Raw genomic sequence first — 61441 nt, 5'->3', positions numbered from 1 at the left:
TTCCCAACAACTGAGTCTAGTCAGTGCTGGCTGTAAGTGAATGATTGGGTATGGGGCCATTCACTAGGCATGCTCACCATGGCACTGGCCATACCCTGAAGAAATCCATCTCATGCTTTCTTAGCGCCCACCAACTGCCAACCCCTCAGCGGAGGCGGAGCCCGGTGAGCCCCTTCCTACCGGTTCTGGAATGCTGTTTAGGTCGTGTGACAGAAACCATAGTAACTGTGAGTTCCTGAGGGCAAGTGCAGTCCTGAGGCCACATTTAGCAGTCTTACTCTACCCTCCGGCTCCAAGGATGTTCTTTCCATCGCTTTCCTGCTGTGCTTTTTGAACCTTGGAGAGGGAAGCCTGGTGGAGCAGAGGTCACATTCAGGGCTGAACACTCAGGCACTGTCAGCAGTTTGGTAGTCGGCCTGTGAGTGACTTCTAAAAGCCATGCATTCACTACAAGTTCTGATTTCAACCCCATGGTACAGTTAGCCATAGACCTCACGTCCTCGGGAGACCTCACATCTCAGTAAGCAATTCAGGTTCGTAGGTTCTGGGGGCTGCAACTGTGGCTAAGTCATCTGCTGCTTTTCCTTATCTATTTTCTAAGTTTTAAATATACATGTATGATGTATGCACATGGTGTGTGTTGTACATTCCACGAATTTACCATGCTACTCAGCAAACAATGCTTAAATTCATCGACAGATGCTTTAGTTACCATGAGATCCTACTGCCCTTGTCAGATGCTCGATGCTCTTCCAGCTCAGAGCCAAGGATATAAAGGTCTGTGTCAGAATAATGGTGAACCTGCCAGAATGACTGCAAGCCAAACACCCCATTTCTTGGGGCTACAACCCGAATAAAACATATTAGCCGTTCCCTACAGATGGTTCTCTATAGCTTGTTACTATTATAATTTGATATGCTCGTATCTATGTGTAAGAATTCTTGGTTACTTATAAAGTCAGTGTCTCACTATAGAACTGGGGTAATTTTATTATTGTTAACTACTACTGTTATGTGTGCATGCAATCCCACGTGTGTGACAACAGGGATGTGGAAGGCAGGTGGTGACAAGTTTCGGGAATCAGTTCTTTTTGTCCACTGTGGAATCTGGGATTTGAACCAGGTCACCAGGTTTGAGCAGCAGCATGTTTACCAGCTGAGCCATTTCTTTGGTCCAAGTGAGTAGTTTAAAAATACTGATGCACACCATAAGCAAAGTAGGAAAAGTGCAGGTTTGAAGCAAGAGTTGCAGATGTAGCTCAGTTAGTAGAGACCCTGAGTTCAATTTCCAGTATCACATAAGCCTGGTGTGATGTCACAGGCCTCTAATCCAAGTACCTGAAGTGTAGAGATAGGGGGATCAGGAGCTACACAGAGAGCTAGAGGGTAGCCTGGGCTACATGAGTCTCAAAAGGAAAAAAGGTTTGAGAGGTTTCCTAAAGCATTCCAGCACAAACATTTAAATGAATCTACTTCTTTTTATGTGTATGGGAATTTTGCCTGCAAGGGGCTGTACACTACACATGTGCCGAAGGCCTTCAGAGGCAGAGGGCTTCAAGTTCCCTGGAATGGTTGTGAGCTGCGGTGTGGGTTCTGGGAATTGAATCTGGGTCTTCTGCAGGGACAACCAGTGCTCTTAACTGCGGAACCATCTCTCCAGCCCCAACACAAACATTTCAAATTAAAAATAAAGAATTGGGGGTTGGAGAGATGGCTCACTGATGAAGAGGGTGGACTGTTCTTTCTGAGGGTCTGAGCTTGGGTCTCAGTTCCTGTGACAGACAGCACACAGTGCCCTGCAACTTCAGCTCCAGTGGAAGGAATCCACTGCCCTCTTCTGGCCTCTGTCGGTAACTGCACCAGCACGCGCACGCTCACACACAGGCGCGCGCGCACACTCCTTAAAAAAAAAAAAAAAAAAAGCCGCGCAATGGTGGCGCACCCTTTATTCCCAGCACTTGGGAGGCAGAGGCAGTCGGATTTCTGAGTTTGAGGCCAGCTTGATCTACAGAGTGAGTTCCAGGACAGCCAGGGCTACACAGAGAAACCTTGTTTCGGGAAAAACAGACAAACGAAAACCTCGAAGTAGTAACAATAATAAGGCCCTTGTCCAGTTTTGTACCACATGCGCTAATTATGTCCTTGTCCTGGTTTAATTTTTCAATTTTTAATTTTTGTCTTTGCTGTGATCTTTTTCAACCTGCGTCCTAAGCCACCTTTAAAATAACTCATTGATTCTTTTAGATCAAGGCCATAAAGTTACAAAAAAGCAAATACCTCTTAGTTAACCTGAGATTCTACGGCATGTTACCGGATGCTCCACGTGCCTCCTGTTCAGAGCCAAGGATATAGACGTCTGTGTCAGAATAATGGCGAATCTGCCAGAATGACTGCAAATCAAACACCCCATTTCCTGGGGCTATGAACCGAATAAAACATATTAGCGCGTACACACACACACACACACACACACACACACAGAGGGCGTTAGATCTCATGGAGTTGGCATTACGGGCGGTTGTGAACAGCCTCCCCTGGATGTAGAGAACCAAACAGGTCTTATGGAAGAGCAGCAAGTGGTCTAAACTGCCAAACTCTGGGTTTTTACATTTTTAAAATTAACATAATATTGGAATATTAGCAAATGATGATGGGGCCAACGTGCCCTTTTTGACTCTTGCTAGTGACCCATTGTTTGCTGTGGTTTGAATGTGACATATGCCCAGCACCTATGTGTTTGAACACTGAATCCTCAATCGGTGCTGAGGATGGTCTTTGGGAGATTGTGAAAACTTTAGCAGCCAGAACACGGCTGGAGGAAGTGCGTCACTGAGGACGGTGGGCTGTACCCTGCTAGAGGAAGTGCGTCACTGGGAGGGGGGAATGGTGGGCTGCACCCTGCAAGTGGAAGTGCATCATGGGATGGTGTGCTGTACCCACCCTGCTGGAGGAAATGCATCATGGGAGGGTGGGCTGTACCCTGCTGGAGGAAATGCATCATGGGAGGGTGGGCTGTACCCTGCAAGTGGAAATGCATCATGGGATGGTGGGCTGTACACTGCTGGAGCAAGTGCGTCACTGGGGAGGGTGGGCTGTATTGGATTGTGTAAGGTGTGAGCTCTCTGCTTCTCAGTCACCCTGTGACTTAACTACCTGTCTTGCAGTCTTGTTGCCCCAGCATTAAGCAACTTCGGCCCCTCCTTTCCTTCCCTGTGATAGACTTTGCACTCTCAACTATGAGCGTAAGTCAGTCATCCCTCCCTCCCTCCCTTCCTCCTCTCTCTCCCTTCCCTCCCTCCTTCCTCTCCCCCTACCCCCTACTTCCTCAAGTTGCTTTCTTCTTGTCTAGAAAAAAATAAGTAACAGACTCTTAGGATGGGAGAAGGATGAAAGCTCACCCGGAGGATGTTTTTCCTGGGACCTTGATTCATGGGTACTATTTGGGGAATGTATTTGCACTTCTGGAATCTATAGGTGTCGAGATGGTCAGAGAGCTACCATATTAGCGCAGAAAAACATGACAAGGGAAGAGATGCAACTTAGGGAGATGACGGAGACATCTGCCGGAGGACCTGAGTTCCCAGCACCTATGTCAGGATGCTTGTGAGTTCTGTGATACCAGCTCCAAGGGATCTAACGCCCTCTTCTGGACTCCAGGGATCCCTGTAGGTATGTATGCATATACATAATCAAGTTCACATAAAACAAAATCAATCTTTAAAAAAAAAAAAAGCTGGGCGTGGTGGCGCACGCCTTTAATCCCAGCACTCGGCAGGCAGAGGCAGGGGGGTTTCTGAGTTCGAGGCCAGCCTGGTCTACAGAGTGAGTTCCAGGACAGAGAAACCCTGTCTCGAAAAACCAAAAAAAAAAAAAAAAAAAAAAAAAAAAAAAAATCCCCTGCTTCTTAAATGTTGTTTCTCTTCTCTGGCAGCATAGAGGAGGGTGAGCGGCAACCTTGGATACACTCAAACCGCTCAGGACCGAATGTTCATCTCACCTGCCAGCCTCCTGCAATGCCAAGTTGTTCTGCGGCCCAACTGGCATTGTAACCAATGAATTCAAGCCCTGCCAATCAAACAGCTACTGCATCGGAAGTGAGTTAGCACAGTTTGATTTTAATATTTATGACAAACCAAGTGTCAATTTAAAAATTTCTTGATTTGGGCATGTGTGTATCATACATACATATAACTGTGGTATGTGTGTGCAGGTCAGTTCTCTGCTTCCCCCATATGGGTTCCAGGGGTCAGGCTTGGCGGCTGAGCCATCTCACCAGCCCCAGGTAGGAAGTTTTGAGGATAGAAAGTTATTCTTTCAGTATCATAAATTTTGCAGTGGTCTGTTCTCTTCCCCCCCTCCCTCCTCCCTTTTGACAAATCACAGACCGGAGAGGCTGGCTATGTTAATATCATTCTTTATCTCTTTAAAAACAACTTCTCTCAGGCATGTTTTAACACATACTTCAGGGAAAGCATGGTCATTTTTAATTTTTAATTCATGCAACATCTATTTTTTGTTTGTTTTATGGTCAAAACATGAAAGGCTGATATTTCTTAACCTTTGTGTTTGCACCCAAGAGAATACTTTTTTTTTTTTTTTTCTGGAATGGATTCTTTTTCTTTAAATTCAAATGTTGTGAGTATAATTCTTGCCTTCCTGGTTTCATTTTTCAAACTTGAAAGCATTATTCATATGAATGCCTCAAGTATTTCCTCCTGAGAGAGCACCCGGATTTTGTTTGTTTGCTTGTTTGTTTGCTTGCACAATGACCTAGGTTTCAATGGTCACCTCTTGTGAGTGGGGATGGTGAAAATGATGCTTCTGGTCTTCGGGACAGGATTCATTCTGTTTGGAACGTACAGAAGACCCTTCCATTTCTGTTAAATGGCTGTGCCTCCCACTCCTGCTCACTGCCGTTCTACGATTGATTGCTTTTCCCTTTCAGAGGCATCGTTGTTCAATCTGGGGAGTTTTCGGTTTGTGGATATGTGTGTATCGGGTGGGTTCATGTGCACAAAGTGCAGGTATGTAGAGAGTGTTGCTGTATCATCTACCTACTGTTAAGACCTGCATGGAGAGCTGGGCAGTGGTGGCACACACCTTAAATCCCAGCACTTGGGAGGCAGAGGCAGGCAGATTTCTGAGTTTGAGGCCAGCCTGGTCTACAGAGTGAGTTCCAGGACAGCCAGGGCTATACAGAGAAACCCTGTCTCGAACCCCCCCCCCCAAAAAAAAAAAGACCTGCATGGAGTCAAAGCAGCAGAGATAGCTAGATGGCCTCATGGAGCGTCACGTGGCACGTGGCAAAGAGGATGAGGAAGGTGACCATCAAACAGAAGAGCCCCATGGCCTCTGAAAGAGCAAAGCCCAGAATGGCATAGGAGAGCTGCTTAGAGATGAGTTCCTGACATACTGACAGTCAATCAAACACCGTTCCAATGTCAGCCCTCGATCCAGCCACACCCACTGTCATGGCCTCAGCACCAGTAAACCTGGCTGCTGTGTCAATGTCCTGGAAGAAACACTGGTCTGGAATTCCTGTCTGGCCACCCGGAGAGGGGAGCTGCCGCAGGAAGGCTGTTTGATGAGGCCTCTGGAATACTCAGGACCGAGGCAGACACAGACCTAATCAGACTCCTCACACAGGAGCCGATCAGACCTGGAGAAACAGTGCCTTGGTGTTTTGCATCTTTCTACCTCCTAGTTTTTGCCCTTGGTCTCAGCGCTCAGCTTGCCCACCCTCATATCCCTTCCCTGACTTTTTAAGATGGGCTGTGGGCATCATACTGAGGCCTGCTTGCTTGTGTGCCTGTCTTCCCAGGCCACGCTTGTGTTTTGATGTCAGGAGGTGACATTTTTACATAAGTCACAAAGCCCACGGATTTCTCCTGGTCATATCTGCTTATGGACATGTTTGCCATGTCGATATGAATGGATCCATCACTTGCTTCTTATTGTTTATCTGTCAGTTGACTCTCAGGATGATGCCTGCTATCACTTGACTATGGAAAACCCCACATAGGCTCCTCGTTTGAATGCTGTTTTTGCAGATGGCTGGTGTTATTTGTGGGTATTTGGGAAACATAGAGGATGGGACAGCTGGAGAAAATAGTCACCAAGAGCGGGTCCTCAGAAGGCATGGTACCTTTTACCATTTCTCACCTTGCTTCCTAGTCAACCGTGATGTGAACTGCTCAGCTATGCCTTCACTGTCATGGTGGACAAAACCCCAGGCAACTAACTAAATGACACTTTGCCTTCTTAATTAGTCCATCTGCAGGCATTGTGTCACAATTCCATAGCTCAGTGGTTGTGGGTGATCGGGAAGAACGTGGGCATGCAGATCTTTCTCTGACATATCAATTTCATATTCTTTGGTAGTCAGATTACTAGCTCATCATGAGTTTTGCATCATTAAGTCAACATCTGTTCTAGTATGTTTTCCCGCGCTCTGACTTCTTGCAAAATGAAACCATTTATAAAGGTGCCTGTGCCAGTTGGTTTTTGAATGCCAACCGTCCAGAATCTAGACTTACCTTGTGGTAGTTTGAATATGGCTGGCCCAGGAATGGCACTATTAGGAGATGTGGCCTTGTTGGAGGACCTGTATCACTTTGGGCTTGGAAGCTCCACCCAGGGTGGAAGAGAAAGTCTGCTCCTGGCTCCCTTTGGATGAGGATGTAGAGCTCAGCTCCTGCAGCACCACGCCTGCCTGGACGCTGCCATGCTTTCTGCTATGATGATAATGGACTGAACCTCAAACCTGCAAGCCCCAATTAAATGTTGTCCTTATAATAGTTGCATTGGTCACGATGTCTCTTCATAGCAATGGGAACTCTTAAGACACCCCCAACCCCCATAAAAAGGAAGGAGGCAAGAAAAAGAAGGAGGGATAGAAGGAGAAAGAAGAAGAGAGGAGGAGGAGGAGGAAGAGGAGGAGGAGGAGGAAGAGGAAGAGGAGAAGAACAAACCAAGTCTATTCTGTGTTGTCTCTATACTCACTGGGGCATGGTCAAACTCCTAGTAGCCAACCTCCAAGAGGAAACTGGGACCTCCAGCACCCCTTTCAGAAGCCATCAACCATAGAGAGCTACACGTCAGTATTTCCAACACTTTTTCTTTTTTTTAAATTTTCTTATTTTTTTTAGTTCTCCTTGATGGCTTTGTCTCTAGGCTGTCACTCTTTTGGGGGGTGATGATGGAGGTAGGAGTTGTCATAGAAGTTTCTTACACTCCTCTTCCTCACCTGTGTATCAGCAACCACCAATAACCTTGCCAGAGACGCTTCCCTGCCATCCGTGGTCAGCAGGAGCACCAATCCTACGCTTCCGCATGGTTGCTGGAAACAGCATGGACCATAAGCATCCACTTGGTCTCCAGCATCATCCTGTGCCAAGGACCACCGTTTCTGGTGGCAGTATGGTCTGCGGACATCAACATGGTGCTCTGCCAAAGCATGGGCCCCTCACCAGCATGGTCTCCAGGAGCAGCATAGACCATGAAGGTCTTCTGAGGAGGTCCAGTCCAGTCAGTGGGACATTCTTCATCTTGAACGTCCCGTCACTGTTCAGGACCAAGGTAATTGTGTGACTGGGCAGCTTGTTTGGGGCTTGAGTCCGCACCAGCTCCCGGCTGCTGTCTACCAAGGGAGGAACTCTCAGCTTTTGTTTATTCTGCCAGGGAGGGCCCTAGTGAATCTGCTCTGTTTCAGGGACTTCCTGAAGCTATTTATTTTGAGTTACCTTTCTCCTTAAAGAGCTTTCTTGCAGGGTGGAATGCTTCACAGCAATTACCCTTTGCTTAGTTAGGATTTTGGGACCAAATGCTGTAGCTAAGCAACTTATAAGGAGATAAGGGCAAGCTGGGCCCCTGGTTTCATAGGGTGTGGTTCTCGTGGGAAAGGTATATCACAACGCACACCATCTTGAGAGAGTAATAGAGGAAGAGGATGGGGCAGGATCTAGCCTTCCCCTAATGACCTACCTCCCCCAGTGACCTACTTTCCCCAGACAGGCTTACCTTTTACCATGGACCAATGATGCTGTCACATTCCAAGTCCATCAGGATGAATCTATTCACGTCAGAGCAGCCATATTTCACTGGACCCTTGAGACAGCCTCACAGACACCAGCAGGTAATGAATGCCGTTAACCACCACACCCAGGGTATACAGAAGAACACTACAGCCACGGGTTTTCTGGTCTTGGTTAATTTGTCATTTAGGATGTCAGCTCACAGGTGGAGAGGGACTCCCCCAATTCTAGGACTCTCTCGGTGGTTATCATGACGTTCCTGGCATATTATTCTCACGTGGCCTTCTATCTTCATCAGTGGGAGCGTGGGCATGAAGTGTGTTCTCATGTGCACAGGACCTGGGACCCAGCCGGGAAAATGGATGCTAGTGTGACTGTGACAGGCAGGTGAGGCTATCAGTTGGAAAAGCCAGGTGATAGAGTCTCGCAGACTCTTGCTGCGTCTGGTTTTTTTATCAAACTGAATTTGGGCTACCTCACTTGATGCTTTCCAAATCTGTCCATTTTCCTGTGTTCGTTTTCTATGACAGCTGAATAATATTCCACTGTGTACCTAGGTATCACATCTTCATGGCTGCTTGTCCGGTGATGGCCGTCCGGGTTGATCCCATCTCCTCGCTGTTCTGAATAGGGCAACGGTAGCACTGGCTGTCCAAGTGTCTCTGTGGGGACCTAGGGAGTCCTTTGGATTTATGCCCAGGAGGGGCCTCACTGGGTCATACGGTAGATCTACTTTTAATGTCTAGAGGAACCTCCCGGGCCTTACTGTGACCCCGCCTCTTCTCTCCTATGTCAGCCTTGCTCTGTTAACAAGCAGGTCTTCCTCTGACTTGGTCCGTTTGTACTTGTGGCATGATGCTGCTCTTCCTCTATTCAAGTGAAAGCCGAGCCACTTTAAAGGCAGATGTTGGAGCATAAACAGATGAGGTGCTCATGTGACCAAGACGTGGAAGGGTAGACCCTGGGCACAAGCCCCGAGACACTCCACTCATAGAAAAGTTCTGTGTGCGTGGCTCTTTGGGAACCTTTTTTTTGGGGGGGGGGGACCCCTGTGGTTGACTTTCTGACTATGCTCCAGCCAGAGTCCCTCAACTCGGCAGCTTCAAATACTTTCCCCTTTCCCTTTGGCGGGCTGTTCTGATTAAGATTAATGGCCGCACGCAAGTTGCTCTGCTGAAATATGATGAATTCAGCTCTCTCCACACCTCCCTACTGCCTAAAGATGGTTTTAAAGTTGGTAGTTGTCGGTGTCACCATCAGCCCCTAAGATGACGTTAGCAGCTCTGACCTGAGCATAAAGGAGATGAGGGTTGGAGGCCCCTAAATGTGTCTCCATCCTCCGTGCCCCTGGAGTCAGGGTAGCAAGACGGCATTTCCAAACAAAGGGACTTGTCCGAATAAGGAGAGTAACACGCGGTTGAAGTCTTGGTGTTCTCTGAGAAGAAAAGGATGTTTTAAAAAAGGCTAAGCCACAGAATTTCACTGGAGTGGTTGATGGAGGTGGCGGTGCAAACAAAGAGCATGCCGATTTAAAGGACTATATTCTCAGTACAGTCGATTTTATCCAGCAAAGCCAAGACACAGCATTTTCTGGAAATAGGTCAAATTCTGCCTGTTTTGTATACATAGCATGCCTCACTAGAGGGCGCTATTTAGTTGTATATTTAACATTTTCTTTTTTCTTTCGTTCTTTCTTTTTTTTTTTTTACAAAAATAATAAAAATGACGATGGCCCAGGCTATGAATTCTGATACAATTCTTGTTGAACATGTTATGAGAATTCCTCCCAGACACTGTTTTATTTTTCAGTTTCTATGTGTGAAATTCCATTTTAGGAAGTAGAACATGACCCCGAATCCGTCAGCACCTGTGAAGTCCCCCTGGCATGCCCGCATGACAGAGGTAAAAGACATACGTTTAAATTACTGCAATCCCATAGGCCTTTGGGCCGTTGTTTCTCTATATACATTACCGCTCAAAGGAAATAAATTGTAAATATTAATTCTATCTGCTTGTCCCGCTTAGATCCTTTGTGAAGAGACAAAGAGAGACCGTGTGGTCTGGGGACAAGCCTCTGTCCAGTTTTCCAAGGACTTTTGTCATCTGAAATTGTTTCCAGGACAGTCTTTCAATTGGCTTTCCAGGAGGCTGATTCTGCAGTTCACACACAGGCAATAACTCTGACCGCCGCCCCCCAGCCCCACTCAGTGTTAGTCTAGCGGCTTTGCCTTTCTCTTTAGACCCAACTCAGACCCTGCCATATGGATACACTGTTTAAAACACTGTTTAAAAGAGTGCACCAAGATGCACCACCTCCCCCCACCCCCTGAAAGCAAATGGTATCTCCCTATTGTCAGAAAATAACACAACTCACCCGTCAATGACCTCTCTTCTCCTCCCTCCTTCTCTCCCTCCCTCCCTCCCTCCCCTCCTCCCTCTCTACCGCCCCCTCCCTCCCCCCTCCTACCCCTCCCTCTATTCCTCCCTCCTTCCTTCCCTCTGTTCTGCCTTCCTTCCCTTCCTTCTTTCCTCCACCCCCCCAAGCAAGGTCTCTCTACATAGCCCCGGCTGTCTTGGAACTCACTCTGTAGACCAGGCTGGCCTCGAACTCTGCCTGCCTCTTCCTCCCGAGTGCTGGGATTAAAGGCATGTACCACCACACCTGGCAATTTGTCTTAATTTAGCCTGTCTTACTGAGTTCCACGTGATTTAATCGGTTACAGTTTAAAGCTCAGGTTTCCTATGATAACGATATGGCAGACCTGTGAGATTTAGATCCCTAATCATTAAGAAATGGATTTCTGCGTTGTGTAAAAGTCTTTGTCATGGTATGCTTGAGAAATCTTTCCCAAAATCATTTATAATTTTTTCGTAAGTGCCCATGTAATACATGGACAGATGTTTTGACAAAACTCAAGCACCAAACATTTAATTTTTTTTTTTTTTGTATATAACGTTTGTGGATGTGCATGTGTGCCTTCGTGTAGTGTTTAGGTGTGTCACTCAGAATTGTCCATTTTGCCTGTTGGAGCAGGGTCTCTCATTGGCACCTGGTTTCCTTGTAAGTTTAGGGAGCAGCGAGCCCAGGGATACTCCTGTCCCTGCCTTTCTAGGAGCCTGCTTTTTATAATAGGTGTGTGGAGGGAACTCAGGTCCCTGTGCCTGTGTGGCAAACACTGCTCCAGCCACGGTGTTTTTAAATGATAGTTCTTCCCACACTGTGCCCCCCCCCCCGTTCCACCTTCATCACTGCAGTGTCACCAGAAATGCTGCCCATCTCTGCCACCTGCATTCTCTCTCTCTCCCTCCCCTTCCTTCCTTCTCCCTCCTTCTCCCTCCTCTTCTCCCTTCCCCACTCCCTTTCACCCTCGTTCTCTGACCGACCCCCCCCCCCCCATCTCAATTGTACAGCAGACCTTTGAGCCACTCCACTGTCCACCCCGGGAGGAAACTGATTTGTATCCTTACTCCAGCCTCTGGGTCCGGCTACTCCCTTCTGTGGCACAGACACTACTGAACGTAGATTTTTTTATTTCAAGCCACTAGAGTTAGTAGATTTGACTCCTCTTTTTAGCTAACCAAACAAAATTTATGCCAGCAAAAACACTGATCACTGTTAGGTTAAAAACTGCAAGATGAGGGGCTGGAGAGAAGAGAAGGTTTGGAGGTTAAGTACCTTGGCTGCTTTTCCAGAGGGGGGGGGGGGGCACTTCCCAGCATCTGTGCCATCTGCTGAATTGTCTCTCTCTCTCTCTGCCGCCCTCTTCTGGTCTCAGTAGGTACCACACACATGAATAAAACATTCAGACAAACGTACACATAAAATAAAAATAAACATTAAGAAATAAAAATCAAAGCACTGAGGACCGAGGAGATGGCTCAGTCATGAAACTGCTTGGAACATAAGCGTGAGGATCGAGTCCCCAGAGCCCACGTTAAGAGGTTGGGTGTGGTGTCACGGCTTGTGATCCCAGCTGGAGAAGTGGAGACCACAGGATGCCTGGTGCTCCCTGACCAAAGAGAGCTCAGCCTACTCGTGCGCTCCAGACCAAAGAGAGAATGGACGTCCAAAACCCAGGTCCGTGGTATCTGAGGAACAGCACATGCCATTGACCTCAGCCTGCCCTGCACACACGTGCCATTCCACATGAAGGTGCGCTCACATACACACATGTACACGTATGACTAAACCTCCTCTGAAGTGTGTGCACATTGTAGAACAGTTGGAAAACCAACTCAACCCAACCCAACCCAACCCAACCCCACCGGGAAAAGTCCCATTAATCTGATCTCCCGAGAGAACCAGGGCTGCACTTCTGAGGTTTCTTGTATATCTCCATATGTGTGTGCCAGCTGGGCCCATATATGTCAACACCAGGAGTCTGTAATGTGACTGACTCTGCTGACGAGGGTGGGGACAGAGGCTCCTCCTGCCAACCGATTGGTAAAGCGCCTGATTGCCCCTTAAAGGTAAATCAGGCTTGGCTGAGCCCTTATTGTCGACAGGGAAACTGCAAGGCTTCGAGGGCTGTAGCAGGCCTGTCTTTACTACATCTCATTGTGTAGTTCAGAGGAGCCTTGATCCTACAATCCCCTTGCCTCAGCCTTCCCAGTGTCTGAGGTTGCAGGTGTGCACACCGCTATACCTTCATTTTATTTTATTTATTTACTTATTTTTTGCTTCTGGAGTACACATTTGTCAATCTCCATAAAGAGTTCTAACAAATTGAGTGTACATATCCATATCAAAACATGGAAATTTGTTCACACCTGTCTACATTTGTCAAGAAGTTAATCAACACCACAGGTGCTTCTCTGTCGCAGAGCTCCGTCATCCCTGTGCAGAAGGATGGGGAGGGGCAGGTCAAAGAACTCCATCTACAGACAAGTTTCTATTCATTTAAAAAAAATCCTATTCATTCTCTAGGAAGAATTTAACCTCTACTCTTACTTTTGATGTTTTTCTAAATTTTAAAAAACATACTGCATTTATTTATTTATTTATTTATTTATTTATTTATTTATTTATTTTATTTTATTTGTGTGTGCGTGCTGTGTTCGTGTGTGGACATGGCTGCGCATGGCACCGGTATGGAGGTCAGAGAACGGTTTTGGGGAGTCAGTTCTTTCCTTCTACCCTGTGGGTTTGGGGGATTACATTCAGATTTTAGCATGGCAGCAAGGACCCTGACCTGCTGAGCTGTCTCACCAGCCCTCACTGTTCTGAGCGCCAGAGGGTGGGTAGGATCATATTTGTTTGAGAATGTTTGTCTTGCATCATGGGTAAAGTCATCTCCCACCCCCATAAGGGATTGTCTTGGCTAATTTTATGTCAACTTGACACAAGCTAGTCATTGGAGAGGAGGGACCCCCAATTGAGAAAATACCTCTGTAAAACCAGGCTGTAGGCAAGCCCGAGGGGAACATTCTCTTAATTAGGGATTGGTGTGGATGGGCTTAGCCCATTTCCTTGTGGAAGGAGAGCAGGCTGAACAAGCCAGTGAGCTGCACTCCTCCGTGGCTTCTGTGTCAGCTCCTGCCTCCAGGTTCCTGCCCTGTCTAGGAGTTCCTGTCCTGACTTCCTTCAGTGGTGGACTATAATGTGGAAGTGTAAGCCAAACACACCTTTCCCTCTCCAAGTAGCTTTGGTCATGATGTTAGCAATATTAACCCCAATTAAGACAGGGATCAAGTGTTTCCCAAGTGTATCCAGAAAGATACAGAGGACAAATCGACTTCTTTTTCAAACTGGAGATCACTTAAAGTCTCAGGCTCTGCCATACATTCTTTTTTCTTTTTCTTTTTTTAGATTTATTTATTTATTTTTATGTATGTGAGTACACTGTCACTGTCTTCAGACACACCAGAAGAGGGCATTGGATCTCATTACAGATGGTTGTAAGCCACCATGTGGTTGCTGGGAATTAAACTTAGGACCTCTGGTAGAGCAGTCAGTGCTCTTAACCACCGAGCCATCTCTCCAGTTCCTCTGCCATACACTTTAAATAAAAAAATTAACCAATTATGTTTTAATCTTTTAAAAATTTCTTTTCTTCCTTCTTTCTTTTTTTTAAAAAAGATTTATTTATTATTATTATATCTAAGTACACTGTAGCTGTCTTCAGATGCACCAGAAGAGGGCATCAGATCTCATTACAGATGGTTGTGAGCCACCATGTGGTTGCTGGGACTTGAACTCAGGACCTTTGGAAGAGCCATCGGTGCTCTTAGCCATCTCTCCAACTCTCTTTTCTTTTCTTTTCTTTTCTTTTCTTTTCTTTTCTTTTCTTTTCTTTTCTTTTCTTTTCTTTTCTTTTCTTTCTTTCTTTCTTTCTTTCTTTTCTTTCTATCTTTCTTTCATGTTTTCTGAAGCTTGAGTGTCATTCCATGTTCTGAGTCTTTGTCATTTACCCCAGAAAGCAGAGTGTCACCGTTCCAGCCTCTCTCGCAGCTAGGACACAGGCACTGAGGGATGCTTACTATGGAGCTGGTGATGGGTTTGAGTGTGGAAGCATAGACTCCACTCCAGTAAGTGCGCGTGGGTTCCCCTGTGGTACTGGACCACCACTGCAGGGGCTTTTGTGGTGTGTTATCCCCAGTGTGGGAGCCTGATCTATGAATGCGGTCTGCAGGGTGAGGGTCTGTAGGGGCGATCCTCTCTCGAGCCACTCTGTGCAAGGTAGTTTTAAAAACTTTTGGAAAAGTTGTTCTTCCCACAGATTGGGAAAAACAAAAAGCCAAATGTCCATCTTGAAGTACTGAGTTGTGTGTGTTCCTTGTAGCTCTGAGTCCTGACTTTAGAATTGTAAGGGGAGGGTCTGTTACTAAGGTCTTGTTCCCTAATTGGTCCTTGACTTGTCAATAAAGAAGACAGGGGGCCAATTGCTGGATGGAAGGCATAGGCGGGACTTCCGGGTCCCTGGGAGACAAGGAGATACAGGGAGAGATGGGGTTTTTTTTGCTCTGCTTTGGAGTAAAGTGGGCACTGCAATCGTGCAAGGCCTCGGGTCAGCTAGGGCCTGTTTCTTTTGCTACGGCTGGATGGCCAAGGAGGTTGGCAGGGGCTAGCTGGTACAAGCCCTAAGTTTAGGTCAGGAGGAGAAACAGATGATAATTGATGAGGTCTTGCCTTTCCAGGCAGGAGATATCTGCTCCCCTTAATTGTGCCTACCTGGCAAGTTTTAAAATAATAAAGCTGTCTGGGTATCCTTTATCCTCTGATTCTAGGGTCTCGGGAGTAGGCTTGTAATGCGACCTCCGGTAGGAAAGAGAAGAGAGTCAGGGCTGGCAGTGCAGATCCCGGAGCTAAGCCGGGTGGAACAAAAGCGAGCCTGGGTGGGCTGGTAGCTCAGCAGCTCTGGGGCAAAGGCGGTAACGTGTTTATAAAACGACATGCAGCATAGAATGGGAGTAGAAGGACAGTTAGAGGAGCTGGGGAGATGGCTCAGTGGGTAAAGGGCTTGCAACCAAGCTGGGCCTGAGTTCAAGGCCTGGGGCCCACGTGGTAGGAGAGAGGCAACTCCCACACATTGTCCTCTGACCTCCACCCTCGAGCTGTTACATGTGCACCTCGCGTGCACACACACAAATAAATATATAATTTTAAGTAAAAAAAAAAAAATGGGAAGAAAGAGACCAGGCAAGGTATTCGTGGTGTGATCTGACATCCAACAAATGTCCCTATGGACTCTTGGTAAAGTAATGAAATTTAATAGCCTCCAGCAATTCGTAGAATCTATTACGTGTATAAAATGATGCAGCTCAGTAATTACAAATTTCAAATAAAATTAAGTAGTACTTTTACATGGGATGGAGTCGTCTCTACCAGTGAGCGGGTAGGAAAGAAACACAAGGTCCCATCAGTGTGGAGTTGGTGGAAGACCCTCAGGGGACAAGCTTAGCAATCCTACACTCCTCTGAGCCTCCATTGGCAGCTTCACCTGCAGGGATTTATGGATGGAAGTTTGGACAGGGGCCCAAGAGGGGCATGGGGGGCGCTCCATGCCCTGTTGCTTGGATAGCAAAGTTCTCAGCTGCTATAAATTATCTCACGGTGTTGTGACTTTAGTGACAGTCATTCAAATGGAGGACGTGGTCTTCAACTACCAACAGAGATAAGGTGCCTGTGGTGGTTTGTATATGCTCGGCCCAGAGGGTGGCACTATTAGGGACATGTGGCCTTGTTGGAATAGGTGTGGCCTTGTTGGAGTAGGTGTGTCACTGTGGGTGTGGCCTTAAGACCCTCATCCTAGCTCTCTGGAAGCCAGTCTTCTGCTAGCAGCCTTCAGATGAAGATGTAGAACTCTCAGGTCCTCCTGCACCATGCCTGCCTGGATGCTGCCATGCTCCCGCTCTGATGATAATGGACTGAACCTCTGAACCTGTAAGCCAGCCCCAATTAAATGTTGTCCTTATGAGAGTTACCTTGGTCATGGTGTCTGTACACATAAAATCCTAACAAAGACAGTGCCCATAACTATTAATAAGCAGTATATATTTGCTGGAATTTTATGGGGACTTGATAAAGTGTTATTTGTTTTATTATTTTTTTTTCTTTCCTTTTTTTCATGTAAGTTCTAAGTCAGTGGAGTGACAATTGCAAAGGCATCCAGAAGGATGTGGAAATGTCAGGCTCTTACTAACGAGTTTTTTTTTTTTAAAGATTATTTTATATGTGCTATGTATGTGCAGTACCTACTGAGGCTAGAAGAGGGCACCAGAACCCCTGGGACTAGAATTACAAATGGTGGTGAGCTACTATATGGGAACTGAACTTAGATACTCTGCAAGAGCAGCCGGTGGTCTTAACTACTGAGCCCCGTCTCCAGACCTCACGAACATTTTATTGAAATAGATAGCTTATGTGTGCATCCACACATACACCCGGCTTAGCTCACCCAGGCCAAGGTCATGCCTGTCAAAGACTTATTTCGAAGATTCCATGTTTCTGGTGCAGAGTGAGAAAGGGAGCAAGTTGTGGCTATTCCTTTCTCTTAGCTAGAAAACTTGGATCAGCAGTTTTTGCTCGTTATCAAATGATGCATACCTTTGTGGTGTGTTACTGTGACTATGTTGCCTTCATAAGGAAACATGTAGAACAGAGAACAAGTGTTCCTGATACACAGATGGTTTTTCTGTCACTGCCATCACTGCTGGTTTTTTGAACTGATTTTCTTTGGAGGGAGGGAAAGAGGATGAGAGAGAGAGAGACAGACAGACAGACAGACAAGGGGAGAGAGAAAGGGAGGGGAGGGGAGGAGAGGAGAGGAAAGAGAAGAGAGAAATCCTGCCCCAACACTGCCTTGAGCTTTCATTAAAATGACACTTATTTTCATCCTCTCTATGTGTCTTTGGATGTGTGTACATGTGCATGAGGGTGTCTGTAGAGAGTGGAAAAGGGTATCAGATTCTTGAGCCGGAGTTACAGGTTGTTGAGAGCTGCCCAACGTGGGTGTCCTCTGTAAGGACAGCAAATGCTCTTCCCCGTGGAGCTATCTCTTCAGCCCCTCATTTTCATTTGAAAATGCATGCATGTTTGAATAGTTTTCTAGTGGCTGGACACAATGGAAGGTGTTCAAGTAAAACAATTATTTGACTTTGCAAGATGTGACTGTGCACGCTTTTAATCCCAGCACTTGGGAGGCAGAGGCAGGTGGATCTCTGAGTTTGAGGCCAGCCTGGTCTACAGACTGAGTTCCAGGACTGCCAGGGCTATGCAAAGAAACCCTGTCTTGAAACAAACAAACAGACAAACAAACAAACAAAACTGACTTAAAACAAGTAATCTATTATTATTATTATTGAAGAAAACCACCCAAACGTGTACATTAGAAACTGGATTGTGTTCACAATCTGAGTGATTTCAGTTTCTGTAAGTGACACTTATCCAACCTTGCAGCAAGTGTCACTCATGGTTAAACAGGGGCAGTCACAGAGTCTCCACACTGAATCCTATCACCACCGGGGCTTGTTTACTTCCTGTGTCTGGACAGAGCGGTCCCCTGGGCTCCTTGGGTCTCAGCTGCAGGCTCTCCCTAACTCTCAGAGAAGCTGGCCTCCTCACATGGCTTGGGTTTACTGAGCTGATGAGGTGGCATCCATAGAGCCATTTCTGGATCTTTACTCTCTGGGGGGCCTCCTAGGTGTGTATCTAAAACCTGGAGGGTCTGCCATCTGGATTTTGCTAGGTAGGTGACTGTTTGTGAAACAGGTTAGCCACACTCAAAAAGTTACAGAAAATTAAAAAAAAAAAAGTAGAGAAAAACAAGGGAAAAAAGACAAATATTTGAAAAGAGGAAGACTGACTTTTTTTTTCTTCCTACTTGTCTGTTCAGTCCATTTGTACTTAAGATGGAAACAAAGTGCTTTGAACCCGCCCCTGAAAATTCAGTAAGATGCAGGATATCATAGTTTGCAGAATTTGAATGTCAAATCTGCTACTTCTTCTCTGATGGCCCTTCCTGAAGACCCACTGTGTTCCACCAACTTATGCAGTGTATCCTTCCCTCCCTCCCTCCCTCCATTTCCTCCCTTTCCTTTCTTCCTTCTCTCCCTCCCTCCCTCCCTCCCTCCCTCCCTCCCTCCCTCCCTCCCTCCCTCCCTCCCTCATTTCTTCCCTCCCTCCCTCCCTCATTTCTTCCCTCCCCTCCTTTCTTCATTCCCTCTCTCCCTTCTCCCCTCCCTTCCTTCCTTCTTCCTTCTGTCACCTCAGTCATTTTCTTCTATGTGTGCTAGTGTCTAGATAGCTGTCACGTCTTTCTTCCCTTCCCTTGTCACTGGGGTCAGCCATCCTTGTCAGCAAGATGGACACTCTGCTTCCTATGAGAACTGATTTCCCAGTGTGCAGTCCTCCCTCCTGCCCAAAGCCCACGCAGAGCTTCTTTGTCAGGACCGTGTGATGGGCAGGTGTCAATCAGTGCATCATGGATTTTGGGAAGAACACTCTACAAGAGGACAGGCCAATGCTTGTATACTTCACAGAATGTTTTTTTGCACTTTACGTAGCAGATGACCCAGGGAGTTGGGGAATCTGAAAATGAAGCTCACGTGTGGAAGTGCTGAAGCAAGGAGCGGAGGATTCTGGGTCCTGCTGAGAGGGTCAAGTTCAGCAGTTCAGGTGTACCAGAGGCCAGCTCTATCCTCAGTAATTTAAAAATTCCCTGGTTTTTATTTTCTGTTTTTGAAACGGTCTCAAGTAGCCCAGGCTAGCCTAGAACTCCCTACATAGGAATTGCTGTGTAGTTGGGGATGGTCTTGAGTTCCTGGCTCTCTTGCCTCCACATCCTATGGGCTGCGGTTACTATTTTGCAGGACGCTAGAGATGGAACCCAGGCCTTCATGTTCTTCTCACTGAGCTACGGCTCCCAGCCTCTACGCTCGATATTTTCATTTTTTGGACTCTGCTAAGTTCCCTTCTCTTGTGTAGTCACTTCAGATAGGATTTTTGTCTCTTTCCATCCAGAGTCTCGGCACTCACAGCAGTGTGTCCTCAGACGATGACTTCTGTTTCACAGGTATGGAATCTGGGTTCCAGTAGTTTGTAGTCTGTGTGAGACCCCCCAGCTTTTGCCTTAGGCCCGTCACCCTAAGGCTGCTCAGGAGCCACACTGGGACATCGTTTCCATTCCACCCTGGCTGTGCTCAAAGTTACCAGGCTTGACCATCTTGTTGGTGAGTGTGACTGTCACTGTCCTGGGTCCCAGGCTGAGAATCTTCATTGAACTTGGGAAAGAAGAAGAGACAGGTTCCCTCAAACAGACTGATTTTTGGACTTGGCATCTTTAATGAGCTCTTCCGAGTTGGTTTCTGTAACCTCTGTGGATCATTTATTTGATCACACATGGCATAGATGCAAGATGGCTTTGATTTGCTTTCGGGGTGACTGGGATGAACCGCATCATTAGGCAGTTGGAGGAGGTCTAGCTAATTATGCAAAATAAAAGAAAGGCTGCTTCTACCTCTTCTCTGGAAAATGTGCTTCTCTGGGCCCCGTGCGCTCATGAAAACCACGTCACTTAGCAAAACGCAGAAGAGGCAGAGGAACTGGGTAGAAGCAGTTTTACCAAGTGCCTCGGTGACAAAAATGTCTTCAAAGGGAGTTCTATCAATTTTATTAAGCTACATTGTGCACTTTACACGACAGGCCTATCAAACACAATAGCATTTGAATTAGCAATCAAGTTTTAATAGTATTTGACACTTCCCCACCTTGTACTGGCAGAAACTGTCTCCCTGAGGGAGATGCCACGCGGGAACAGTCAGCCCCCCCAGCAGGGAAAGTGGGTGGCGTCCGAAAGTTCATGGATTTGTTTGAGCATGTATCGCCCCATGGGAAGAGTGGTGTTTTACATCCAGGGCTATCTCAGGAGAATTCATTTAGCAGGTAAAGCACTCTGTGCCAGGGTGAGGGCTAAAGTTTGGATCCTAAGCACCACGGAAAAGATAGGTGGGTGTGGCAGCTGCTTGTAATCCCAGCACATGGAAGGTGGAGATAGAGGAGCTCTGGAGCAAACTGGCTAGACGGCCTAACTCCACTGGTGAGGTCAGGGCCAATCAGCAGACCATGCCTAACTCCGTGGTGAGGTCTGGGCCAATTAATAGACCCTGTCTCAATATAGAAAGTGGGAATGGTAGAAAAAGACACCTGAGACCAACTTCTGGCTGCCACATGCATGCAAATAAATGTGGACGTGTACCATTACACACATGCACGTGCACACACACACACACCACGTGCCAAAAGAAGAGCTGGTGCTTACAAATCTCAGAAACCAATTTAAGTGAAATAGAACGTACCAGAAGGACATCGGAGGTGCTCAGCCGGTGGGAAGGTTGAGGATCCAGACTTTCCCCAAGGCAGCCAGCCCCTCCAGAGCGCACTAAAGTGATGCCCGTGGCACTGGCTGTCATCATAGTTTCTCTTGTCGCTATGACTACCAAAGCCCTGCTTCTGCTATTCTCCACCTTGGCGGGTGGTTCTTATCTGTCTAATCTCATGGCATTACCTCCAGACATGATTGCTGTTTTCATTTTAAAAGTTATACTTGATCTGTCTGTCTGCCTGTCTGCCTGTCTGCCTGTCTGTCTGTCTGTCTCTCTGTCTCTCTGTCTCTCTGTCTCTTTTTCTCTCCTTGGAGTCCTCCCCCACCGTGTGTGTGTCCATGTGTGTGTGTGTCCATGTGTGTGTGTGTCCATGTGTGTGTGTGTCCATGTGTGTGTATGTCCATGTGTGTCCATGTGTGTGTGTGTCCATGTGTGTGTATGTCCATGTGTGTCCATGTGTGTGTGTGTGGTCAGACAATAACTTCTGAGGGTCAGTTCTTTCTTTCCTTCCACCTCGTGGGTTCTGGGAATTGAACTCAGGTTGTCAGGCTCTCCTGCTGTAGGCCATGACATGGCTAAGCCACTCACTGACTCTCGATGTGATTCTCGGGCTTCCACCTCTCTCACGTCCTCATCGAGCTCCCTCTGACCTCTCAACCATTCTACCTTCCAAACGGGTCTGGAGTCTGACTATGCTCAGTGCTCCTCAGTTATACTTCTGGCTCAGGGCTCTCGCACACAGAACCCTGTTCCTTCACTCCGGCTGGTATTTCTCCCTCCGCCCCCCAGCAGAAAACCCAGGCTCCCTGTTTTTTGGAATCTTCAAGGGAAGGAAAGGGTTTCATGTACAAAGCTGCTGCCTCCACTGGTCGGGGTGGGCAATGGGGTGAAGGCGTCTGGACTCTCTCTGACTCTCAGCAGTAGGATGACTAGAGCATTAGATTTTCATGAGGTGGTCCCCCACCCCCACCCCCCACCCCAGGGCATGCTTGGAGAGTTTTGATCTTCTTCTGTGACAGATAAGGGTTAACTCTCGACTTTACACCTCGGAGACCCAACTGCACCAGTCGCCTTTGCGCCTTTGCGTCCCAGGCATGTGGCGGCAGGCTGGTGGTACAGACAGGTGAATGTCTTGTTCAGCAGCTGAAGGGCTGATTGCTGAGAGTCTCCATTGTGGTTCAAAATGGCTTGGAGGAGAATCTAAGGCATGCAAATCAAAGCCAAAAGGAAACCCATCTCCTGGCTGTGGTGCTTGTTTGTATGTAGGTCTCTGTGTAGAACGGACAACACTGTAACAGCCAAGGGACTGTGCGCGTGTGGAGAGCCTGGGGCCCCTGTGCACTCTCAGTGGCCATGTCAGATGGCATTACAAAAAAAAAAAAAAAAAAAAAAAACCCAGAAAACAAAAATACAAAAATGTCTGTATGGGCCAGAAATCCCATTTTCAGGCATCTATCTTCAAAGACTTGAAGTCAGAACTTGGAGGCAACAGTTACATGTGGGTTTTTCTCATGACATTGTTTGTAGTATCCCTGTTCTGTAGAAAATCTAAATAGTCTCCATCTCAGAGATCTTCCTGCCTCTGCCTCCTGAATGCTGGGGTTAAAATTGTGCACCACTGTGGCCTCCCTTCCCCCAGCCTGGAACCTGCCTGCTCTAGGGTGGAGCTACCGGCTCATTCGTCCTGCCACGCCCACTGCTGGAACCTGACTCTGCTGCCTGGAGGCACACACGTGTTCGTCCTGCTACTGGACCCTGGATTACTTGGCGGGAAATTGGGTTCCCTCCCCCTTCCTTTATAAACTGAGTGTCTGGAAATATTAAATTGAGCCTCGATCAGAACTTGTTGTCCTGGCTTCATTCTTTTCTTCCGCCCTATCTAGTTACCTCTCTTTGCAGGGAACTGCCATTCTCAGTTGAACCGTTCGTGTTGTGGACCGCGGGCGGGCCGCAACAGTTGGCGCCAGAACTGGGACCTGAAGAATGGCAGAGAGATGCTAAGAGAAACGATTGCTGTGTGGAGCTCCACAAGAAAGGAAAGAATCTTCGTATCGGAGGAGGAGCATCGGAGCAACGGACAGGTACACATGCTAGCGCTAGCCCAAAAAAATTTCAGTTTTGAAAGTGTTGCGGGGATGCAGTAGGATACGAAGCAAGTTTGAAGCAGTGCTAACCCAACACTGGTTCTACTTGGGGTCAGCAGTTCGTAAATCGGAACTAGATACGGAGACAGGCGGTGTGCCGCAGTTTTTTTTAGAAAACTGCTTAGGTGGAAGAAAGAAGGGTTCTAAAACATGGATCAGGCAATTGTGTTTAGTTTTCAGGAGTTGCTTAAGGAAAAAGGAGTAAGGCTTGAAGTACAATTAGTAAGAAATCTTTTAGATAAGATAGATAGCTGTTGTCCATGGTTCAAAGAAGAAGAAACGATAGATTGTGGAACCTGGGAGAAAGTTGGTGAGGCCCTGAAGCGAGTTAAAGTTTGAGATTAAGCTTCAGAGGCTGAGTCTCTTAAGATATTTCTAGTTTAGATAATGATAAATGTGGTTCCTATCCTAAATAGTAAAATTTAAGATAAGATATAAAGCAATGCCTCTTTATTAAAGTGTTAAAGCTTGCTTTAATAGGTATTCATAGGTATTAATTGATATCCAAACTTCGTAATATGATAGTAATGCTTCTAATATTGATTTTAACAGTGATAAATTGTTTTAAACGTAGGTTTTGCTTTCCCAAAGTTGTAGATATTATCCTAACCTTGCACAAAAACTTAAAAATTATGGTTAAAACTGCCATTGTTCCATTGACTGCAGCTTGCAGTTTGATTGCAAATTTAAGATTAATGCTCAAATTAAAAAGTATTTTACCTTTGAGTCAATACAGGGCTCTGGGCAGTCCCAGAGCGGCTTGTGGCCCTTTCTTTTGTTTTGCAAACAATGCCTAAAAAAGTTTTTCCCTGTGTTCAAGAAAATTTCTTTTTAACAGTGTTACAGATCTATTCAGATGTTTAAAATAATGCTTAAATTCAAAGATTTTTGCTTCTAGTAAACTGGTAATCACTAGAAAATTTTGCCTCTATGTATGGCTAATATAGCTTTACATTATGTAAGAAAAATGTTTATTGTTTCTGCTTCTTTACAAGAAGCCAAAAGTTTTAATCTTTCAGTATATATTGTTTCCTAAGTGGAAAGTATTTTATTAACTAATGCTTCTCAAGGGAAGTTTACCTTAAATCCTTGCTCTCACCCAAAAGATTCAGAGACAGTATCATTTTGTTATTTGGTGTTTTGGTTTGCTGCAAAAGGTTTTACAAAAAATAAAGAAAGCTTTTATAATTGTTGTTAATTGGTAATTAAAAATTAGTTGTGCCCAAGACAATTCTTTGGCCAGAAAAAACATTATTGTAAAGTCATTTTTCTCATCCTCCCAGCCGATCGTTGGCCACGTGGGCCCAACTAGCTGCTGTGGAGCAGAGTTTTAAGACACACAGTTGCCCCTATTCCAGCACAAATAATCTGGTTGTGTGCTGTAGATGGTGTTTTAAAATGCTGAACAATCAAACCTTAATTTATATATTGATAGTCAATGCTGTATCTCTGAGCTCATAATTACTTAAAATTGTTCGTCCCTCAGATACTATTAATTCTCAAATTTACAATTGCTTATACATATTTCTAGTTAATAAATAAATAAATTATGCACGTGTGACTCTTAATAACTTTTCTAGCTTTCTAGTTACAACCGTTCCTTAAGAAAAATAATTGAAAGTGCAATTAGTCACTGCCCCTTTACAGCCAAATATTTAAAATGTTTTGTCCAAAAAGTTATTAATTCAAAAGGTTAGATATTGTAAAATTTTAAACTTTAACCTCTTAAAAGACAAAAGAGAGAAATTGTATCCCCATATATACTATTTAGTGCATTTCCATGCACACTATTTAAAACATACCTTTATTTTCAAAATTTGAGATTAAAATGTCAAATTTAATAAATGCTTTTTAGTATCTTAAAAGGGTCTACTTATTGGCTTATAAATTGATCCTAAAACAGCTACCTTATTAGGAAAGAGAAAAACAGGTTCTCTCCACAGAACTCTACAGAAGCATATTGGTAATTCGTGTGCTGAGCTGACAGGTAAGTTAACTCAGTGTCCTGATTAAAAGGACTAAAGGATTAAATTCATGTTTTAGATCCATCCTTGCTTGTCATTTTTCCAGTTTAGACTAGCTTCTAGCCTTTTAACTTTATGGCAATAGTACATCAGAGACTGTATATTCAGACTTAGTAAAATTAGTCATTTAATAGAGTCATAATGATTTTTCACTCTTCTTCAGTGTGACCAGCCATTCTAACTCAATCTTAGACTGGTCTAATATTCAGTTCAATTATTAGAGATTCCTATATTCTAAATTACCTAGCAAAGTTAATTCAGAGCATATCCCCCAAAGTCACCAAAGGCTCACCTTGCCTTTACCTTATTTGTCCTAAACTTTTTGCAAACTGACATTAAAGGTCAGTCTGCAGCGGAACGCCACTGGCACCCAGTTACTTCTAATTCTTATGCATTGGTAAAATGGAAGGACGCCCTGACTAATAAATGGAAGGGTCCAGATCCAGTTCTAATCTGGGAAAGGGCTCGGTTTGTGTTTTTTCGAGAGATTAATTAGTCAGATGAACGCACATTCCAAATCTTATAAGTATCACCGTGAGGACTAAATTTCCTCTTGAGCTGGGAGTGGAAGCTCTCAAAAAACACTGTTTCCTCTGAGCCAATTCCCCTACAAAAGGCCGGAGATAAACTTTAGCTTTACAATTTGCATCTAAATAAAGTACCTTGACTTCTCCAAACAGAAAATTTACATTGCTACACTCTAATTGTTTAGTATTCTTCCTTCTCTCAAGCAGGTCAATCTACATTCTCCGGTTCTCCGCCCCTAAGAGCAAACAGGTGGTTCTGCTAATCTCCCTTCCAAGGACATCCCAGCATGTGGCTTTTCAGTCTAAGATAAGATTTAGATTTACCAGGAGAGCTAGGGAAGTAGAAATTTCATATATATTTACAAAGATTAGTTCTTATTTTGATAGATATAGGCTTAGTCCCTTAACTGGCCTCTGGCTTTTCACCCTTGCTGTTACTGCAAGGTGTCCTTAGTTCCTCAGGCTACTGGGAATAACAGAGATGAAGAGGAAAGACTTTCAGCTCCTATTTTAACCAAAATTAATGGTGTTAATAGTGACATAATTCTTGTCTAGGCCTTGCTAAATCTGAGGTTGACAAGTCTCACATAGAGGCCTCGCAATAACTCAGAATTGCGATACTGATTCATAATCATATGAATACGGTATGGGTACCGCTTGGCGCAGGAGATCACTGCGGAGGGAAGGTCCAGTTTGACCGTTTCTGAGTTCCCTGTGCGACACACCTGATTTGAAAGAGGTTGGTATCCGACTCCAGCTAAACACTAAAAATACTTACGGCTCTGCCTCCCCTCCCCAAAAGATACCAAGAGCCACAGATGTGAGTTGTTACGATACTCACGGGAGGAATCAGGTTAATGTCCACCCAAGTCAAGGTTAAAGGCCCACTCATCTACGGATGAGAAAATCTTTTGATCACCTCTGTTAAGCATTGCCTATTTAAACTTAATTAACAGGGGGGAGAGAGATTGGAGACCTTGCTGTTGTAAGAGCAGGCCCTTCACTGCCTCCCACCCAAAAAATAAAAAAGCCAATTGGCCTTGTACTAGGAGCCAGCCAGTCTTAATCGCTTCTCACTGTTTCCCCTGCCTGTCACCCAAAATTGTGGATAATTATCAGTTCAGTGTTATTCTAAAATTGTTTAGCTAAACTCAGCCAGGGTTCCAACGCCCTACTTAAAAGGCAAACAGGTAGCTACCTATTCAGCACTAATTAGCATTATAAAGTCAGAGCCTACAGCCTTAGCCAGATACAGTTTACCATTAGAATAGTTAAGAAATCCCACGGAAATAGGTTTTTTCTTTAGCCCTAGGAACTTAGGCAGAACTATTGAACATAGATAATCTTTCTGCCACAGGCCACCACTTTTTTATTTTTATTTTTGTTATCTAATGGGGGGAAATGTGGCCTCCCTTCCCCCAGCCTGGAACCTGCCTGCTCTAGGGTGGAGCTACCGGCTCATTCGTCCTGCCACGCCCACTGCTGGAACCTGACTCTGCTGCCTGGAGGCACACACGTGTTCGTCCTGCTACTGGACCCTGGATTACTTGGCGGGAAATTGGGTTCCCTCCCCCTTCCTTTATAAACTGAGTGTCTGGAAATATTAAATTGAGCCTCGATCAGAACTTGTTGTCCTGGCTTCATTCTTTTCTTCCGCCCTATCTAGTTACCTCTCTTTGCAGGGAACTGCCATTCTCAGTTGAACCGTTCGTGTTGTGGACCGCGGGCGGGCCGCAACACACCACCACCACCGGCAGGATTTAAGTTTCTAAGGTGTCAGGTTTGAACATACAGTTACCCTAATTGTAATAATTAGGCCACACTTTAGTTGGATGTGGAATCTTTTTTGTTTTCCAGTTTCCAGGATGGCTGTTGTGGCCTTGAGGGGGCTGGGCACCTTCGTGCTGTCTTTAAAGTTGTGTTTATGAGAACGGAGACTGACAGTAAGCTTTCCGCACATGGTCTTAGAGCCTGACGGTTCTTGGAGTTTCTCCCCTCTGGTTTTGAGAGCTTTTCTTGGAATAATTTATTTCTTTTTATTGTTGCTTTCTAGAACTCCCAATACTTGAATGCTTCATGTTGAATTTTAATTTTCTTAGTGCCTCCATTTCTTTTTCTACTGCTTCTGTGTCCGGGAGAATCCTTACAATAGCTTTCCAAGCTAGCTTAAAAAATGTTTATTTTTTAGTGACAGGGTCTCATGTAGCCCAGGCTGGCCTCGAACTCTCTATGTAGCTGAGGATGGTCTTGAACTTTTGATCCTCCTGCCTCTTCTCCCAAGTGTTGGGATTACCAAAGTGCACCACCACACCTGGTTTGTCTGTTGTTGGGGGAAGGAACCATGGTTCTGTGAATGCAAGGTAAGCACCATGTATCTAGCCCCTGATGTGATCTTTTGAATTTCCAGTTGCTGTATTATATCTTTATATCTTTTTTCTTTTCTTCCTTTTTTCTTTCTCTCTTTTTTTCGTGTGTGTGTGTGTGTGTGTGTGTGTGTGTATGTGTGTGTTGACATTAGGGTGAAGGTCAGAGGGCAATTTGTGGGAGTAGGTTCTTCTACCTTGTAGATTCTGGGATTGAACTCAGGCCTTCAGGCTTGATGGCAAGTCTCTTTATCCACTGAGTCATCTCACTAGCCCATACCATATCTTCTACTTCCCCAAAGTTATTTCTTATGGGGCAGTGGACCATGTCAGGAAACTTGGTAAGGTAGAGCTGGTCTGAGATCCCTGCACTCAGGTACCCACCTGAGAAGGTAGGCGCTCCTTGCTCCCTCCTAGAGTCCTGGCCCGCAACATGTGACCACACTTCCCATGTTCGTCATGTAGCCCAGAACAGAGTTCTCCATGCTAATGAGGTATCTAGAGGCCCTAAGGATTTAACCAATAAGCTTCCCTTCCCAGACATTCCTCCCTGCAAAAGGTATTTATTATCTGGTCCACCCTGAGGAGTTGGCATCATCCATTTCCATGGTGAACAGTTGATAAATGATATGGATAAACAAGGACTGTCTCTTTCATCAGGAGCCACCATGGGGAGTGTAGAGAAGGCCTTTGCTTACAGAGCCGTAGTGGCAGAAGGCCACTCTGCACTCCCGGATAACCGCTACCAAGCTGAGGACGATCAATCACCAAAGAGCTAAGCCGGAGCTCCCATTTCCCCAGCCCATGGCCCTGATTCCATTCCCAACTCTTCGTGACCCAGTGGCACCTGGGTGTCCATGAGTTTGGGAGCACCCCGTCCCGGACTCATTGCAGGCCTGTGGACCCCAGTGCTTCATTCCCAACTTCTCTGTGCAGGTTTTCCAGCCCCAACTGGATGCCTGGGTGTCAGGGAACCCAGCTTCGGCCTCCCACATCTTAGGCTGTGTTTTCTCACCCCCTGAGTGGTGTCTAGGCGCTTCCCTAATGCCTAGCATCTGAGGCAGCAGCGCAGGGTAAATGCAGTCTAGCTAGTGCTTCTTGCTTCTTGTTTACTGCCCAGCAGTGGGACAGAGCACAGACCCACATCTGGCTCTTCCGCATTCTGCCTGCCCAAGCAGAGTATCCCACACCCCAGTGGCGGGGCAGATGTGGACCCACAATTTCTCACTCTGTGAATGTCTTTTTCTGCATATAATCATCATGAATGTATGCATGTGAGTATGTACGCACATACATGTGGAGGCTGAAGGACAATCGGGTGTGGCTGCTTGTATTGCGAATGCTAATTATGTTCCCCATAAAACTGCACGGAGCTTCTGAGAACCTGCTCCCAGTTGGTTCTGATTGGTAAATAGAGATGCCAGCAGTCAGTGGCTAGGAAAGACAGACAGAGGCGGGATTTTAGGACCCTGCCCCCTCTTAGGACCGGAAGCAGAGAGGAGGAGGAGGAGGAGATCCATCAGGTTGGGAAAGTGTGGAGTGACACCATGCTTGAGAAGAGGGCAGGACAAAAGAGCACGACCCTGAGGGTTGCCCAACAGGGTCTAGAGCGGCCAAGATAGAACATAGAATTCAGTAAGTAGAAACTTGGCATTACTGCCGGGAGGTAGATTCTAACAGCATGGAGGTTAGGCAGTGGCCCAGCTCTTGTGCCGTTTAAGGCATATTAACATATAAAGGCTGAGTGTGCGTCTTTCGTCTGTCGTTTGGGAACATTAACCATTGGGGATTGGGGCGAGCAAAACCCGGCCACCAGGATTAATTAATATTTAACGTGACAATGTGGAGTGTCAGCCTCAGGATCATCACCCGCTCCTTTGATTCAGGGTCTCTGATGGGCCTAGAGCTCCCCAGTTAGGCTAAAGTGACTGCTAGTGAGACCCTGGAGCCTCCTTTCTCCACCTCCCCAGTGTTGGGATTACAAGCATGTGTGAGGCCGTTCCCCCTCTCCCTTCTTTATGGCCGTTTTACTGAGGTGGGGAGGAGGGGAGTTCAGGCTACTATTTCCCATTGGAGACCTTCTGGTGAGCTTTCTACCCGTTTCAACGTATCTCTTGCTTTCCCTTCTGTCTCACTGATCTGCAGCCCGGCAGAGCACCTTGGCTGAACTGTCTTTGAAGACTTTCATTGGGGTTCCCGCTGAGCACATCACAAGGTCGAAGTTTACCAGTGACGTCAGTATCACGGGGCACCGGGGGTCACCAGCCGTTTGGTGTCTGTGGTCCCAAAGGCTCTGGTGTTTGAATCCTTGGTCACCAATTGGTGGCACTGTTTAGGTTTAAGTGGTACAGCCTTGTTGGAGGAAGTACATCACTGAGGGTGGGGCTTGGGAGTTTCTAGCCTTCCCTCACTTCTGGTCTGTTTTCTCTGCTTCATGCTTGCATTTGTGTGTATAAGCATGTAGCTTCTAGCTCCTGCCATTATGCCTGCAGCTCCGGGCCATGCTTCCTGCCACAATGGTTTTAACCCTGTGGAACCATGGGCTCAGTTTTAAATCTTTCCATTCTAGAGTTACCTTGGTCATGGTGGTTTATCACAGCCACGGGAAAGGAGTAGTTTCTATCCCATTTCCTGTCTCACAGGAGCCAGGAGAAGAGGGACCTGAACGAGAGAGAGAGAGAGAGAGAGAGAGAGAGAGAGAGAGAGAGAGAGAGAGAGGAGAGAGGAGAGAGGAGAGAGGAGAGAGGAGAGAAGAGGCTGTGGAGATCTCGAGGACAGATTCAGCTAGCCATGACATGCTGTCTGTGTTGTGGTAGTAATGTTCTGAAAATAATCGTTTTTGTTGTTGATAAAGCCTTCTGTAAAATTTCATGCTGAAGATCCCAGTTGTGCCAGGAGTGAGCATCCGCTTCCCCTCATAGTAGTAGAGAGATGCCTTCACACACACACACACACACACTCTTGCCAGCAAACCACTCAGGGAAGCCTTTTTTGATAATCTAAAATATCTTTTAACCAGTTAAAAAAATGTGAGCCTTTGGGATCATCTTTTGAAAAACAATCGATTTTATATTTAAGCTCATCTCTGTGTACGAGCCCAGTAGGCCTTGTTTCCATTCCCTGGTTATGCCATGGTTGGATTCTAAATGGTACATACACTTCACCAGACTTGGAAACTGGTGTCACTCACTCAGGGGTCCTCAGGACTGACCTCCAATCAGCTCCCTTCATTTTGGAGACAGTATTCCCTACTGGGTGACTTGTATCGGTCCTTCTTTCTCTTATCTAGCTCTCCATAGGTGCATGCAAATCATGTTGGATTTGACCTAGTAGCCACATTTTTTTTTAAAGATTTATTTATTTATTATATATAAGTACACTGTAGCTGTCTTCAGACACTCCAGAAGAGGGCGCCAGATCTCGTTGTGGATGGTTGTGAGCCACCATGTGGTTGCTGGGATTTGAACTCTGGACCTTCGGAAGAGCAGTCGGGTGCTCTTACCCACTGAGCCATTTCACCAGCCCTAGTAGCCACATTTTAATTTGCTGGCGTGATGTGGTATGTAACTCAGATGGACTTTAAGACTCATCAGAAGGCCTTGCTGTGCAATTGGAAGGCAGACTGTCCTTTATGGATGGCCTCGTGCGTGGCGGATCTAAAATTTGCTCCCACCCATCGGAAATTCTCATACTATTTTCCTTTCATTAGAGGAGAAAAACAGACTTCAGCTGGACATACACACTGAAATGAGATCCTTAAATAAACAGTCCGGGGCTTAATAATTTATGGGAGATGCAAGGGGAAATGAGGAAAAGAATGGGATCAGAGTAGACAAACACCACGTTCCTTTGAACTGTCCCAAACGAATCATCAGAACTGTGCGTCTCCAATGTACAGGGCTATTAATGAGGTGGAAGGCGTTGGGGGTGGATAAATAATATATCACACGGAATCCACATGTTCTGTGGACACCGGGGACCGCTGACACCTATCAATTTGTCTTACATCAGGTGCTATGAATTCACTCTGCTTGCAGCTTGTCAATCTCTGCTTTAGGCTTAATAAATGTTGTGGTTTGCTGTGTGTGCTTTTTCAAAAAGTATTGTGGTAAAATGCAAAAGTAATTACAAAAAAAAAAAAATCAGCCAGACGGGTGCTGCTGGTGTGGAGGCAGCCTGCGCAGTGATGTAACTCTTCGTACATCATTTCCACAGCGCTCAGCCTCACAGTTTAGGGAAAGAAAAAGACCGTCCGGGAAACTTCCTGTTAAAAGACTCTACACACTGATTAGGGTAGCCGTGGTTGTAGATAGGAAAAAATTATCACTGTTCCCGTGAGGAAGTTATAGGGAGGGATAGGAAACAGAGAGTCAGGAAGTAGGTGACAGGAAGTTAGATATCCACCCAAACAGCAAAACCGGGTTATATAGAGCTTTAAAAAAAAAAAAAAAAAAAAAGCCCTAAAGTCATTAGTGGCCTAAGAGAAGTCATCGTCATTAGCCGTAGCAATGTCTACGAGAAATAAATAACAGCTGAAAACAATAAAACTCGTGGTAATGCGTGGCACTGTAATATTGATGGCAGCATGTGGGGACCGCCTGACAGCTGTTAAACAGATGTGGCAATTAGCAAACCTTATGGTCACACTGCTGAGATTAGTATGCAGCGTGTTCCCCAGCAAAATTAGCCGACTTCCTTCTTTGTGTGGCTTCCTCCGAGTGGAGCAGTACTGAGTGTGAGCCTCCATTTAGGCAGCTATAGCCTGAGCCATAGAGGCGGGTAAGTGCTCGTGCGTGTGCGTGCGCGTGCGTGTGTGCGCAGATACTCGTATGCATTTTTTGATGTCTTCTGAAAGATTTAGAGAAACTCGGAACTTTAACAAGAACAGTATCAACTCGGTACTGTAGCAGATACTTTAGTTATAATCGCTAATGGACAAATTGAGAGAGAAAAAGACTTTTCTAGCATGTTGAAATTCAATGAGCAGTTTTCAATTAGGCTTAGGATATAAAAGGGCGGGGGGGGGGGGGAAGAAAGTGACTTTTCCTTGATGTTAACATTGCCGAGAAAGATGAGAGAGACTTCGGTTTTTCGTTCTGCTCAAGAGAGGCAGATAATGCTGCATATTTAAATTATAAGTCAGCTCACTATCTGCCAACTTAAAGCAATATCAATTAGAACCTAGGTGGATGAGGCTTTAAAATGCCTTATATTTAATGATAAAAGCATGACTGTTAATCTCCATGGCCATCAGAGAGATAATTTAAGGTAGTAAGAAATCAGAGAATGATGTCACAAAAATAGGCCCTTGCAGCTTTTTGGACGGTATTATCGTAATTAATGTACTTCGAATGACTTTTTTTTTGTGCTTGGGTTATGAGCTTTCAGGGAAGCCTTTACTGCAGGCATAAAATATAAAACTCAAAAGAGTGGGTTTGACTAAGGTTGACTTGGAGGGTCCTTAGCCTTTTTGCTCGGGTAATTCCTGTAAAATAATAGTTTCATTTACAGGCGCAATTTATAATGGTGGATTTATGCCAGTTCGTCGGATATAAATCATAGTAATAGCATGATCTATTGTATGTCACTTGAGTGAATGCAAATTAAATATCGTTAAATTAAAGAAAAACTGTTAAAATAACATTAGGTTGTAACCGGAGCTTCTGAGATAAAGGAAGCGAGGTTCCGATGAAGTTTTGCTCCGGGGGGCGGTCTGATTTAATACCAGAAAGTGTTGCTCAAAGCAGGTTTACACATGCAAATAAATAAGTCAATAGATGCCAGGGGGAGACAAAGCTGGAGATCCACACTAGAGTATTCTTTCACCCCAGACTCAGGACGACCTAAAAATTAAGCACCTCTTTTCAGTGGGGTTTTGTTTCCTGTGGTTTTTTGTTTTTAATCTCCTCCTCAGCAGCTGCAAACGAAGTCTCTTAATTTTCTGGTGATTGATTTTTGCTCCTAACTTGTGCCCCTGACCACCCTCTGCCCATTTCACAAACCAATTGTCCCAGTTATTTTCAGTCACGGCCCCACCCTGCACCCAGGCCCAGGTAGCAGAAGTCAGCTCTGCAGCCACCAGATCCCTGATGTTGCCTCTGTGGGGAGACAGCATCTGCAGGGACCCTTCCAGCCCTCACAGTCGACTGTGGATCAGGAAAGCCTGGGTCATTAATAAACAAGAGTCATTAAAATGCAACGCTCCATCAGAGCTTCTTCCTCCCGCAAATCAGAATTCTCTTTCTTCCACTTCACAAGTTGATTACCACTCATCTTCAAAGCCAACCGGCGCCATTGTGCTGAGATAAATGAGGAGAGGAGGGTGGGGGCGGGGAGCAGGGACCCAGGAATTATGACTTTAAATCCTACATAGGAAAACTCCGTACACCCCAAACCATACGGTAAGTGGGCCAGTTTCAGAAGAAATAAGTTGGATTTTGGTGTGTGTGTGTGCGCACTCTCTCTCTCTCTCTCTCTCTCTCTCTCTCTCTCTCTCTCTCTCAATCTCTCTCTCTCTCTCACACACACACACATGCATACTCGAGTGCACGTGTGCGTGGATACACACACACACACACACACGTGTGTGCACATGTGCATGAATGCATTCTTTCACATGTAATCCGGCACATTGTCAGAACTCAATAAATGTTGATGGATGACAGGGTGACATACCCATTATAACATCAATTAATTTGCTGTCAAGAGAAAGTGGGCCCTTCAAATTACCCAGTCATAATTGCGTTGGCTTTACTAGCAGTCCCCCTCCATCGCAGGTTATGCGAGGAGTTATCAACACATATGCCTCAGAAAGATTCAATAAAAGGTGGCATTTCTTCCCCCGCTACGTGCCTTGTTAGAAAAAGGAGGAGATGTAGTTTATTGTGGTGGCGGCTGAGCTATGAATATGTGGTTATCCTGAAGGGCCAAGGAAGCAGCATGGAGCTGTTGAAAGAGATCCTCCAGGCAGACCTGGACAAGCAGGACCAGAGACTGGAAGTGAAGTTGTTGATTGCTGAGTACTTGGCTTTAGCATCCTAGGTATCCTAGGCAGGAGCAAGAAGGGACAAGGCCATCGAGGTTCCTGCTGCAACTATGACACCTGGCAGCTACCTGGGGACTCTCACATCAGGAATTAAGATAACTTGTGCTATGATCCAGTGCTTGGAAAATCTAAGTTAACCCCCAAATCCCAACTGAACACAAAGGCAGCATTTTAAATGCATGCAGTCTGGATAGCAGGACCACACAGAGCCATGCTCACGCCTGGCCGAGCCAGAGGATATGCAGCCATTGTCTGTGTACTTTCTCATCAATTTAATAAGCACATCTTTGATCATGCGCATTGCAGAGCACAAAGAAGTTTGGGAAAACAGAAAATTAAAAAGTAGGTGTATTCAAACACACAACTTAATTTTAATTTATTTTTGAGACAGAGTCTATATATCCATTCCTGGTTTATTTGGAACTTACTCTGTCAACTAGGCTGGCCTTGAGCTCACAGAGATCTATCTGTCTCTGCCTCCCAAATGCTGAGATGAAAGGCATGGTGACCTGTATGTGTGTGTATGTGTATGTATGTGTGTATATGTGTGTGCATATGTGTATATATGTGTATATGTATGTGTGTATGTGTACATGTGTGTATATATGTATGTGTTTGTGTGTATATGTATATATGTATGTATATATGTATATATGTATGCGCATATGCATATGTGTGTATGTCTGTGTGCATGTCTATGTATGAGTATATGTGTGCGTATGTATGTGTGTGAGTGTGTGTATGTGTGCTGGGAGTAGGGGTGCTTGTGTGCGCTGCTTAGAGGACAGTTTATTCTCTTCTACCGTATGGGCCTCAGGTTGCCAAGCCTGTTGGAAGGCCTCTCCCCCACGATTCATTGATTTTTTTTTTTATTCAGTCTTAAGGTGTGATTCAAAGGTTTACAGCACAGTTATTTGAAAATATTCTCAAAACTTCATTCTGAAGAAGACTACAAATTAAAAATATACAAAGCAGGGTTTGTGGGGTGGCTCAGCAGCTAAGGGTGCTTGTGCCTAGATGATGCTTGGCAGCCTGAGTTCAGTCTCCCAATCCACCTGAAAGTGGGGTGGGAGAACTGAGTCTGTAATGTCCACCTCTGACCTCGACATGACCCGAGGGCTCATCACACATTTGTACACAGATAGCGGCTGCACACATGTATACACTCATGAACATGCACACACACACACACACACATACACACATACACACATGCACACACATGCACACACATACACACATATACACACATGCACACACATACACACACACTCACACATACACACACATATACACAGACACACACATACATACATACATACACACACATACACACACATACACATACATACACACATGCACACACAATACATACATACATATACACATATACACACACATACATACACACATACACACATACATATACACACATATACACACATACCCACACATACATACACACACATACACACTTACATACACACAAGCACACATACACACACATACATACACACATATACACATACATACACACATACACACACATACATACACACACACACATACACATGTACACACATACACACACACACACACCAATAGTAAATTAGAAATATATAGAAGTTTGCTCATCTAGATAGGGGCATTCTCTACTTTGCCTCAGGTGCTGCATAGTGCTGCGATTAGTCTGGCTTTAAATTTTATTTTATTCTACATTTTCTCTTTTGTGTGTGTGTGTCCACATGTGTGGATATGGGTGTATATTTGCAGGTGCATAGGACAACCTCATGTCAGGTTTGTCAGGTGCTTACTTTTGTGTAAGACGGGGTTTCTCATTGGCCCAGAACCCTGCCACACACACTCCACTCCCTGATCCTGAAGCTTCCATGTACCCACCTGTCTCCCTCCCGCCTCCCCATCATGGGGCATTCTGGCATCTTCTCAGAGACCCATGAAGGCATCCTCCTCTATACTCCGCTTCAGTCTGCATCTTCCTCATCTCCTCAGTGCAGCCTCCTTTGTCTCTCTCCTGACTTATGGCTCCAAACATGGTCTCCTGCCCCCCCCATGGTTCTCAAATCAATTTTGCCCCATAGGGCAAAATTTGTTGCTGTCATAACTGAGAGAGTGCTGCTGTCGCTAGTCAGGACAGGACAGGGATGCTAATGAACTCCAACGGGGCGTGTGACAGGCCCCCTCCCTAGTAAGGAATTACCAGCCCCAAACACCAAGGGTGCTCATGTAGAGCTTCTAGGCTCCTCTTTCCCACTCACAGAGGCCCAGTTCAGCAGGCAAAGCAATTTTTATTTTCTAAAACATAAATCTTTTACTTTCTGAAGTTTCTTTTCTTGCCTTGGACTTTTATTGCATTCTTGTTGCCTGAGGGGTGAAAAAAATCTGAATCCAAACACAGGAGCACAAAACCTCCATTGCTTAGTTCTGTCTCTCTCTCTGCCTGTCTTTCTGCCTCTCTGTCTTTGTCTCTCTCTGCCTCTCTCTCTCTTTCCCTTCCCACTCATCCCTTAGAGGCATACCAAGTCATTGTTTACTGGTTGGACTTAGCAGAAGGTATTTTTCGAAGCAGGGCCAATTCCTCATCATGCTTTGTGTGGTGGTTTGAATGAGAATGGCTCCCATAGGCTCAAGTGGTTTCTTTAATTTATTTTTATGTATATAAGTAAATGTAGCTGTCTTCAGACACACATCAGAAGAGGGCATCGGATCCCATTACGGATGGTTGTGAGCCACCATGTGGTTTCTGGGAATTGAACTCAGGACCTCTGGAAGAGCAGTTTAACTGATGAGCCATCTCTCCAGTCCAAAATATTTATTTTTATATATGCAGATACACTGTAGCTTTCTTCTTCAGACATCCAAAAGAGGGCATTGGATCCCATTACAGATGTTGAGAGCTACCATGTGGTTGCTGGGAATTTAAGACTTCTGGAAGAACAGTCAATGCTCTTTCTCCATTTCTCCAGCCCCATCAAGTGTTTTAATACCTGGTCCCCGCTGGGTAGTCGTTGGCACACACCTTTAATCCCAGAACTTGGGAGGCAGAGACAGGTGGATTTCTGAGTTTGAGGCCAGCCTGGTCTACAGAGTGAGTTCCAGGTCAGCCAGGGCTACACAGAGAAACCCTGTCTTGAAAAAACAAAAACAGGGGGCTGGTGAGATGGCTCAGTGGGTAAGAGCACCCGACTGCTCTTATGAAGGTCCAGAGTTCAAATCCCAGCAACCACATGGTGGCTCACAACCATCCGTAACGAGATCTGGCACCCTCTTCTGGAGTGTCTGAAGACAGCTACAGTGTACTTACATATAATAAATAAATAAATCTTAAAAAAAAAAAGAAAAGAAAGAAAAAACAAAAACAAAAAAATCCTGGTCCCAAGTTGGTAGAACTGTTTGGGAAGGATTAGGGGATGTGGCCTTATTAGAGGAGGCGTGGCCTTATAAGAGGAGGCGTGGCCTTGTTAAAGGAGGTATGTCACTATGGGTGGTCTTTTGAGTCTTCAAAAGGCTCACACCATTCCCTCTCAGTCTTTGACTTGTGGATTCAGATGTGAGCTCTCAGCTGTTCCTGCTGCCATGCCTTTGTTCCTCCATCATGGACTCTAACCCTTTGCAACTATAAGCTCAATTAAATGATTCCTTTTAGATGTCATCTTGATTATGGTGTTTTCTCACAGAACTACAACCGTAATGAAGACACCTTGTCACCTGTGTGCCAGTGCCATTCAATTTCAGCTTATGGAAATCAGCCTGCTTGTGCTGGTTACATTTAACTATCATTTTGGAACAATCCCCATTCACCAGAGAAGAGAGTCTCAATTAAGGGATTTCCCAGATCAGAGTGGCCCGTGAGAAGGTCTTTGTGGGACCGTCATGACTGTTGATTGATCTCAGAAGGACCCAGCCTGTTGTCGTAGATGGCACCGGTTCATGGTCAGGGCTCTGAACTGTGTGTTGAGGAAGGCTTGCTGCAAGCAGGCAAGCAGGCAGCTGGGGTGGGAGATGGGCATTAGTCTTTCTCTGATCTTGACTGTGGATATGATGTGAATGGCTGACTTGACTTCCTGCCTTGACTTTGCTCAAAGATGGACTGTGAGCTGAAACTGTAAGATAACAAACCCTTGCTTTCCTTAGTTGCTTTTTGGTGGGGATGTTAGCACAGTCCCAGAGAGGAGACGGATACCTCCCTGTCATGGCAGCGTATTAACAGGATTCTTAGTCTTTTTGACCTCAATTGCTTGACTAGTCACTCAGTTATGACTCTCAGGCCAGGATTCTGTCTGTATGTCCTGTTCTCACAGGTCCTGTGAGGTACACAGGGGCTCTTCATAAATACTGTTGATAAGTGGCACTTAGACCAGCTTGTTTATATAAATGCATAGTTCTCTTAAGACCTCAATCAAGGTAGGCTGTGCTGTGAATGAGAAATGTCCCCTAGAGGCTCTGGTATTTGAACATTTGATACCCAGTTGGGGGCTCTGTTTTGGGGAGGCTGTGGGACCCTTGAGAGAGAGAATGTTGCTGGAGGAAGTACATTTCTTGGGGGTGGGCTTTGAGTGTTTATAGTCTTGCCTCATGTTCTGTTCACTGTAGAGAGAATATCTTGAGTAATGTTTGGATGTATCACTTGTCAATTAAAAAACAAAACAAAACTATGGCCTATAAGAAAAGGTAGCATAGAAGGTGGGGCATCCAGTAGGCAGACTGAATTCTGGGATAGCGAGAAGGTGGGGTTGGGAGTATTTGTACAGGGACAGAGAGGAGGGAGAGGATTGAGAGCTGAGTGGAGTTAATCAGCCATATGGCAGAACTTAGATGAGAACAAATGGGATATTAGTTGTGATCTAATTGGGGAACCAAATTATGACAACCAAAGCTTATGGCCAAGGTGTTTGTAAATATATTTTGAATCACAGAGTCGTCGTTATTCAGGGAGCTTGGAGCCAGGATGAAAGAGTTCAGATTTAACAGTCCCCTTCCTCTCTCTCACTGGTGTTTGAAGATGTGAGTTCTCGGCTTCCTGTACCTGCCACCATGATGTCTCACCCTCTGGAACCATAAGCCAAAGTCAGCCCCTTGTATAAATCGCCTTGGTCCTGGCATTTTATCATAGCAATAGGAAGACACAAGCAGACATTGTTAACATTCCTTCTGCTGCTCCATTCTAAGGTAAAATATGTGGTTTTTCATTGCCATCTTGTTTGAGAGCAGCCTTATGACTGTCTACCATCCTGGTTGTGGGCAGATAAGGTTTTCCTATAATATTGCTTCAGTGCCATCTTAGCTAAGGGCAGTCATGCAACTGGCTATAACTTCAGTGCCATCTTTGTTATGGGCAGTTCCCACCTCACTGCCTGCTCACCTTAAGACAAAATGACCTAAGGTCTCCAAAGACACGTCACTTAAGATAGCGTTGACATATGATTTCTATCCTGCCTTGATAAATGATTTTAATATTAATTTAAAGATTTATAACAGTAAAAGGGTTGAAGACTACTGCCTTAAAGATATGTTTAGCCTTGTTTTTGCGCCTGATATTACTGTCATTAAGTTATTGTTCTCTCTTTATTTACTAGATATATTCTAGCACAAATAATTAAACAAACACAGATTGTCTAACTCAGATCATTACCTTAAGTTAAAAACTACTGCCTTAAATATACCTTTAGCCTTGTTTTTATTTTATTTTATTTTATTTTTTTTGCTGCTGCCATTAAGTTGCAATGTGTTCTTTCTTTGCTAGATACGTTCTAAAACAAATAATTAAACAAACACAGGTTGTCTAACTCAGATATGCTTAATAGATCCTGGCTCCCAATCTTGTCAGAAATCTTCTAAATGTAAGGTTAAATGCTTAAGCTTATTGTGATAGACAGAGACTCCCAAAGCCTAACAGTGATTCCTCGCTTCCCCGCAAGGTCTCCGAGAAGATATGGGCACAGTGACAGGACTGCCTGGATTGCGGTATAATAACCCCCGAGAAGCACTGCTTCCTTGCCTTGCCCGCTGCCAGAGCTTGGCCTAAACTGTGGACAAACAATAGGCACCCAGAGAGTTAAATGTCTCATCTTGCCCAAGACAAGGTGAGACATTTTTCCTATGCTCCTACTCCAGGTAAAAACTCATCTTCTGGGCCTGATGGCCATAATAACTGCCCAAGCTATGATGGAGACCACAGGGATCTGGGAAGACTGCCTAGGTAGCAGGCTATAGGCCAGCCTCTGTCGTTTTAATTAATACATGACACCTAGATTATAATTTATTCTTCCCAAATTTCTGACTACATTGACAGCTAAGCTAACTGTAGCTTGACAGCTAAGGAAACAGACCCAGCTCCTTACCTCCAGGTAATCCACGACTATATTAGCTCATTAGTCAATTTTTCTTTTTTCTTTTTTGTTTTTTTTCGAGACAGGGTTTCTCTGTGTAGCCCTGGCTGTCCTGGAATTCACTCCGTAGACCAGGCTGGCCTCAAACTCAGAAATCCGCCTGCCTCTGTCTCCTGAGTGCTGGGATTAAAGGCGTGCGCCACCTCGCCCGGCTATTAGTTAATTTGTTAACTTGTTAAGACTGCCAGATTTATTATCAAAGACACACAGGTTTCCCTTGATCACGGCTTCCTGATGAAGGACACCCAAGTTCAGATGCTCGCGCTTTCACAGACACAGCCTTCTGTTACTTCCTTACCTAAACTCAGCTTCCAGTGACTAAAGGCTCCATATTTCCTTTCCTTGCTATGTCACTGTCCTAACGTTAATCAGTATCGTTCTTATAAATTACCCTACTCTAATACAATGTTCCACTAACCGAGCCAACCGTGCAATCACAAGTTCAGATTCCAAGCTTCCTTTGGTTGTCTTTTAACTTTAGACTTAAAGTGTTTCTCATGCTAAATTTATATGATCGACTATCATGTTCGCAAGGTCAAGGTTTTGAGTTTCCGCTATTTGTCTTTTAAATGTAAACTTAAAATTGTTTCTCATTATGATATATATATATATATATATATATATATATGTATATGTATATACACACACACACATATATATGTATACACACATACACACACACACACACACACATATTTGTCTCCTAGACAGAAGGAAAAAAGGCCTTCGTGTTCCTTCTGCTCCACAAAAAGTTTTTGTCTTCCCTAAGCCCACCTTAAAGACTGTGCATGCTGTTAACAAATAAGCTCCAGAAAATCCACTCAAATCTACCTCTCGTGGACCAAGCAGACTCCATCTGGATAAGGACACCTGCCAATCATTAGCCTAAGCCCCACCTGTTACCTGTTCCAGAGGGTGGGATTCCTTTCCTGTTCCTGGGATTGGGACTCCCCTCACCCCAGCCACCAAGACCTAAGGGTTTCAAATATACACCTAAGGTAAAAAATGTCCCCAAACATACTTAACTTTATTCTCTACCTCTGATATATGTGTTTCAGCATCTTGTCAAGTCCAGGCATCTACTCAGAGTCTACATCCAGGACAACTCCAGAGGAGCAACCCACAGATGCTTCTGCTTTTTCTCACAGACACAGCCAGATATGCCTGGCTTACTATAAAAGGGGCTGTTTGGCCCCTCCTCTCTCCCTTACTCTCTGCCCTCCTCTCTGTCCTCTCTCCCTGCTTCTTCTCCCTCTTTCACCATCCCCTCCACCTCTCTGTCTGCATGCTACTCACTGGCCTCACCTCTCCCTCTCCCCTCCCCCTTTTCCTCTCCCTCCCCCTCTTCCTCTCCTTCCTCTCCCTCTCCCCCTCCTTCTCCCCCTTCCCCTCCCCTCCTTCCTCTCTCTCTTCCCCTCTCTGTCCTTATCTCTATTCCTTCCTTAACTCAGCTTCTCCCTCTCTCTCTCCCTCTCTCTTCCTTTCTCTCCCTCTCTCTCTTCCTCTCTCTCCCCCTCTACCCTCTCTGTTGTTCTCTGTCTCTTCTCCTTCCTTAACTGCCCTTCTTACTCCCTAAATAAACTCTGTGCCCTATGGCTGGTGCCTCAGTGGGAAGAACTGTGGATGGCCTGAGATTTCATGTTCTTGCAACAGTCTCATAGACACTGATGGAAGAAATATGACTCCTGGGCCAGACACAAAGGGACTCATTGTCACAGTGCAGCAGGCAGCCTGTGGCTCAGGTTTCTGTTGATTTCTTTTGTCCCTTTGTGTCCCGTGTAGGCAAAGTGGAATATGTTTGTGAAACTCCCTGGAAAGACTTGAACAAATGTCAATTCATCCAAGACGAGGGACCAATAACAGACTGAGGTAAAATATCACATCTAAGCCTAACTTCTTGGGTCAATAAATGTATCGGGGTTGCTCACAGGAACATGTGTGAGGGGTTACTTACAGGAATAGAAATGACTCACAGACATTTGCATCACCAAAATCTCACCCTAGTGTGGATGAGGACTCAAGAAAGCTAGGACCCAGGAGCCATCTGTATGACTGGCTTCCCGGCTGCTTGACAGTCCAGAATCTTCTCTAGGCATCTGAGCTGGCCAGAGAGGCTCTTCTCCCAGTGGTCCTTCACTGCACCATCAGTCACACTGGGGAGGACCCTTGGGAATCTTGTTAGTTTCAGGAACTTCCTAAGACTTGCGAGCTGGTTACTTTAGGAGTTTTAAGAGCCTCTTTTCTCTATCCTCCAGCAAATGTTTCAATTTAGAGGAAACTGCTACATTGGTAAATCCAACCTGGGTAGTGGGTTAACTTGGTAACTGAGGATCATTAAATTTGTGTGATCTCTAGTCTTCCAAGAACGATTCTAGGAAATGTAGGGTAGAAGGTCAGAGGTCACTTCTGGGTTTGAAAAACCCATGAACGCTCACCAATCCTTCAGCTTGAAAACACATCAATTCCTGAGCTTGAAATCCCACCAACCCCTAGGCTTTTCCCAAGTTCAGAACTTGACATGCCACCAATCCCCAGCCTGGAATTCTCTACCATGGAAGACTCCACCCGAAGAAACCCTAAATAAACCTGCCTCCTGCTTAGTCCCTGCTGCAGCATACCGACACCCTGCCCTGGGGGTGTTCACTGTCTTTCCCCACAAACCTGCTTGCTTTGAAAACATCTCCCAGAAAATGGCGAGACAAGTGGTGTCCTAAGGCGAGCTGTGCTGTGGAGAACTGTCCACCCGATGTCACAATGATGCTGTGTAGAATTGTCCACCGATGTCATAATGATGCTGTGGAGAAATGTCCACCCGGTGTCACAATGATGCATTGGACTGCCAGGCAGGCAGGGACTCTCTGCTCCACCACTTGAAGACTGAAGGATTGTGTCTGGACATCCATACTTACATGCAAGATGGATGGAGCAGGGGAAGGTGTGGGCACGTTTGAGCTTTTATCTATCAATGTATTATTTTTATTATTATCAGATAGCTATACAAAACAATGACATTTCCATGCACGTATAAAACATGTTTGATTGTACTCATCTCGTCATTACTTTTATCTCATTTGCTTTTTTCTCTCTATATAACATTTTATTTTAAAATTTGTTATGGTGATTATTGTTATTGCCTGTGCGTGTGTGTGTCAGAGAGAGAGAGAGAGAGAGAGAGAGAGAGAGAGAGAGATGGAAAAAGAGTGTGGGTGTCACACCATGCACACGGAGCTCAGAGGACAACTTTTGGGAGTCGGCTCTCTCTTTCTGCCATGGGTTCCGAGTGTGTAACTCAGGTCATTAGACTTATACAGAATAGAACCCTGGCTGAGCCATCTCACCAGCCCCTATGAAAACACATTGCCCTGGGGATGGTACCAGCCCCGTCACAGGGTGGTCCTGGGTTGACTTTTTGTTACCCACATTTTCCCTGATTTCACCCATTTGTTTTCACCTCATAACTGCCATCTTGCTTCAGGCTGCCTCCTCCTCGTACCAGGGTCCATGTGATGGCTTCCTGAGAGGTCTCCCTCCCGCCTTCAGTCACCTCCTTTATCTCTGAGGTGGAAATGGCAATGCTCTTACCTCTCAGGTGTTTGTGGAAAGCATATGGGATGATGTAAGTCAACACAGCAGGGCCTGAGGCTCCTTTAAAGTCTCGGGGGCTGGAGAGACGGCTCAGCGGTTAAGAATGCTTGCTGCTCTTGCAAGGTGTACCTGAGTTCGGTTCCGTAGCACCCATTCTGGGAAGCTCATGACCCCACCCCTCTTCATCCACAAGTACCCACATGCGCATCACTCCCCTCCATAACTAAAAAGCCATTTCATATATGCACACAGCCCTTGAATTCCATGCTCTCCGTATTGGGTACTTTTCACGAGATACCTCATGAAACCATTCTGGAAACATCCAGAAGCGTATTTCCAAAGTAATTCTAAGTCTGGTCAACTTGGCAGCAAAGCTTAACCATCATATCTTCTAAATTTGATGTCTTAAAACCACAGGTACTCGGAGGTCAGACCCTCTTCCTGGCGCTGGGTCAAATGCAAAGGGCATTCTACCAAAGGCTGCTGTATAAGGAGCAGCATTGGGATGGGGAGGGTCCAGATGGGTCGATGTCTACCCTCAGGACAATAGAATTTGAATGATTTCCCTCCACCAACCACACTAATTTCCATGGGCTTGTCCCTCTGCAGAGCACATGAGAACTTTTAACATCTGGGTTTGAAAGCCTTTCTCTGTGCCATGATTAATTGTGCATGTTTGGGCCAATAGAGGAGAATCAAATTACCACACATGAGATAAAATATATGATTAAAAATATTTATTATACGGATGCAGGGAAGAATAATATGTTAAACAGATAAGCATGCAATAATGCATATTTTCCCCATAAAATTTAATTTATCCCTAGGGCTGGATACAAACTTTCCTTTTGAACATCGTGCCTTCCAATGGGAGATTGCTGAGGGAAACTACTTTTTTTTTTTTTAAACACTAAATTGATCACCACTGTAATATTTCAGGGGCAAATGATCTTCACCAGTCAGTTTGATTTCAGAGGCCAGAGTCTATAGTTTTGTTTCTGATTTAGTGATAAGGGTTTATAATGTATTGAATATTTTGTCACCTATCAGCACATGGGGTTGAACTTCCAAATGGAAAAAAAAAACAAAACCAAACAACCAACAAAGAAGACAGCCATAAATAATTTACCGCAGGATGATAAAGAGGTTAATATTCCCTGAGGCCAGTGGGAAATCACTCAGCTTTCTGTTCTTGGGCACACATGCCCTTATCACGATGGGAGGTGTTTTGATGTTTTTTTTTTGAAATTAAATAATCTTTATGCTCCCAGAAGAGGAACTACAGATAATGCTGGAACCCAGAGAGCTATGAGCACTTCACCCAGGTATAAAGGGGACTTTATCATTGCGTGTTTCTCGTTGTGCTCACTTGAGTTTATCCATGGGTAAAATAGCTATTGCATACTTCTGGTGTGTTGATAATAAATCTACGCTGTGTCTATCTCTGGGAATGTATGTACGCGTGTACATATCTCTTTGATGTATATAACAGAGTGCATGTGTTTGGGTGGCCGTCTGAAGGCCGGAGGAGGGTATCAGGTCTCTTCCTCTGTAGCTGTCTTGCCTTGTTCCTCCGAGACAGGGTCTCTCACCGAACCTGGAATGCCAGCAAGCCCCGGAGACCCTTCTTCCTTTGGCCCCGTTCAGTGCGGGGTTACAGATGCGCACTGCCATGCCGGTATTCTTACACAAATGCTGGCGATTTGAGTTCAGGTCTCCATGTTTGCACAAGGAGGCCTCTTACCCACTGAGGCATCTCCCCAAGTTTAAGTGTAGACTTTAATGATGAGAGAGATCCCGAGTCAGGCCAAGTACTACCTCGCTACAGTCATCAAATCGTGACCACGGCAAGAGTCAGGAGAACCACACTGGCCCTCTGAGCTCTGTTTTCATCACGGAGTTCTGAAGGCTTTGACCCCGCCTTCTTTGCAAGTTCACAGAACAGATTCTTGATCATCTAAGTAGATTTGTAGAGAGGAGCTGTCTTGAGGGCTGTAGCGAATTTTAAGAAAAACTTAGGTGCATAAAAGACGGCAGAGGGGCTGGTGAGATGGCTCAGTGGGTAAGAGCACCCGACTGCTCTTCCGAAGGTCCAGAGTTCAGATCCCAGCAACCACATGGTGGCTCACAACCATCCGTAACGAGATCTGGCGCCCTCTTCTGGAGTGTCTGAAGACAGCTACAGTGTACTTACATAGAATAAATAAATTAATTAAAAAAAAGTTAAAAAAAAAGACGGCAGAGTGGGGTGCGACACAACACGCTAAAGAGACAATGAGGCCTATCTGCTTCGACCCAGATGGAACGTGGGCGTTTCCCCGCGTCTGCCTTTGCATGGCTTGGTTTGACCTTAAACTTGGGAAAACGAATGCGATTGTTTAGGCTTTCACCACCAAACATCATTTTCCCTAAACAATGTTTCCATCACTACCTATCCTGGCTCAGAGTTGAACTATTGATCTGGGCTTAAGTAGGGCTTAGCTGTGATTGGCTATTTCATCACAGGACGCGTGAATGTTGAGTCAGCAAGGCTAAGCGAACTTCGAACTTCTTGGAACTTCTCGAACAAGGCACAAACTCCAGACAGCTGCCATCTGGGAGGTTCTTGTTGTCTCCGATCTTCACTCAGGTTCGTGTTGTGAGGGAGCTGACCTTTTCTACCCACCGTGATATTAAGTATATCTGTTTGGACGGTGCCCTTGAGTGACAAGTCTCACTGATAATTTCAAGCAGAATGTGATCCCTCAAATTACACAGCCGCTAACATTTTATGAGATGCCTGCTTCAGAGTATGGCCGTTAACATTTATAGAATTCTTAGGATTTGCTTAGTTCTTTTGTGTTTTAAAAAAAACGTTTCCTACTATCCTGTGGTATTTAGCTATTGCTGCACAGAAACCAGCTACCGGAGGAGCCTAGCAACGTGTGACGTGTGTTCGTTGCTCAGTTCAGAGTGGCCCCATGAGGGTCCTGCTGCTCCAACAGGATTAGACATGTATCTGTGGCTATTGGCTGGGCCCCTAGGTGATCCAATGATGCTCTATGTGTCTCCCATCCTTGGCAGGCCATCCTGGACACATTCCCATGGCAGAGGCATCAGAACCCTACAACGCCCAGTGCTTCTTTGAGGCCCAGGTTGGGAACTCCAGCTTCACTAATTTCATTGTGTTCTATTGGCTAAAGCAAGATATTACTTTTACTTTGTATTATTAATATTTTTAAAATAATGAGTTAGTGTGTGTGTGTGTAATATGTGTGCCGTGTGTTTGTGTGGAGGCCAAAGGTTAACATCTCTTGTTTTCCTCTGTTGCCTTCTACCTCACTGCATAGCTTTGATTGTCCTCAAACTTGCCATAGTAGACCAGGCTAGCCCAAACTCACAGAGATCTATCTCGGCCTCCCAAGTGCTCAGATTAAAGCACTACCACTCCTGCCTTCTCCATCTTTCTTTAAAAAAAATATTTATTTTATTGTTAATTGTGTGTGTGTATATGTGTGTGTGTGTGTGTGTGTGTATGCTTGTGCGCGTGCGTGCGCGCATGAATTTGGGCAGATGCCCTCAGAGTCCAGAAGGGGGCGCTGGACCCACTAGACATGAAGGTAGAGGCAGTTGTGAGGCGTGGATGAGGATACTGGAACCCAACTCTCCCTTAAACTTTTTTTAAGTTGCAATAAAAATGTATCTATTTAGGATTGCATTTATTTATATGCTTTGTGTATAGGAGAATTGCATCCCACAATACGTGGGCAGAGGAGGTCAGCAAACAGTTTACAGGGCTGAGTTCTCTCTTTTCACCACAGGGGTCACAGGGATTGAACTCAGGCTGTCAGGATTGGCAACAAGTGCCTTTTACCAACCGAGCCATCTCATCACCACAGAGGCGCTTTCACGGTACAGCTCTGGATGGCCTGGAACCCGCTATGTAGGAAGTCAAGCCCCGGGATTCACCTGCCTCTGCGTCCCCTCTGCTGGGGTCATGGGCGTGCACTTATAGCATCTTCAGCAAGGCTCCATTTTAGAACAGAAAAAAAAAATCTGCAAAGTGACTTGACAAAAAAGTGTAAATATGGGGATGGCAAAGAGTTGTTACTCTTCCAGCTCTTTCATCCATCCAGGACGGCAAGGAGATAGCCATCACTCCTGTTTGTGGCAGAAGAAATGAAGGCACAGATGAGGGGGGGCGTAACAAAGGTCACAGGGCTGGAGAGAGGGAGTGCACAGAGCTGAGAGAGCCCAGTCTCTTTTTGACCGTTCTGGACAATTTGATTAGAACAGATCTCCAGTGGATCACCGACGAGCACTCTTGAAAATGACGTGGTGTCTTGGCGGAAGTGGATAAATGTTCGTCTGCCCGGCGGCGAAAGGAGCTGGGCGGTGGGTTTTGATTTCCTGTCGTTCAGCCACATTGCTGAGTCTGCGTTCTCACGCTGCTGAGACAGCAGAAAAGTTAAACTTGATTCTTCCCAGAGATCTCAGCCCCCGGAGGTCGTAAGTCAGTTCTGTTGCTGCGCACTGGGCACCCTTCCTTCGTGTGAGCAATCCTTGGCTCTGTGAAGGGGCTCACCTTCCACTACTGAAAGCCAGCACTGGCTGGGTGAGAAGGTGCATATTTTCATTCCAGCACTTAGGGAGGCTGAGGCAGGCAGATCTCTGTGAGTTCAAGGCCAGTTTGATCTACATAGCCGGTTCCAGGCCATCCAGGGCTGCACAGTGAAAGCGCCCCTGTGGCGGTTTGGGTGAGAATGGCCCCCCATAGGCTCATATAATTTAAAGTTTGGTGCCTGGTTGGTGGAATGGTTTGGGAAGGATTAGAAGTATGGCTTTGTTGGAGGGCTTAGAGGTTTCAAGAACCTATGCTATTACCAGTCTCTGTCTCTGTTTTTCTGTCTGTCTACCTTGTTGTATCTTAAGATCTAAGTTCTCAGTTATGGCTCTAGTTGTCATCCCTGCTGTGTGACATATCTTTGCCATGACGGTCATGGACTCTAACCCTCTGGACCATCGGTTCTTAACCTTCCTAATGTTGAGACCCTTAAATACACAGTTCCTCATGTCAACATTATTTTTGCTGCTACTTCATAACTGTAATGTTGCCAGTATTGTGAATCGTAATGTAAATACGCTACATGTAACCACTGCGAAAAGGTCACTCACCTTCCTGAAGGGGCTGTGAGGCACGGTTTGAGAACGGCTGCTCTAGAACCATGAGTCCCACATTAAATACTTCCTTTTCTAAGTTCTCTTGGTCATGGTGTCTTGTCATGGGAATAGAAAGGTAACTACAGCATTGTTTCAAACAAACAAACAAACAAACAAACAAACAGCAGCAACAACAAAGCCTCATCAAGGCTGAGGGTACACTTGGTTACCTGTAGGTTCCATGCTGCAGTTTAGAACCCCAAACAGGACAAGACTGTCTCAGCCACTAGCAGTAACAACAGCCACGCCATATTCAGGCGGGGGAGGGAGGTGTTTGCACCTTGGTGTTCAGTGTCCGGTATTGTTGGCAGAACCAAGTGTCCCCAGGGCCACTGTCTGCCAAAGCATTGGTGGCATGCATTGGTTCCGTGCTGGGCATTGCTCTGATTGCCAAGCCTTCAAATGTGGCTCTTTAAACCACCTAGAAGAGTCTCTGTGTTCACATGTGTGCATTTGCACGTGTGTGCATGCACGCACATCTGTGTGTGTGCAGTGTGCACTTATGTGCGTGTGAGCACGGAGGTCAGAGTATAGCCTCTGTTGTCCTCTCTCTCTCTCTCTTTTGCTCTCTCTCTCTCTCTCCTCCCTGGAACTTTGCCAAGTGGGCTCAAGGAAGATGAAATATTGTAACTTGTGAGTTGTTTAGGACCCCACGGCCCGGCCCGGCCTGGGACTGAGAACAAAGCAGAACAGCCCCCAGGCATGCCAGGGCAGGGCTGTTGTTAAGGCATTCCTAAGAACATCTTGATTGTAAAGATGAAAAGGTATGCAAGGACCAGCAGGGCTATATTATCTGAGTTAACACCATCTGGCCGGAACCTCCCCTCTGTCTACTGCCCCTTGACGCCGGGAAAAGTCATACATCAACTGGTTGCTATGTGAACAAAGATAAGCCAGCCCACAGGAACAAAAGTCCTGATGCCCTGTAATCTTTCTGTTAATGTTTGAATAAGCCAATAGTGTGTCGCTATGCTGAATTCCACACCCCTAAGCCCCTTACCCCATAAAACCCCTAGTTTTCGAGCCCCGTGGCCGACATCCGTTATCTCCTGTGTGGGATGCATGTCCGTCCGGAGCTCCGTAATTAAACGTCCTCATGTAATTATATCAAGAGATGGTCCTTCATGATTTTTTGGGTGCACGCCGAATCGGGAGTTGAGTGGGGGTTTCCCCACTAGGTTCTATCAGGGTCAGTTAGCTTCCAGGGGTCCTCTTGTTTCTGCCTCCCATCTCACCACTGCTGGCTGGGATCATGGCTACACACCACACAAGAACTTTAATGTGGGTTTGAACTCAAGTCTCACTGTGTATGAGGCAAGTGTTTTACTGACTGAGCCATTTAGCAGTCATTATCTTTTGCTGCTGGCCACCACCAGCTCTGATCCTTTTCAGTTTCTTCCCCATTTTGGGGCCTTCTATTGTGCCTCAGCACGAGAGATGGGTGTATTGGGTTAGGGCCACATTGGAGCCCACTGGCAAATCCACTCTCCCATTTACCCTCTGTGATGGTTTGTATACGCTCAGCCTAGGGAGTGGCACTTTTAGAAGGTGTGGCCCTGTTAGAGTCAGTGTGGCCTTGTTAGAGTAGGTGTGTCACTGTGGGTGTGGACTTTTAGACCCTTACCCTAGCTGCCTGGAAGCCAGTATTCTGCTAGCAGCCTTCAGATGAAGATGTAAAATTCTCAGCTCCTCCTGCACCATGCCTGTCTGGATGCTGCCATGCTCCCGCCTTGATGACAGTGGACTGAACCTCTGACCCTGTAAGCCAGCTGCAATTAAGTGTGGTCCTTTATAAGAGTTGCCTTGGTCATGGTGTCTGTTACAGCAGTGAAACCCTGACTAAGGCACTCTCCAAGCTCCAAAGCTTTCTAGTACTTCTCGGCCATGTTGGTGATGTCGGTGTCTGGGAAGGCTGCCCTGCTGCCCTGGACTCTCTGTTGTGCTTTTGAATGTGACATGTACTCCTCAGGCTGATAGGTTTGGGGGATGTGACTGGCTTCTGAGGAGGTACCCACTGCTGAGACAGCAGAATTCCCAGTCTGAACACTGGCAGATGGCAGCAGTGTGGAAGATGGGGCCTGGTTGGAGGAAACAGGTCTTAATGGTGTAACCGGTCCCTAACCCACTCTGCCTTTACCACATGTCTCTGCAGTGGTGGTATTCTGCCTTGTCCTAAGCAATGGGTAACTGGGTCGACAGTGGAGGGCACTGTTTATCTTAGGTTTCCATTGTTGTGAACAGACACCATGACCAAGGCAACTCTTATAAAGGACAACATTTAATTGGGGCTGGCTTACAGGTTCAGAGGTTCAGTCCTCTTATTATTATCATTAAGGCAGGTCATGGAGGCATCCAGGCAGGCATGGTGCAGGAGGAGCTGAGAGTTCTACATCTTCATCTGAAGGCTGCTAGCAGACTGACTTCCAGGCAGCTAGGATGAGGGTCTTAAAGCCTACACCCACACTGACACACCTTCTCCAACAGGGTTATATCTTCTAATAGTGCCACGTCCTGGTCTAAACATAAACAGATCAACACTCTTTGTAATTGAGGCCCAAACACCTTTCCTGCCCAGCTGTTACTCTCCAATATTTGTCATTGACATGAAATCTGAAAACACATCTGCTATGTAGTCATTCCTTGAGAGACTTCCTGCTTTTCCAGTTCCAGTGTTCCACAGGGACTGGAGGGACAGATTCCTCCACCCTGACAGCTCTGTACCCTTTCCTTCTGGCCCCAATTTCTCTCTCTCTCTCTGTGTGTGTCTCTCTCTGTCTCTCTCTGTCTCTGTCTCTCTCTCTCTCTCTCTCTCTCTCACACACACACACACACACACACACACACACACACACACACACACGTTGAGAATTTCCATTCTGCCATGGGCTAATGTGCCTGACCTGTCGACCCTTCCTGAAAAGGAGAAGAATCCGACAAAGGGCTGGGAATAGCGCCTCTTCCTCAGGAGCCCCTCGGAAAATGAGTTCCAACCACTCAGCTTCAGTCTCTTGGCCACTGATCGTCCTTCTGCTTCATGCAACCCAGCCTGGAGACTAAGCGAAGAGCCCCACATCCAGAAAGCCCCATGCTTTCTGTGCTTGTCATTTCTCCTCTGCCAAAACACATCCCTCACTCTCTTTTAGGAGTCAGAATTCTTACTTAACTACCCTCTGAGAAGAGAGCTGAAGGGGAATCCCCAGTGGAGATGAACGTCAATATTATTCGGATAATAATAACAACTTCAGCAAGTGGCTCATTCTATGTTCTGGAAGCTTTTGGTTGGATGGAATAAGTAGCTCATAATTTGAGTTTTTGGACCGTGGGGTTAGGCAAAATTGTTTGTTCGGGAATTAAATATATAGGACTGGGTGCGTGGGAGGAACTTAGGTTCCCCAGAAATAAGCAGGATGATAATTTTAATGTCATTTTAAATTTAAGTGGGCTAGAAATTACCCATGAGAATGTTGCCTGTTTTTTGCTTTCCTTTGTGTGGAGATGGTAATTTCCTGGCATTTCTTCCTTCTTTAAAGGCCTTATTGAGATTTCTCCATCTGTAAGAGATTATGCTAACCAGGGTTTCATGTGTACAATGGAGTGTTAAGCAGGTGGGAATAATGGGGTGCAAACACAAAGAAGTTGTAGTTCGTCCTTTACCCTACTTAAAACTTTGTTAAAGCTGGAAGCGTTCTCCAGCCCACGTCAAACAACTTTTCTGACTGCTTGGTGGATGGAAATTTCTCTCTCTCTCTCTCTCTCTCTCTCTCTCCTCTCTCTTACACACACACACACATACACACACACACACACACACACAGAGAGAGAGAGAGAGAGAGAGAGAGAGAGAGAGGAGAGAGAGAGAGAGAGAGAGAGAGAGGAGAGAGAGAGAGAGAGAGAGAGAGAGAGAGAGAGAGAGAGAGAGACACCTAGAATGTGGAGGTCAGAGGACAGCTTTCAGGAGTTCATTCTTTTTTTTTTCCATCATGGTGGTCTCAGGGGTTGAACTTTAGGTCATCAGCCTTGGTGGAAAGCACCTTTATCTTCTGAGCCATCTTACCAGCCCTTCATAAACATTTCTATAGTCATTTTACACAGTCGTCTTTGTTAACAAATTAGCACATTTTGCTACATATTATAGGCCTACCTTTAAAACTGACTTAAAATCCAAGTCCCCTCCTCCTAGGTAGTCCTCTTCAGGGAAGCAGCATGCTATAAACTCAACCATCTTTCTCCCTTGTACCCTGGAGTGTATCAAGATGGAGGAGTTGGAAGCAAAGTAGGTGCGTGGGAAGGCTCCCTAGGGTGGAGGATCAGGCTTGGGATGAACTTTCCCTAGAGGCACGACCCCAAGTCCTCTGGCAGCCCCTCCCCAGTTTGATGGAAGGCTCACATTAGGGTGTCTCTTATTTCCCTTTTATGCTGACGTCATCAGGATACCCGCCCCTCCCCCCCACCCCCTCCCCTCTCCCCGCCCGGTTCAGCGGGTCTATAGTCTTTGGATTTTGCTCTGCTTTAAAGCACCAGGATGTGCAGGTCTGAGTCTCTATGAATGCATTCGCAGCTCACAGGCATCATACGTGGCCCCGCAGCTTCTTTGAGTCAGCCTGGGGTTTGGAAGGAAAAGTGCCTTCCTCATGCTACTGACAGAAAGCACTGTGAGACCCAAAGCAAATCACGTAGGGGAGCCAAGATCAGTTCCGCCCTGACCGGCCTGACCGCCCTGACCGGTGAGATAGCTTAGTAAAGGTACCGCCAGAAGAATGGGGTGAGCTCCATCCCTGTTATCTACACGGTGGAAGGACAGAGCCCACTCTGATACAGCTATATACCATGTTATGTGTGCCACACCCCCACTCCCGTGACAAGAATAAGCGTGGAAGTATGTTACTAAAATCAAAGATAGGTTCCAGGCATAGATGTGGTCACAGGGCTGTGGGGTGAATTTTCCGAGAGGTTTTATTTAAGCTGCCACCACATTGTGACAGTGGCCGCTGCTTTAGGAGGCATCTCTGGGAAGAACCCCAGGAATAAGAGTCCAGGGCATCCAGGTCTGTTGTGACACCTGCCACCCTTGCCAAGTGCCCTCTTCCTACCCCAGCCAAGAACCATAGCAGAGGGACACATGGAGTCAAAGTCTCCTGGCTTTCTAGAGACACACGGGTCTTATCAGGCTGGGTGGGGTGAGCTTCCAGGCCCCACAAAGCCCCCTCTGAGAAGGTGAGCTACTGAGATGAATTCTTCTACTTTAATGAGAGTTTCTGGGCTCACAGCACTGCTCTGCATTTTGCTTTCCTTGTTTAGTATAAATGCGATCCAATTTAATCTGCATATAAACACACCCATTGCATATTAAAATCAACATATTATAAACATCAGGCTGAACGCTTTCTTGAAGAAGCAAGCTTAAAAAAATCCATGCATATTAATATCACAGATAAGCCAATTATTATATTGAGTCATAAATAAAAACACAATATGATTAATCTAAATCTGGGCGCTCCGTAAAGCCAAATGTATGATATTCCGATTAGCCTGTTTTAGAAACAATATCATGAACCCTTGCATTTTACATGTAATGTGTTTAAAATTAATTTCCCAGGGCGATATCTTATTTTGTCTCACCTATACTAATAAGGTTCATGAAACATTGATATTACTTAATATCACAATGCAGAGAGGAAGCCATTTCTCTGCTTTTAATCGAAGCTCAGCTTTGGTTTCCATGGCCACCACGAGGATGTCCATGTGTGCAGGGTTCTTGACGATGTCTCCGAAGAGGACAGTGAGACGCTGACCTTGGTTTGTTAAACACTCAGCATTCCATACCATGTGATATAGTAACCTATGTAACAAAGGAACTATTTTTCTGACCATTTGCTGCACTTCAAGTCCTCTGCACAGCAATTATGGAATTTAGTCTTTATATTAACCTGGAAGCTTGGCATCACCATCAGTACCATTACATGGGAGGAAAAATGAGTTTCAAAATTATTTTTTCTCTTTTAAAAGCGACTTAAAAGTTTTATTTCTTTATATGTATGGGCTTTTTTTTTTTTTTTTTTTCCCTTGCATGTATGTCTGTGTACCGTGTGCGCTGCAGTACCCATAGAGGCCAGAAGAGGGCACCGAATCAGCTGCCTCTGGAGTTTCAGATGGCTTTGCGCCAACGTGTAGATGCTAGGAATCAAACTTGGGTCCACTCAAGTCAACTGTTACATGGGACAGTGTCAATCCAGCACTGTTGGGAAATCCTCCCCCTGCTCCCACCATTTGTGTGTGTGTATGTGTGTGTGTTGTGTTGTAAGGGTCTGAAAGTCATTGAAGGAAGACTCCAGACACAGATAGTACACAGAGACAAAGAGCATTTATTCTGTAGAAACAACCAGCATGCAGGGGTGGCCAGCCATTCAAAATGGCATTCCCAGACAAAGATGCAAAGGCCTTCTTATAGGGAGCTGGGGGAACTCTCTAGGCGATCGGCGGTCTCCATTCCTATGTCATGAGTGTCCCATCATGTGATGAGGTAGGGCTGCTCAGCACAGATGGCCCATTCTGAGATAAGATAGTTCCTAATTTTTGTGGTCATCCCCAGGCTGTTCCTTGGGAGGGGGTCTTATGACCTTGTTTCTGGATTTTACGGTCTGTTCCTCGAGTTGGTGCCTATGGCCAATTCCTGGGACTTATGGTCTGTTCCTGGAGCTGGTACCTTATGGCTTTCTTTTTGAAATTAGGCCTGGTCCTTAAACGGAGAGCAATGAGGGTTGTATTGTCCTTTCATGTATGTGTGTGTGTGTGTGCACTGTGTGCACAAAGGAGACTTTCCGGTGTCTGCCTCTCTCACTTTGCATCTCATTTCTTTGTTGCAGGATCTTTCCACTGAACGTGGAGCCAGACTGGACACCAGCAAGCCCCAGAGACCCTCCTGTTTCCACTCCTTGAAATGCTAGGGTGTGCGCGGCCATATTTGGCTTTGTATGTGCACTCCGAGGACTTGAACTGAGGTCCTCACAGTAGCTCAGCCAGTGCTCTTACTGTCTCAGCCATTTCTCCAACGCCGCGTTGTCAGAGTTTTAAAGAGAAGCTGACTACTCAAACTTTTATATGAAATAACTGATTAAAAAAAATACTAGCAACTAAATGAAATGAAAATTGACCACTCTAGAGTGCTGTCCCGCGAGAGTCAGATAAGTATATTCTCACACCGGGTTACAGGTTACCGGTTTTTAGCTTTGCTTTGTCTGTGTCCTGCTGGACGTTGGTGGGTGGAAGCTGGTGCTGGGCTCACTGGGATTTTGATGTGAGAACTCTGGACAAGTCTCCATGCATAAAACTGGATCTATGATTATGAAAATACCCCAGAGCATGCTCTTTTAATGTATGTGTTCACATGGGTGCAGGTGAGCATGTGTGTGTGTCTGCATGTGCATGTGACTCACGTGGAAGCCAGAGGATAGCCATGGGCGTTGAGCTCAGGAAGGTCTTCCTGCCTTTTCGAGACAGAATCCTTCATTGAACCTGGAGCTTAGCGATTAGGTGAGGCTGGCTGACCCCAAGGTCCAGGGATTGTCTCTGCCTCCCCAGTGCTGGGATTACAAGCCCACAGGACCATGCCTGGCCTTTTCTGTGGGTTCTGGGAATCGAACTCAGGTCCTTGAGTTTGTGTATCGAGCATCTGACCAGCCGAGCTGTCTCTCCCGGATTGGAAGGATGCTTCTGTTGCCGTTTCTTCACTCTTTCTATGCACGCGAGAGCGGCTGTGCCATGCCTGAACGCAGGGAAGCCACAAGCCAGGTCATTTTCTTGGACAGCAAAATTCTCTGAAACAAAAGCAGGGAAAAAACCATTTTGATCATTTCGTGCTAAAGAAGTACACCCTTTTCCCTGCAAACACTCAGGGTTTAATATATTACAACCGAGTCTGACGAAAATGTAAAATTCATGCACTCTGAAAACAGAATTTTTATTAATTTAAGCGGGAATCCTAAATCAGTTTTCCCGTAAGAATGCAATCAACGGCTTAGTTTCTCCTCAGACAGACTTGACCTCACAGTTATTTGTTTTAATTCCCCTCCCCTTCCCTCCTCCCCCTTCTGGATATTCCCTCCTTCATTTTATAGAATTCAATAATGGCCAATGTAACAAACGAGAGGATAAAAATATTCCCGAACACTCGAGGGCATACATGGGAGTATAAACAGCGAAGCTCTTCCCCTGAGTCCTATCATTGGTTGGTCCATTTGACTTTATAATTCAGGCTCTCTGCTTATTACTAAATTTAACTCGTGTGTGGAGAGTGTGCCACAGAGCTCTGGCAAACGGCAAGCTTAGGATACGAAATCCCAAGTTACCTATTTTATCTGTACTTCTGTCTCCTTGTATATCTGTCCATCTGGGTCTGGAGCCATTTAACACAATCTCTCAAGGAAAACATGTCCAAATCTTTGTTTCTTGCTCCTTCTTGTTGGCAGAGCCTGGATCCCCCTGTATTTTCCAGTCACCCTCTCTGCTCACCGGCAAACGCTCCTGGTGCAGACGGTCGGTCCCTTTATTATTCCCTCTAAACTTTCTTTGTTCCTCTCTCTGTCTTTTATTATTTCTACCGTGTCATCAGAAACTGACTGCCGGAGTCTGCCAATTAGCCTTTGTCTGTCAGTGCCAGCCTCAGCGTCCTGAGGAGCTAATGTGTGAGGCGAGGGACCAGCCTTATTTCATATGCAGCACTGTGTCCCTACATAGAGACATGCCATTACTGACAAAGTAGCAGTAGATGGGCTCCGATTAGCTGCTGACAAAGTTTGCATGTGTGTGTGTGTGTGTGTGCGCGCGCGCGTGTGCGTGCGTGCATGTGTGCTCCTGTGTTTGGGAAGTGGCGTGGGTGGGGTTTGAAGGGACACCCTCTCACACCAGCAGCAAATTGAACTTGGTCCTACCTTCCCACTTCTGAACCAGCTCTCATGGTTCTAACTACCTTGTACGGTGGTGGTGGCTGTCTACTGGCCCCAGTACCCACCGGATGGCAGGTGACAGGGACTGGAGAAATCCAGTTGTCCGTCACAGGTTCTCAGCTCTCCACCGTAAAGCGTCCCCGGCTCCCAGTTACTGTTTCTCGGTGTCTTCTAGAGTCTCATAAAGAGTTTATGGGAACACTTAGAAAAACAAAAACAAACAAACAGAACCCAAACCCTCAGGCATTGCGGAGCAGTGGTGGCAGAGACAGGCAGCTCTCTGGGAGTTCAAGGCCAGTCTGCTCTATAGAACGAGTTCCAGGATATCCTAGGCCACACACAGAAACCCTGTCTCAAAAAAATAAAACAAACAAACAAACAAAAAACCCCAACTCCCAAAGCAACCTTTCTAAACCAGCCAACCAGTCACTCAACCCCCCCAAAACAAACAGATAAGAAAAAACAAACAAACAAAAATCCCAACAAAGCCCCCAAACCAAACCAAACCAAACCAAACCAAACCAAACCAAACCAAACCAAACCAAACCAAACCAAACTTAAAACAATCCCCAAGAGCAATCAACCGATCAAACAAAATCACAACACCTTCTCCCCCCACAAACAGCCCAAAACCTCAGGCATCAAGTCAAACATTTTATGACATTTCAGAATAATTACACACCTGAGGAGACTCGCGAAAGGAGAAGTAACTTGTCTGAGCTTCCAGAATCAGTGAGTGATTGAGTCAGGATTTGAATTCAGACCTCCCACCCGCACAGACATGACTGGTAACGGTAGCATAGTTATATCAAAATGATACTCTGGGCTGTCTGGATAAGGGGGAAATACTTTTTCCTCTGGATCTGACCTCTTCAAGGACTTCTCACCATCAAAGTGTCGGCTGCAGAGATGGCTCAATGGTTAGGACCACTTGCTGTTCTTCCAGATGGCCTGAGTTCAGTTCCTAGCATCTGTGACTGGTATCGCACAGCTTCCTGTAACTCCAGCTCCAGGTGCTCCAATGCCCTTTAGGTATCTCCCCCCTCCCCACATTCACACATACACCACACACACACACACACACATACCATACACACACACACCATACATTCAACACACACACACACACACCCACCATACATTCACCACACACACACACACACACACACACACACCATACATTCAACACACACACACACACCACACACACCATACATACACCACACACACACACACACCATACATTTACCACACACACACACATACACACACACACACACACACACACACACACACCATACACACACACACCATACATATACCACCCCCCACACCCCATACATTCACCACACACACACACACACACACACACACACACACTCATAAATAAAAACAAAATAAATATTTAACAAATCACAAAGGGATAAAAGGATTGGGGGCAGGTAAAATGGCTCAGTGGGTAAAGGGGCTGTCTGTCTGTCTGAGTCTTATGACCTGAGTTTGACCCCAGGAGAGAAGAGAGTCTGGAAGGTTGGTCCTCTGTGCACTCTCTGACATGCACACTGTACCTGCAATAATAATGACTAAAATAAAAATTAAAAAAGAAATATTCACCGCGCACTATCCAAGATCTTTCAGAAATATTGCTAAGTGCGTATGCACACGAGCAGCGTTGCCTTTTGAAATGTGGTTTCTAGAAGCTGGCCATCTGTTAAGAAGAGTTGAGAACTTTGCAAGTGTTTCTGTGGGTATGGCAGTTCTGGTGTGTGCAGAAGTTTAGGGCCGGTCTCATCTTTGCTTTCTCTACCTCCTTGGGACCTTAGCCACTAGAGGGAATGACGAAATGCTGGCTGCTCCCCTGCAACCTCATAACTCATATCATAACCTCCCCATCAGCACAACAGCCCCCCATCAGCACGTCTAGGAGCCTCGGAAGTATATACTATCTGCAGGACTGCCTGCCGTTCACCCAAGAGCAGCACCCCTTTCCCGCTTCCTCCTCTCCTCTTCCTTCTCCATCCCCCATCCTCTCCCCCCCTCCTCAGCACTGAGACCTGAGCCTTGACATCCCTTGTGGCATGGTCCTAGGGGGAATAAAAGACACACAGAGACACGCATGTGGAAAAGCTGGGTCAGATGGGCCCTGCTTGCTCTGATGGAATGGCACCGATTACCCAGCAATGGGGAGCTTCGGTGAATGTGCTTCTTGCAGTAGGAGAAAGAGCGGTTAGCTGGTCTCCGGGGGGTGGGGGTGGGGTCTCTGCAGTGTCAAGCTGTAAAAGTCTGGAAGGAAGAAACTGAGGTAGTGGGAGTCTGCACATGATGGTCACCCCCTCATAAACACTCACTC

General features: G+C 45.7%; 2 long non-coding RNA genes and 1 pseudogene across 2 annotated transcripts; 2 read left to right on the top strand and 1 right to left on the bottom strand.

Moving 5' to 3' along the window:
* Positions 1-3107: 3107 nt before the first annotated feature.
* LOC147005723 (uncharacterized) lies at positions 3108-9811 on the top strand. Its single transcript, XR_015045687.1, has 5 exons — positions 3108-3242; positions 3475-3669; positions 3932-4094; positions 7258-7578; positions 8014-9811. It is a non-coding gene; the product is annotated as an uncharacterized LOC147005723 (long non-coding RNA).
* LOC110307577 (ATP synthase F(0) complex subunit C1, mitochondrial pseudogene) lies at positions 5270-5689 on the bottom strand (annotated as a pseudogene).
* A 37648-nt stretch (positions 9812-47459) lies between the features above and the next one.
* Positions 47460-57265, top strand: LOC115030404 (uncharacterized). The gene is made up of 4 exons (XR_003836011.2): positions 47460-47579; positions 48014-48084; positions 48751-49324; positions 57013-57265. It is a non-coding gene; the product is annotated as an uncharacterized LOC115030404 (long non-coding RNA).
* The last annotated feature ends 4176 nt before the right edge of the window (positions 57266-61441 follow it).

The sequence above is a fragment of the Mus caroli genome, unplaced genomic scaffold, assembly GCF_978045245.1.
Source record: "Mus caroli unplaced genomic scaffold, Mus_caroli_1 scaffold_2, whole genome shotgun sequence".
NCBI lineage: Eukaryota > Metazoa > Chordata > Mammalia > Rodentia > Muridae > Mus > Mus caroli.
This window is presented reverse-complemented; position numbering and strand designations above follow the sequence as displayed.